We start from the raw sequence: 55,865 nt of genomic DNA on the forward strand, positions 1-55,865 counted from the left end.
GGGGGGTTGATCTTTAGGAGGGAAGCTGAGAATTTTGTGGGATCAGTGATGATCAAGGATTGTGGATGTGTTGAATGTTTCTGCAATAATTGGTGAACTGTTGAGTTCGAATAAGTTCTGATGGATTGATGAATTCTTGAGAGTAGTTTTCTCGAGGAATTATGCGTAGACAATTGATAGCTAGTGATCAATCGTTGTTTGTTATTCTCAATCATGGATTCGGAGACTTATTTATATTGTCAAAGTAGTGAACACATTGATCCCTGTAAGTGTGACGGTTTCTTGAGTGAAAAACTGGGAAAGTGGGAGATCGTGGTAAAGTCAGTTCCATGTCGTGTGGAGACTTAACTGATCGTGCACCCACTACTTTGCTAACTCCTTCAACCATTTGCACGACTTACGCACATTTCTCGTCGTGGATTAATCCACGTGCCTTAGACCGCCGTACCAAAACCCTGAGTGATATCCCCAATTTGTGATGTGATTGATGTCTCACGAATCGTGGAGTCTGAGTGGCAGACATGTATTTAGTTAGTCAATTGTTGACTGATTAGACAGTGAGTCTAGGTTTTGTTGAATCGAGCATAAGTGATAAATGCTCAGCGATTCAAGGATCGAACATGTAGTTCTCTGAAATGGTGTCAATATTGTAAGTTCAGTGATGAATTACTGACCCGACTGAGCAAGTATTGCTCAATTCGACGCATTATTGAATATTAGGAATTTGACAAGCAACTGAGCAAGTATTGCTCAATTCGACAAATTGATAATTTTGACGTGCAACTGAGCAAGTATTGCTCAATTCGACAAAATACTGAATGTTGATAATTTTGACGTGCAACTGAGAAAGTATTGCTCAATTCGACAAAATACTGAATGTTGATAATTTGACGTGCAATTAGCAAGTGTTACTCAATTCGACAACTTACTGATAAATTATTAAATATTGAAAACTGAACAATATTTTAGCAACTGAGCAAGTATTGCTCGATTCGAAGAAATATTTATTGGTGGCGTGACCCAATAAAATATTACAATATTGGTAGAATACCGAATATTATATGATTAATTCATATGTTAGTTGTTGAATTAATACAAATACATTAGTTCTTGAATCTTGCTCAGAATGATGATTCGTAGAACATTTATTTGAAACCCTAATTTCAGATCGTAGTTGATGAACCGCTGAAAATAGGTTATGAGTTATAAAGGGACCGACCACATGGGATGATGGGCGTCCACGTGGTGCCCGGTGCTCGAGTGAGCACGCACAAGTTCACAGTTTGAGAGTTGGTGAAAGAATGATGATAAAATGCCGGTATCATCATTTTACTGAAAAATTGCTAGGTTCATCATTAGGTGATGAAACCTAGGTATGAAGGATGGGGGACCGACCAAGAGAGCATGGGACCGGCTCTTGGTGGTCACGAGACTAGTTGGCCGTTTGAGCAATCCCCAGGTTTGTTGGAGAGAGTTTGGGTCCAATATGAGCAATTGAGCAAATTATGTCAGAATTATGAAAACTTGTGGACCGACTTTGTGAAATCCTTAGGAATGATTCTGGTCGGTCATGAGGGCATGCACACGTTTCCTTGGTGTCTGTGTCTCCGTACTGAGAGTTTCAATATTTTTTGATGTGCGTTCTGAGGTATGGGACCGACCACGGCTTGGGCATGGCCGGCCAGCTAAGTTGCCCGGTCCTGCACACCTTTCCCTAATTTATAATATTATTTCATGAGTCCATGAAGTTATGGAGAATTCATGAGTTTTGCACAAACAAGGAAAGTTGCTAAAATCAAGGAGTTTTCACGAGTTCATGAAAAATAACAAAATAGGGCAAAATAATAAAGGAGGCATGGGACCGGCCACGACTAGGGAATGGACGGCTGGCCGGTGGGCCCGGCCCCTGGACGCCTCTTATTATTTTATTATTATTTGTTGGTTTTCTCCAGTTTTGCGCAGGATTCCTCATCTGTCCATATTTTTGGATGCTCGTTTGTGCATCCGGGTGCTCAGTCGTGCATCATTGTCGAGTACACTTGCACCATTTTTTGTGGGGCTTACTCAGTGATGGTCCAGATGCCCTGTTGTTGAGTATTTATTATTGATTTATGAAATTCGATGGAGACTGATTCATAAAACTGAGCAATAAAGTGAGCAGTCATTTATTATCAGTCCATAGAATCAGCTGTGGGTTTGACCATGGATTCAGAATAATAAAATGATAATTTTATTACCATCTCTTGGAATCGTAGATTTGACCATGAAATCGGAGTAATAAGATAGGCGGTAATATTACCATTTCATGAGATCAGCCGTGGATTCGACCATGAAATCGGAGTAATATCTATTACCATTTCATGAGATCAGCTGTGGATTCGATCATCAAATCGGAGTAATACATTTATCTATTACCATTCCTTAGAACCAGTCGTGAGTTTGACCATGGAATAGGAGCAATAAGATAAGATAGATTATCTTCTAGGAATTCAGTGGTGAATATGACGTAGAATTTAATCTCTTGCGTATAGTCAGTGAATCAGCGAGTGTTGTTAATTTCCCGAAGACGTTTTGACCTCTCAACATTTCATGTATGGAGGACCGCCTGAGTCTATACACCGAAACTCTACATAGTCAGGGAACAGTGAGTGTCACCGGCCTCCTGAAGGCGTTACTGCTCTCAATCTTACAGAGAACCACACAATCGTTCTTCTATGTATAGGAGAATTCCTCTATGTAGTCAGGGAACAGTGAGTGTCACCGACATCCTGAAGGCGTTAAGCGCTCAACCTTACGGAGAACCACCCAATTACGTTATTCTATATAGAGGCTATGATGAAATGCCCAGTGTCGAATGCTCCGGAGAGGCCTTTCGAGCGACATATGCATCATACTTCGTAAAACACGAATCATCACATGGATCTCTGAAGACGTGTCAGAAACATGCAGTATCATGATTTTATGGTTTGGACCTTTGTTGAAAATCCACCATCAACATTATGTCCCCTGCTTAGTGAGGGACAATCATGTTCCGCAATAAGCACTAGATGGTGATTTTTAGTCGACAAGAGATCAGTGGTTGAGCTCAGTCTACAAAGGCATTCTCAGAATCTCCAATTTACTCCAATGACACCATATGCGAGCAAATGTTCGGTTGGAGACCCTAGTAATGTGATAGAGCGTCATCCAGTGAGCACAGAGAGATGGGGCACTGCTGATTTGAGCAACCGAAGGTCTAGTTTTGGTCGGGTTAGCGTTTGCGGGCCCGAGCCCAAAAAAGAAATCTTTGTTTTAGGAACAGACGTTCGTTTGTTTGTTAGTTTAAGAAACAAACAAAACAGAACTGAGTCTAATGATAAAGATTTTGTCTATGCGCTTTCACGGAAGCCAAAATTTTATTTGTTAAATATGTGAGATTTCCAACAGGGAACAAAATCTCATTTCAAAGGTGGATGCTCGCGAGAGGGAGCAAAATATATACATATATTTTCAAAGTTAAGTGAGTTTCACGTTAAAATATATACTTTATAAAATCAATGTTTTGATTTTGAACAACTGTTGAAAATAGACAATTATTCAAGGTGAAATAATGTATGTATGTGAGTTTTCACAATTGTAGAATGGACGTCTGTCCAATTTTTGAAAAACCAGTGAATGTTCACACAGTGAAAACTTATGTGAAATTAAGTTTTTGATTTTTAGAAATTGCTAGAAGTAAACAACTTTTGATGAAATACTGTTTGCATGGATTTTGTGATCTGGTCGTGTATGCACAAAACCAATGAGTGTTCACTCAATGGGAGTTTCTCACACGGTGAAAATAACGTGAATTGTTCGCATGATGGAAGTTTCGTGAATTTTTCACAGATTTGTAAAACTCATGTTATGGTTTTGAATAACGAATTTCGTTCGTCTTTGCAGGTTTGAAGGAGCGAACAAATTCTCGAGATTGTAATCACTACAGCTAGTGAAATTTTAAATATGTAAGAGTTGGATGGTTACCATTTTTGTAGACGCTGTTGTGAGCACCTTTATTCCATGATTCATTGTTTTTTCGAATCCTGCGCTTTGTATGAACGATGTGCCGAAGTAGCCACTTTGCAAGAATGACTGACTCCCATGATGATACTCCCAAGGATGGCGTTTCCATAGATGACATCTCTACGGATGCAACTTTAAGAAATGGTACTTTTGGGACCTCTGAGTGATGGTGAGATATCCTTCATACTGGGTTGTACTTCTGGTTATTCATTAGCTTTAACACAGGATGATCGTATAGTGATATCCCGGATCAATGTAGACTCCATGGAAATGGAAGATAGTCTACGGGATCGGAGAACCCAGAAGTAAGGACTACAGGATGTTAGAAAATGACGTGCAGTCCCTAGCCGTTGCTTTGGTGAGTTGTTAGCGCTCCTTGTGTTATGACTTTTCCCTGCCCGTGCAATTAGGATCACGAGACCAAGGTTTGTTATTTCTTTTCAGACTTTTTCTCCATTGATTGACGGCCTCCAACTTGTTCCCGGGCAAACAATCCAACACTGATGAAGAAGTCGATGTAAGCATCTCTTTCGTGCAGGCGATCGTGGAATCTCCTTGAATGAAATAATAATTATTGTTGATGAATCCAGGAAGAAATCATTATATATAAGAAGCATGTTGATGAAGCGAACTCTTCTTTGGGGAATGGGAATATGGAGAATTCCCGAAATCCCAAACCGAATGGAGATAGCGGCCTTGTCAATGGAGATTCCGGCATTGTCGAGCCTTCAAATGATTTAGAGACTCCCTTAGTAAGTATATCTCATGTAATATCTTCATAGAAGTATGAAATTTCTGATTTGTGAATGAATAAATGGGAATCCATGTGAGTATACGAGTAATTTTGTCGAAATAAGTCACCAGAAAATTTCAGACTTCCACCTTTTAATAGAAATGTTGTAGAATCTTCGTCCGAAGTCGGATTTTCGCGGTCTGCATATGTATCTTCGTGCCCAGAAAATTTTCAAGATTTAGAAAATAAGATTTTTGAGTTTTGAGCATGTTTAGGGCCTGAAAAGGCCGAAACAGTAAACTTCCAAGAGACTTTCAGAACTTTTTCAGATTGTGTGTTTTCTAATGTTTTGGTCACATATCCTTGCTCATTTCTTCAATTGCTTTGAATTTTGGATATGTTGTAGAGGACATCCATACGAAGAGAATGGTATATTACCCATTCCTAGATTATTCACCAATTGCTCCCAGCTCGTCGGTTTATACAGGACAGTGTAAAATCATCTCAGACGAGCTTGCTGTAAAACACTCATGTTCTGTCTTTAGACCATTCTCTTGTGTCCTGAACGGTTGGTGGAGGATTTTAATGTCATTGATTCAATTGAGATAAGGACCTATTGATTGATACATAAGTGTGGTGCTTGCAGTGTCATCTTGTTTTTGTTAGTCGCAGAAACATCACTTCTGAAACCCTGGTCACGGGACCATAACTGAGGTTGCTCTCGAGAGGGGGTGATGTAATGACCATGGTTTCATGTCCCGATGGTAGCATTCCTTTTATGATGAATGATCAGCACATGAGAGTCTGGTGCCACGGGTCTTGGACTGTGAAACTAATCGCCATGATCAGTCGACCGTTAGTCCCCAGTATTTTGTCAAATCTCTCCTTTTCGTTTTCCTTTCTTATGGCAAGACCTGGATAGAGGACCCAGGTAGAGAAATTGATGTAAAGACCTAGATGGTCAGAGTTGGAGATACCTTGATGAAGGACTTAGTGGGAAGACGTGGTGGACACCGATCGACTGTGGAAGTTATGAATCTCGTCTAAGAATTGCTGCTTGCATGTTGTATGCTCTGGAAGCTGTAGGAACCTCATACGACGTCGGAATTCGATGCTTGACCCCAAATTTTGAAGCTAAGAGACTGAGTTATCACATGAGAAAAGAATCACTCAATTTGGAGTTGCAAAGGTCGGCCAACGAAGCGCGCACATTTGTAATTTGTAATCCCGTACAAAATTTTCAGATTTCGTAGACCTGACGGTAAAGGACATATCTTTCAGCTCGTATGTCCTATTGATGCGCCCTTTTGGTATGTTGTATAAGAGACATAGATGAACATCTTTAGTTGAAGAAGTATTGTCCCGTTCCCCACCCATTGGTATGTTTTTGTAAACCCATGGTCTGAAGTGTGTTGTATCTCATTTGTAGAAGTGATGAAAACATCTTGTAGAAGACTTTGGTTTATGCGCGTATGTCGTGTAAGCTTTGGGAAGACGTTCATGTTACCATGTTTTCAGGTATAAACATCTTAATATGAATCATTAGAGCTTGAATAAGTACGATCCATAGAGTATCGCTTCAGAGAATGGATAGTTGATGAAGCCGGATGTTGCGTCTGAGGTTGATGAGACCACAGTTGAATTTTCTACAGAAATTCTTGTTGATGCTGAGACCATGAACGAAGTTCCTCCACACGTCCTTTTTGATGCCGATACTATGGTTGGAGTTGCTCTAGAGACCGAAAATGATAGTCTTTGCTCTTCCATCCAGTGAGCCTTTACATGCACGAACCAATTGGTGAATTGAGCATTCCTTAGATGAAGGTGTACTAGGATTTCAACCCAAATTATCCTGAATATGACTTCACTGTGAAGTGGTTTCGTCAGTGAATCAATGTTGTTGTGGATGATAACAGCGGCAGTCTCCATTTTGGATGTGATTGGTGAAGAGAGGAAGTTCCCCAGTCGTGCAGGGGCTTGTAATGTAGAGAGGTTCTGTTTGACGATGTTTCATGGAATCACATCAGGTTGCGATGACTTGTTATGTGTATAACATTTATTGAAATATATTGAATTGACATGTCCAATAAAATCAAGTCCTAGTGCATCCCTCATTCACTTAGCAGAGATGAAGGAGTTTGCAGCATCCATTGATGAATGATGTTCCATCTGCTTCAGAAGTCTTATCATGGGATAGTGAAGACTCATCGATTTTAATTCAGCTACACTTTGATCGTGTCGGTATTGAACCAGTATGTCATCGTCGAGATGTTGTGCTGAAGCTAGAGGCGTTATTATCGAAGGTGTACTCTTTGATTGGGAGTACAATTCGAAGGCTTATTATGTGCTTGAGCGCTGAAGCATCCAATGTCTTATGCTTGATCATTGCGGCTCCGTGTACCTTCTGTCGATTATTTATTCCGCTGCAAGGGATTCAACACTTGTGCAGACATCAGAGATTTCTGATTTTGTGGCACCCGTGGACATTCCTGCAAGTCTATGGAGAAATTCCCAAAGTGTTCTTTGCCATGCTTCCGTCATCTCTCAGTGGTGAATGTCACGGTGAGAAGCTCGATTCGAAGCGGTGTCAGGTTCAACCACTTGGTGAAATACTGCTAGAGTGAGATTACCCACTCATAGCGTCTTGTAATAGCAGAGATACTAGCTGAATTGAGTCCCCATGCTAGAATAACATGTGAGGGAATGAAAGACATAGACATGGAAGGAATGAGACTTGCCTGAATGCGAAACCTCTTGACGAATTTCTATGTATCTTTTGCAGGTTATTGTTTTAACCTCGTCAGAGTTCGAATTTCCTCCAAGTGCTCTGAAGATGGAACATCCGCCAAATCTTCTGGATCAGAACTTTCTTTGTTGGAGAGATGTGCAACAAAAGACGCTTTGTTTGTAGTCATGTTTTCAGTATTGGTCCATGATATCACGTCATATCTTGGATTTTCCTGATTATGTGAAACTTGTTATATGTTCAGGTTGAACGTATTTTCTCCTTGAGAGTGATGTAGACATAAGCATCTCTGAGCATTCCTTCATGGTCTCTGATTGAGATGGGTGCATGAGTAGCTTCTTGTCGACCGATGCCTGTGACTCTAAGGGATTTCAGTGGAATGATGTTGATGACGGTGTCAGCATCCATCAACATTCTTTCGAATTCATTTCCTCTTGTGGAAAGTAGTCCCCAGTCGTGCATCTCCTTGTCCGTGGATGAAGGTTCAAGGAGTATTTCCGAGATGGACGGACGTATGAAACAATGTAATTTGGTGCTTTGAACATGTATTTCCCTAGTATTATTCATTTATTCTTCAGTTGGCTTCCTCCTGATGAATGTCAATTTGGTTGCACCATCTTGAATCCAGACTTCCAGTAACTCGATCACTTCTTCAATGAGAAGAGAGAAGTTTGAATCTGTCTGATCATTTCCTCGTTTGTTGATGCAGGGTTGAGGTTTGTATATTTCAGGATTGGTTATCCTTTCTTTGAGCTTCCGAAGGATCCTAAGAGATTATAGAAGTATGCTTCTGCTGTGGTGCTTCGGATTTCCTTTGCTTCCTTCAGCAACAATGTTCATGGAAGGTTGGAGGTTGTATTGTATGTTGAACCGGCGCTGAGTATCACGAGGTTCTCAGTATAGGTCTTTCTCTTTCAGTAAAGCATGCGCGGTAGTTGCTGATTGCTTGCTTGCTTCATGAAGTTCTGAAAATGTTTGGAATCGCAGATTCTCCGGCAAGGCTCTATAGACAAGTATCATCCCATTGATGCACAAGTCCACCAGTTGTTGTTATGTGACATTCAGATCATGGCAATCCAAGGCTTGAACCCTGAACCTCTTCACATATTCGTTCGGTTGTTCAGTGTTCTTTTGAGTCATCCTTCCCAAGTCAGAAAGAGTAATCTGCTTTGAGACAAAAAAGTATTTCCTGTAGAAGGAATTGACCATTTCTCCCCAACTTGTGATGCTTCCTGGTGCAATGTTATTGTACCATGTGTACGCTCGACACGTCAAATATTTTGAAAATTCTTTCAAACGGACGACATGGATGTGCTCATGTTCGTCTAGCGCTTATAGGAACCGAGAGACATGTTCTCGAGCGTTCCCCGTTCCGTTTTACAACGTGAATGTTGGAGAAGTGTAGCCTTTTGGGAGAGGGATCTTTTGTGTAGCAGCAGGGAGGTTGATGACGGTGGACAGATGGTATCTTATCTTTTCCTCGATCCTCCATGAAGCGTTCCAGATCCTCGCGAGTGATGAATCCTGCAGGTTCTTTTGTTGGTGGGTTATCTACAGCCTCGTGAACTTCATCATCGTCTACTACATGGATTGGAATGACTTCAGAATCAAAAGTCGAGGATGTCTCTTTGGCCTTTCCCTTCTCTTGAGTTTTCTCTTGCATCTTGTCGGTGAGAGTTTTAAGATAATTGCATAACTTTTTCTGTGTTGCGGCCATGTCAATCTGATTTTTGGCAAGAGTCTCTTGCACCTTCATAAGATTACTTATGGTAGGCGGATTTTCTCTGATTTCCTCGGGATACCGGACGAAGAGAGGATGGTTTCCGACGTTGGTTTGAGGAGGAGTGGTATCAACAGCACCGGTGTTGGAAGCAGGAGTAGTTTCTGGAGTACCACCTTCGTTGCTAGTGCTAGCGTTGTTTGTGTTAGGATTTGTTACTAAACCTGACCTAAGATAAACCATTTTGTGAAAATGTGAAATTGCAACTGATAGATTAATCTCCCACTGTGGTCGCCAATCTGTAGATGGGGGAAACGAGTCGCTGATTTTTTAGGGGAGTGAAGAGACGAGCGTGTTGTCGAGACTCCTCAACCGAGCAAACTGTTCAACCTCACACAGATGCGCTGCAAAGGGAGTGCTTAGATTCGAGAAATCAATCTGTAGGACTCCGTCCTAAACCAAGTCAATGGCCGTTCCAGAGTCATTTTGGTCGCAAAGAGGGAGATAGGTTGATCTTTAGGAGGGAAGCTGAGAATTGTGTGGGATCAGTGATGATCAAGGATTTTGGATGTGTTGGAGGTTTCTGCAATAATTGGTGAGGAATTCTGCGTAGACAGTTGATAACTAGTGATCAATCGTTGTTTGTTGTTCTCAATCATGGATTCAGAGACTTATTTATATTGTCAGAGTAGTGAACACATTGATCCCTGTAAGTGAGACGGTTTCTTGAGTGAAAGAGTGGGAAAGTGGGAGATCGTGGTAAAGTCAGTTCCATGTCGTGTGGAGACTTGACTGATCGTGCACCCACTACTTTGCTAACTCCTTCAACCATTTGCACAACTTACGCACATTTCTCGTCGTGGATGAATCCACGTGCCGTAGACCGCCAGACCAAAACCCTGAGTGATATCCCCCATTTGTGACGTGATTGATGTCTCACGAATCGTGGAGTCTGAGTGGCAGACGTGTATTTAGTTAGTCAGTTGTTGACTGATTAGACAGTGAGTCTAGGTTTTGTTGAATAGAGCATAAGTGATAAATGCTCAACAATTCAAGGATCGAACATGTAGTTCTCTGAAATGGTGTCAATATTGTAAGTTCAGTGATGAATTACTGACCCGACTGAGCAAGTATTGCTCAATTCGACGCATTGCTGAATATTGGGAATTTGACAAGCAACTGAGCAAGTATTGCTCAATTCGACAAATTGATAATTTTGACGTGCAACTGAGCAAGTATTGCTCAATTCGACAAAATACTGAATGTTGATAATTTTGACGTGCAACTGAGCAAGTATTGCTCAATTCGACAAAATACTGAATGTTGGTAATTTGACGTGCAATTGAGCAAGTGTTACTCAATTCGACAAATTACTGATAAATTACTAAATATTGAAAACTGAACAATATTTTAGCAACTGAGCAAGTATTGCTCGATTCGACGAAATATTTATTGGTGGCGTGACCCAATAAAATATTATAATATTGGTAGAATACCGAATATTATATGATTAATTCATATGTTAGTTGTTGAATTAATACAAATCCATTAGTTCTTGAATCTTGCTCAGAATGATGATTCGTAGAACATTTATTTGAAACCCTAATTTCAGATCATAGTTGATGAATCGCTGAAAATAGGTTATGAGTTATAAAGGGACCGACCACATGGGATGATGGCCGTGCATGTGGTTCCCGGTGCTCGAGTGAGCACGCACAGGTTCTCAGTTTGAGAGTTGGTGAAAGAATGATGATAAAATGCCGGTTTCATCATTTTACTGAAAAATTGCTAGGTTCATCATTAGGTGATGAAACCTAGGTATGAAGGATGGGGGACCGACCAAGAGAGCATGAGACCGGCTCTTGGTGGTCACGAGACCAGTTGTTGGCCGTTTGAGGAATCCCCAGGTTGGTTGGAGAGAGTTTGGGCCCAATATGAGCAATTGAGAAATTAGGTCAGAATTATGAAAACTTGAGGGACCGGATTTGTGAAAGCCTAAGGAGTGATTCTGGTCGGTCATGAGGGCATGCACACGTTTCCTTGGTGTCCGTGTCTCCGTACTGAGAGTTTCAATATTTTTTGATGTGCGTTCGAGCAACATTGTGAATTTTCATAAGAGTTTCATCTTGACTGAAATTCTTGATTTTTGTTGGAATGAGCATGTATGCTCAACCCATCAATATTTTGTAAATATTAAAATAAAAGTGTTTCAATATTTAAAATTGACGTGAGAGGCTATCCAGTCGTGTGACCATGTTGGCTTTTGGTTTTTCATGATTTGAGCAATATTTGAGAAAATATGAAGAAATCATCAATTTTGCTCAAACCCAGGAGTTTCATGAATTGAAGAAAATAATAATTATAAAAGACCAGGGATTGCAAGGTGTAGGACCGGCCACGGCTAGGGCATGGCCGTCCGGCTAGGTTGCCCGGTCCCGCACACCTTTCCCTAATTTTATATTTTTATTTTTTTCATGAATCCTTGAAATTATGGAGAATCCATGAGTTTTGTTGAAACTGAGGAGTTTCATGAGATTGGGAGCAATAATTATAAAAGGCTAGGGATTGTGAGGTGTGGGACCGGCCACGACTTGGGCATGGTCGGCCGGCTAAGTTGCCCGGTCCCGCACACCTTTCCCTATTTTATAATATTATTTCATGAATCCATGAAGTTATGGAGAATTCATGAGTTTTGCACAAACAAGGAAAGTTGCTAAAATCAAGGAGTTTTCATGAGTTCATGAAAAATAACAAAATAGGGCAAAATAATAAAGGAGGCATGGGACCTCCCGCAGCTAGGGCATGGCCGGCCGACCGGTGGGCCCGGCCCCTGGGCGCCTCTCATTATTTTATTATTATTTGTTGTTTTTCTCCAGTTTTGCGTAGGATTCCTCATCTGTCCATATATTTGGTGCTCGTTTGTGCATCCAGGTGCTCAGTCGTGCATCATTGTCGAGTAAACTTGCACCATTTTTTGTGGGGCTTACTCAGTGATGGTCCAGATGCCCGGTTGTTGAGTATTTATTACTGATTTATGAAATTCAGTGGAGAATGATTCATAAAACTGAGCAATAAAGTGAGCAGTCATTTATTATCAGTCCATAGAATCAACTGTGGATTTGACCATGGATTCGGAATAATAAAATGATAATTTTATTACCATCTCACGGAATCGTAGATTTGACCATGAAATCGGAGTAATAAGAAAGGTGGTGATATTACCATTTCATGAGATCAGTCGTGGATTCGACCATGAAATCAGAGTAATATCTATTACCGTTTCATGAGATCAGCCGTGGATTCGATCATGAAATCGGAGTAATACATTTATCTATTACCATTCCATAGAACCATTCGTGAGTTTGACCATGGAATAGGAGCAATAAGATAAGATATATTATCTTCTAGGAATTCAATGGTGAATATGACGTAGAATTTAATCTCTTGCGTATAGTCAGTGAATCAGCGAGTGTTTCCAATGTCCCGAAGACGTTTTGCGCTATCAACATTTCATGTATGGAGGACCTCCTGAGTCTATACACGGACACTCTACATAGTCAGGGAACAGTGAGTGTCACCGGCCTCCTGAAGGCATTATTGCTCTCAATCTTACGGAGAACCGCCCAATCGTTCTTCTATGTAGAAGCGAATTCCTATATGTAGTCAGGGAACAGTGAGTGTCACCGACATCCTGAAAGCGTTAAGCTCTCAATCTTACGGAGAACCGCCCAATTACGTTATTCTACATAGAGACTATGATGAAATGCCCGGTGTCGAACGCTCCGGAGAGGCCTTTCGAGCGACATATGCATCATACTTCCTAAAACACGAATCCTCACATGGATACCTGAAGCCGTGTCAGAAACATGCAGTATCATGATTTGACGGTTTGGACCTCTGTTGAAAATCCACCTTCAACAGACATAAACTTGTCCCTTGGTGGTGGAATGAATGGAAACTTACGTGAATGAGTGAAAATTTCGTTATAATTTCGTCGTCAAAAAATTCAAATATAAGGCCTTCATTGAAAAGGCTTTAGAATCTTTATACGATGTCCGTTTTTGATGTTTTACCCCGAATTTTTAATTCCCGGAAGATTATATATCTGGTTTGCGCAAGCTCTTTGATTTTTGAGCCTGCTTAGGGGCCCAATTGATGAAGCATTAAACTTCGAGGAAAATTTCAAACCTTGTTTTCGGGCATATGTAAAAATTCCAGGGCATACTGAATAAAGACAAAAATTGATTGTAAATAGTAAAATCAATAACCCCATAACCAAATATTTTTAGTAATGGAAAATCTGCCCTTTTAGTATTAGTGTTAATACTAATGATTAGTTATTAATAATCGTGATTAGTGATTAATATTAATGATTAGTGATTAAGATAATTTAGTTATAAATTTTTGTAGATGAAAAATTTTGAGGAAGAAAAAAAAAGTTAGGTTTTTTTGGAGAAGGAGAAGGAGAAAGTGAGAAAAAAGCTTGTATTTTAATTCAATGGACGAGGAGGGTCAATCTTCATCTAAAAAAACTAGGAAAATACACATCAATTACAACAATGATCCGGAAATGGCTGATTTGTTAGATTATGAGAATGATTTTACACAAACTCAAAATCAAGATGGTGATTTTTATGAGCCAAATCCAGATGATGAATACATATATGAGGAACCAAATGCTTCTAATACACATGTACACTTCTATCTTATGTTTAATCTCACTTTTGTAGCTTAAAATCATCGAAAGTTTGTATTTTTCACTATGGTTCGGCGAACCAGGAATATGTTCGGATTAAATTTATCAGCCGAACCCACCTGGTTATTGACAAATGATGGGCAGTTCGGATAGCTACAAGTGTTATGGTTAGCCTACGAACCTTTATTTTGTTACTTCTCGCCTATTTGCTAGATCCTAGTTCAGCTTGTTTTAAAGTGTCATAACGAGCCGAACCTACTCCTGAGAGTTTTAAAAGAAAAAATGTTAATGGTTCGACTTATTTGGTGAATATCGTAAGAGCCGAACCTTTTGGAAATACATGGTTTGGCTTTTTACATAAGTAGAATACAAGCCGAACATTACCATTTATTTTCCTGATAATTGTTGGGTTCATTTGTTACTGGTTCAACACATATTGTGAATATCGTAATAGCCGAACCTAGCCATTAATTTTTCTTTGTGGTATCTAACCTTGTGATATTTTTTTTAGATCGTGCTTGGTGGACCTATACCGGTGGAAAATCAACCTGATCCCATAGACATAATTCACGAAGATACTAAGGATCACTTCCAAAATGATTTGGTATATAAGAATTTGGTGTTTACCTTAATGTTATCGGAATATTCCAAAGTTTTTCTTACTAATTATTTGTGTTTTAATGAACGTAGACATTGAAAATTAAACCCGAAGCACAACCTTGGGCTGAGGAACACGCAATGAGATAAATTGTGTACTAGTTAAAGGATGACAAATCCGAGGGGATCAGTTTGAAATGATTTGTGAGCGACGTGGAACCGGCGATAGCAAGGTTAAAAAGGGTTCTATATATGTTGGGAAAACCTGGATAAAGAATAGTACAAAGACGAAGAAAACAACGTTCCCTTTCAAGATCGTTTTCAACCTCAAGAATAAGAATCAATCATGAATATTGGGTTATGAATAAAACTATGGATTATCGTCATAACCACCCACGTCCACGTAACCTTCATGGAAAGTAGCACGACTCAAACCCATTGAAATGATAGAAGTATATAAAGTGACACGAGAACGTATGGCACCGTCTAGGATTCTTAGTAAATTGAAGGAGGACTACAAGAATAACAAGTCGACTATGCAAACTATATACAACGCAAGAAATAAGATTAGAAGACTCAATTTGCAAGGTAGGATGGTGATGCAACAAGTGATGTGGTTAGGGCTGAAGCATAACTACGCTTTCCAAAAAAAGTTGGATGACTTCGGTCAAGTCACACACCTTTTTCTTCCCCATCCGGAATGCATCAAATTGGCTCTCTGCTTCCCACAAGTTCTTATATTGGATTGCACGTACAAGACTAACAAATATGAGATGTCGTTGATGAACATTATTGGGAATACGTCGACAAAGGCACCGTTCACTGTGGATTTTTGTTTCTTGAAAAACGAGAAGAAAGAAAGTTATGTTTGGGGGTTATAACAAATTAAGTTAATCTTCTGGGAGGGTGCTCTTTCTAAAGTGTTCGTATCCGATCAAGATTCACCGTTGATTTATGCTATTAATAAGGTATTTCCCGGATGCTTTAAACTTTATTTGTACGTTTCATATATGGTGCAATGTGAGGAAAAACTTCCAACCGATAATTCAACCACTTAAGATGAAAGAATTAGACAATATTTCTAAACTACCGGTGAAAAAACGAGTAGAGAAAAAGAGGGAATTCTTGAAAGAATATGAAAAGAATGAGAGGTTGCGGGCTTCTTTGCATGGAGAGTGAGAAGCTTTGGTATGGTCAATCACCGAGGATGTCTATGAAGAAAATGTTAAAAATGCTTATTCATCATTGGAGGACCGACTACCCCGACGTCATTATTTATTTTCTCAAAGATGTGTTGGAACCTTATAAAGAAAGTTTCTTGTCTTGTTTCACAAATCGACACAAACACTTCGACAACCAAGCCACGAGTATGGTAGAGTTGGCTCATTATCGGTTAAAGATTAACCTTTTTGGTTGCGTTGACACGTTTGTCACGGTATGTGTTGCAATTGATGAATATTTCAAAAGTGATGTTGTGAGAATTAAAGCGGCGTTCGAACATAACCTTATGTTTAAACACAAAGATTATAATAGTAAATGGCTACGTGGATTAACTTATAAAGTCTCCCATCTATGCATTGACTTATTGATGAAAGAAGTGGAGTTGATTGACAAATTATCTGTTAACTTGGAGGAAGAGTGTGTTTGTAAAATGAAGACATCTATGGGACTCCCATGCCGCCATGACATACTTCGGTACAAGGATGGTATCGTACCGTTTGAGGATATTGATCCTTTTTACAAACAATTAAGCTTTGAGCCTCTCCCAAACGAAGATGACGAGGATGATCTAGATATTCGAGACACGACAAATGGGAAAAAATTGGCGGAGATGTATAGGAAGATGTTCCGAGCTCAAAAACAAATACTATGTCACAACATGATGTCGGTCATGTATCCTTTCACCCAAGAGAATATTTTGGAACCGGAGAAAGGGGTCCCGAAAGGTAGGAAGAGTAAGAAAATGAATAATTTCAAAACTAGACAAGCCAACAAGGAACTATTGGCTACCTATAGGGATCCATCCGGCGTTGAGTACCATGATGCAAGGTATGGAAAAGCAAAGAAGGAAATTGAGAAGGTTATTAAGGAGAAAGAAGTGAAAATTCCAAGAAAACGTGGTCGCCTAAGTATTCAAAAAGCCGAAACAAATAACAAAGAGGTCAAGGAAAATAATTGTATGTCACAAGTAAAGGATAGTAAAGAGTACGTCAAAGGGAAGAGTAAGATATATCCTTCATAAACCAAGATAAAGGAAAAAAGGATTGTACATGAAATTGGTAGGATGAGAGGACCCAAAAGAGATAAGTCCGGTAACAATTTGCGGACTATCAATTTTATGTACGATAACTACTTGGTACACCTACCATCGGTAATTCATGAGCATATTATAGCAATGGACGACGTAGAAGGTGATAGAAGTTGTGGATATTACGTCACGACGTAACAACTTGGTCATTTTAAAGAAGGGAACAATTCGGTGGCCAAAGAAAATGAAGTCAACTATATTAGGAAACGATTGCTACAAACCCTACACCTGAACAAAGAATTATACAAGACAATGATGAGAGGTGGAACAAAAGGAGATGCAGGGGTGGCATTGGAGTACATTGCATTCGAACGTCGTTTACATGGGGATTTAATCATCACACAAGAACATTGGATGTCAATGCCATTTGTGGGTTTCTAATAGCGGAGGCATTTGAGTGTGTGGTACATTGCTTCGGGTGGACGAGTAATAGTTTTACTTACGTGCCTCCAACAAAACCTTGCCATGATGTATAAAAGATAGGATTTGTTCAAAATTGTCATTTTATCGGCCTCAAACTTAGACCTGGTTGCCCATTACCTCCCTTGATGAGTGCAGCCTTTTGGCCTAGATTTGAAAATAATTACTCGATGGATTGGTGTGCAAATTATGAAACGGAAATGGATCTTGGGAAAGCTTTGAATGTGTCGCTCACAAGTGGACAAGTGAATTTATGATTGAGTGATGAGAATGAAGATGATGACAAAGAGGTTAGTGAAGATGATGAGATCCGTTTAGGATCTCCATAAAGTGATATATGGAGGAGTTTTTTGGTTTGTAATGGCGCACTCAATCTATTTTGTCTTTTTTTTTGCTTCAAGCGGATGGTGAGGATTATATAATATTAGAAATGCTATTAAATGTACCCTCGAGACACTAATGTTTGTATGGTTTATTTTTATTTTTGGGAAATTTGTTTTGGTTGTCTATAAGTGTTAAAACACAATCAAGTTCGGCTGTCCCGTAATATCAATTATGCACCGAACCACCTATAAGGGCCATAATACATAACACAGGATGTGGTTCGGCACATTTAATACAAGCCGAACCAAATATAAAGTCAGTTTTGGATGATTATAGATTTTACATACCAAGCCGAACCTGACAAAAAAAATAAACTTTGGATATCCAGTCAGGTTTGGCTGGTAAGAGATTTTACGTACCAAGCCGAACCTAACAAATACCAAAACCCAGAATTCCCAGTCAGGTTCGGCTGATTATACTTATTACGTACCAAGCCAAACCTGACAAATACCAAAATCCAGAATTCCCAGTCAGGTTCGGCTGATTATACTTATTACATAGCAAGCCAAACCTGACAAATTCAAAAACCCAGTATTCCTAGTTGGGTTCGGACAATTAAAGAGGTTACGTACCTGCCGAACGTGTGTAAAAATATTCTTATATTCTAAAGTTTTTTTCATTCATATGATAAAAGATTACATTCCCATCACATAAAAACATGGTAGCATTATAAAAGAAAACCATCCATCTAATATCCCAAACGGGTTATGAGAAACTTTCTAAGGATGTGGTAGTGAGCTTCATATTTGAAATATTTTCCTTTCCATCTTCACCATTCCTCTACAGCTCGCACTTCAATCTCGGAGGTTGTTTCACCTTTGAGTCGATATCGATTCATAACACGAACTAAAGCTATAAAGTCGGTAACCTTTTTTTTATAGATTTAATTCGGCAAAACAAGGATGCCGAATCCCGGTTGTGGGGATTACCTGTTTCGGTGGAGAATGCTTCATGAATTCGAACCAAGTAGTACATACTCATCAGACTCTCCACTCCTCGTTCTTCACCCTTATTTGGATAGTATGCTATATAGTTTGTGCAAAGAGACAAATCTTCATCTAGAGTAAACTTAGGACTAGGGGCTGCCATACTTTTCAGGACATGTGCTTTCTAACGTAAAACAATAGGTAGGCATATATAAGAGCCGGTTTACAACGACTATATTTTTCAAAAAAATAAATAGTCGTTACTATAATCTAATTTGAATATTCAAAGGTTCGGATTGAATGATGTTTATATTATAAGCCGAACATGTTAAAGTAACGGTTACAATTTTTGAAAGTTTGAAAATTTAAAGGTTCAACAACTTATAATTTGGTCTTATAATCCTAACCACATCCTGTGTTTTGGTTGAATTTCACTTACTATTTCACTTAAATAGAAACTTAGATTACACACTAGTAATCTCGTTTTACATAATAGTTCAATGGATCTCGACGGATATCAACTCTAACGAATCTCGGCGACTAGTTCTCTAACAAATATAGGAATTCTTCTCCACAACCATGTATAACACATCCCAAGCTCGTATCTTCCTCAATGGCGTATTTCCCAAAGGCTTTGAATTCTAGCATCCTTAAAAAAGAAGAATTCACAAGTTAGTATTCAAACAAAATCGTACCTTATTTCATAATATAAGCGCGGTGGAATTTGGGATACTCACCTTCTCTTCATTAGTATCACTGGTATGATATTGATTGACCCATCTTAATATTCTAATGTAATCTCGCATAGTATAACAAATACTCTCAAATCTTTCAGCTAATTTCATACACTTACGACGTTTAAGATTCCTATTTAACTCAAACTGGAATTCTTTTACCCTTTTCTAAAACATCGAATAATGTTTATTAGGCCGTCACGATAAGTTCGAATGAAAGCTCTGACAAGAATTTTATCATCTTCAACGGTGAATGGTTCCATTTTGGAGTACAAATGCAAAACACAATTTGGTTTGGAACAACGACAAGTTTAGTAAAACATTTGCTATAGAGGGTCAACACTATATATAGAAATTCCCTAACGAATCAATTCTTAAAAAAAAAAAAACTACCCGTTGAGGGAATTTCATTTGTAAATTACAAGGTTCGACTGATACTGAAAGTTTCTCATACAAGCCGAACCTGGTAAAATCCAGAGGACTAGAACTTGTCAGGTTTGTCTTGTATGGATAGTTACAGGACTAGCCGAACCTGACTAATTCCAGACACCTGAATTTTACCAGGTTCGGCACATTAGGACATTCACAGGACTAGCCGAACCTGGTAAGTTCCAGATACTGAGCTTGTCTGTAGCACGATTAAAACTGAAAATTCAAGGTATCTATTACACGATTAAAACACAAAAGTCAAATTGCCGATAACACGAAAAGAACTAGCAAACATAAAAGTCAACTTGTCGAGAACAAGGTTAACAAATATAAGATAAAAGTGTACTTAATCAAACATAGCCAACATAAAAGTTCATTGACCACAGGCCCTCTTGCTGGTTCCACGGCCTCCTCTTCTGTCACTTTCACGTTCATCTTCCGCTGCGTCATCATCCCCGGTTGGGCCGCGACTACCACCTTCGCTTGTGCCTTCACCAGCTTCTCGATCCCTCTTCCTCGTCGTCCTTTTGATGGGTAGTTGGGGTCCTTTTCATTTGGTTATAATAGCATCCCACTCATCGATGAGGTAATTTTGTTCATCAATCGTCAACGTTGTTTCACAACTAGCTTTCTTCCTCATTTTATTCAACATCTCTTTACCTGCCGCAACCTAAATTCATTTGTCAGCTGAAAAAGCGGGGGTCTAACAACCACACCCAATATTTCTCTTAGCAATCTGTATGGACTAAATCCAATATACTTTCAAGAGAATCAACTAGACAGTCAGACTCAATCTTAAGAAAAGTATATCAAAGAGTTATATCTCTATTTCTCAATTCAATCCGCAATCAAATAAATAGGAATTTTCGAGCCCGATTGAATATAAGAAATAACTTGGACGGTATCAAAAACCAATATCCAAGTGCCAATCAATTTAATTAACAACCAAAGGTTGGATTCACAATTGATTGAACTTACGCACAATCTGTGATATTTCAATTATATTCTAGCTTATAAAGCATAGTTTGGACAACTTAGGCAAGATAAAGAGCGACCAAGATTCATTATTGGGAAAGCTAAATCTACGGCCGTAAAATGATCAGTTTAATTAACTTTCAATAATTAGTGTTCTATTAGTATTTCATAGTAAATATTTGTTTAATTAATTAAATAAATATACTTTCACTAATACAGTACATATAAATTTATCTTATATTAAATTAGTAGACATTAATGGTGATTGTGATGGTGTGCGGAGGTGGTGGATCAGTATTGGGGATAATGGTGGTGGGTGTTAGTGAGAATGGTGGAGTGATGACGTTCATGGTATGGTGGTGGAAGAAGTAGTGGTAGTGGGATTAGAAAGGTGTAAGGTACATAAATTACTTAAGTTTTAAAATTTGTTTTTCTTTTATTTTCTTAATTTTTTAAATTTAAACTAATACTTTCATTAATACAGTACATCATGAATTTATCTTAAAAATCAGTAGACATTAATAGTGATTCTGATTGTGGGCGGGGGTGGTGGATCAGCGGTGGGGATAATGGTAGTGGGCGTTGGTGAGAATGGTGGAGTGATGTTGTTAATGGTGGTGGTGGTGTAAGAAGTAGTAGTAGTGGGATGAGAAGGTGTAAGGTACATAAATTATTTAGTTTTTAAATTTGTTTTTCTTTTATTTTCTTAATTTTTTTAAATTTAAACTAATACTTTCATTAATACAATACATAATAAATTTAGCGGTGGTGGTTGTGATGGTGGGCGGGGGTGGTGGAAGAAGTAGTGGCAGTTGGATGAATTACTTAGTTACCATTGGTTTATTTGTTTTATTTGATATTAGTTTTTTTAAAAAAAAAATTCTTTTATTTTCTATTTTTTTTTAAATTAAAATAAATATTCTAGGCCAGATTTTTGTTGGGTTGGCACATGAAAGAAGATGAACCGTTGAGGACTATAAAGAAACCAAGATCATTCTGAAAGTTAGATACCAAACCAAGATTAAGGGCGGTTACAATTCAACAAATTATTTTGCATAAAAAGATGCCTCAAAGGGATTTATTAGAAAACAAAAGAGAAAACGTTTACAATGAATTTATTGTTAATCGAGCAATAAGCTGGGCACCAACCCCCTTTTGACATATAATTAATTTTTTGCATATAAACTGTAAATAATGTTTTATTTTGTATACCATACCAAAAAAAATTGTATTAATCTAAATTTTGCATTTGGACAAGTAGGTAAGATAAAGAGCGGCTGAGATTTATTTAGGGAAAAGATATATCAATGGTTTTAGTTATTTATATCATTATTGTGTCATTAACTTCACATAATAAATATTTTAATTTAATTAATCTCTCATTATAAATGTCTTAATAAATATATTTTCTTTAAATAAATAATAAATTTGTTGATAAACATTACAGATGATCGGAGTGGTCTTTATGAGTGGCGGTGCGTAGAGCCAAGGACGATAATGTTGGTGGTAGAAAAAGTAGTGGTGATGGGTGGTTCCGGTGATGGTAGTGCAGGTGCTTAGTATGTTAGTGGCAATGTTTATTCTATGTAATTAGGACACACAAATAACATTATTATGGATGTTGTGGTTGATTTTTTTAATGTGAAAATAAGATGGTTATTAATACAAAAGAAACAATTGGACAAGATGACCGCAAGTTTTTCCGAAAAACAACCGAGAAAAACCCAACAATGATAATGATAGTAAAAGTTTTCAATTGGTCTCACTACATGTTTCACCCAATGATTTTTTCAAGACAAATTTTAGGTCAACCTAGCAATTCTCAAAAATATAAAACATAACAATTAAAAAACATATAGAATAATTATCATTTTATATAGAGCCAACAAAAAAATGACAAATGTTAAAATTGACATAATTTTTTTACTTACTATGGAGGCCGTGCCGTTACGGCACGGGTGAAGTTCTAGTAAACAAATATAATGCGGAAAAGAAGTAACACAGACACTGGAAGTTTTGTTAACGAGGAAACTGCAAATGCAGAAAAACCCCGGAACCTAGTCCAGATTTGAACACCACATTGTATTAAGCCACTAAAGACACTAGCCTACTCCAAGTTAACTTCGGACTGGAATGTAGTTGAGCCCTAACCAATCTCACACTGATCAAGGTACAATCACGTTCCTTACGCCACTAGAACCACGCCGAATTCTGCACACTTGATTCTCTTAGCTGATCTCACCCACAACCAAGATTTGCTACGAACCAAAGTCAAATACTTGATAAACCAATCTGTCTCACACAGAAAAGTGAATAGATAAATCTGTCTCCCACAGATAAACCTATGAGTTTTGTTCCGTCTTTTGATAAATCAAGGTGAACAGGAACCAATTGATATACCGGACTTATATTCCCGAAGAACGGCCTAGAAATATCAATAACCTCACAATAATCTTAATCGTATGGTATGTAAACAAGATATTGTGGAATCACAAACGATGAGACGAAGATGTTTGTGACTGCTTTTTATCTTTCCTATCGGAGATTAAATCTCGAGCAAGTCTTAGAGAAGATAGTACTCAATCACGATAGAAAATAGCAAGATCAGAACAACAACTACATAGAAAATAGTTGGTCTGACTTCATAATCCCAATGAAGTCTTCGAGTCGTTAAACTACAGGGTTTCGTGAAAAACCTAAGGTTAAAGGAGAATCGACTCTAGTCGCAACTAGTATCAAAAAGAAGGTGTGGGGATTAGGTTTCCCAATTGTTAGAGTTCTCCTTTATATAGTCTTCAAATCAGGTTTTGCAATAAATGATACCTCAGTAACAAAGCATTCAATATTCACCGCTAGATGAAAACCTGATTAGACTCAAGCATATATCTTTCAACCGTTAGATCGAACTTAGCTTGTTATACACAAATGAAAAGTGACTTAATTTAGATATGAGTAACCGTACATAAACGTGTGCACCTTGTTGGCTCAATAATAGTTAACCGAAGTTAGCCATATGAACACTTTCATATCAACCTAATTCATCTTAACCATAACTAGTTCAAATGACTCAGATGAAACTAGTTCTAGAGTTGTTCAATTATTTATATTCTCTTAGAAGTATACAAGACACAATTGAAGCAAAATTGATTTTGATTCACTCGAATCAAGTCATGAACATTATTGCCACGGTTTGCAAAAGATTGCATTCCTTCCAAACTCAGCAGAAATCCTCGGACCTGAACCTCACGCCAGTACGCGTACCGGTATGCGTACAAGGTTCCCGGACTTTCACTAAACCAACTAGTACGCATACGGGTATGCATAATATGGTTCCCGGACTTGGATTACATATATGCAAGTACGCATACTATGCTTATATCCAATTGTTCTAAACACCATTTAAATCATTGAAACATTCTCGGAAGACGACAATAGCTGTCTCACAAAAACTATTAGCTTCAAAGCAATTTTCAAGTGATCGAATGATCAATATGAAACATTCCGAGTCTACATCAAATGACTGTCTCACACAAATAATGTAAGATGTTACAAGGCGATTTTCACATGATCATATTTTGACTTTCGTCAAGAATATAAGATGAACTTGGTTAAAGTGAAAGTTTACCAACACATATTTCGATAAATATGTGAGCGATTTAAACTCAGCTCGAAATATCAAATGTGCATAACTGAAGTCTATATGGCTATTACAACTTTTGTATCAAATAGGAGATAGAGCAGATAGACTTTTTAGTGATAGATAAGTTCAAGTCTCCACATACCTTTTGTTGATGAAGTTCCATAAGCTCCCCTTAGTAGTTCTTCGTCTTCAACCGATGAACGCCGTGAAGTCTAATGCTCAACTACACTTTCTATCCTAATCTGAGACTTAGCTATAAGTATACTAGAAATCAAGAATTATAGTTTTGACAACTAAACCTGACAAACAAGCTTGAGATAGCAACGCTTGCGAGTTCGACCGAGCAGTGCTCTAACATCAATAAATTTTAATTATGAGTAACTTATATAATCTTATATTTATGTTATAGCAAATTCAACATTATACATTAATGCCATTATTACCATTGTCTTGAAAGCCTTCGATAGTTCTTCATAAGTAGACTTTTGGAGATGATGGTCGCCTTTTGCTTCGCCTTCTCCTTATCAATTGTTTTCTGACTTTTCTTATTGATAATAAAGGGATGTGAAATTCGGCTGTACCAATCCATATAGCACATATCAACTTCACGAGGATCTCCATTCACAAGTGCTAAAACAGCCATATTTAATATGTTGTCGTCTAACTTCTTCCAATGCTCAATGCTAAGTTCGGGATCATACTCCGGACTCCAACAAGAAGTGGTGATTTTGGTTCCAGTAGGACCCTTTGGCATCAACCTGAATTTCTCGTCAAACAAAGGGACCTTTTGGACGGTTCCTAATTGACGTGGTACTCGCCGAGGATAATAAATTACACAACCATCGGGATAAAACAATGGTCCATAGTACATACCTACCGGCATGTCTCCCTTATCAAAAACTTCATCGACAAAGACTTCATCCCCCTTCTTATATGGATCAAAATCGACGCCTCTCTCAACTTTGCCACCAAATGTTGTTTATTCCTTTTCATCTCGTCCTCAAACTTGTACTGCACCATTGTTGGAAGTGTATCAACCCAATCTACATCCTTTTCAAGTTGTTTGGCCAATCCCAAAATGGAGAAATGGCCATATACCCACACCTACATCCAAAATTAAGAAGGAAATGAAGCGACAAGATGAAAATTAAAGTAACTCACTGTAATGTTTGGCTTGAAATGGATTTAACCAACAAGCCGAACCCAACCAAGCTGAAGTCTCAGAAGAGAGTTCGGCTTGAAATTGAAATCAACAACAAGCCGAACCCTTTACTGATCCCACAGAAAATAAGCATTGTATAAAAAAAAGGATATTGGATTGTTGAGAATTACCCGAAGCATAGTAAAGTTCCCTCCAATGTTTGTACTTGTCAACTTAGAGGTCGTCGCAAGTTGTTCAAGAAGGTGAGCTAGAGCAGCGGTTCCCAAACGTACTTGTTAACGATATCAAGATCCCTTTACCAATATGAGATGATTGACATTCACCTTGTTTCCAGTAGGTCGGAGAAGATATCTCTGCCAAGAGCATAAAGCAAATATGCGGTTCCGGTTTGCTTCACTTTTATCTCATCCATTACCAGCTCCCCATTTTTTACTTTCTCTTTTGTGTTCCCAAATTTGTCTCTCAAGTTAGTAAGCTTGATCTTCTTAAGCTTTTTGTTTGTCACACCTTCCTCTTGAACCAAGTCTACATCTTTAACGGAACGACAAAACTCGAGTTCAGTCTTGTAATCATCCCAACCAAAACATTAATTGTAAAACTTATATAGCTCCGTCCAACTCATATCATAATAGTCGGCATCCACGCTTCTAACCCTCACTTTAAGCCCCGTAATCTTGTTCGCGTCATCAGGAGTGATTTTCATCTCCCCAACGGTTAAGTGAAACGTATAAGTCTCAGGACAAAATCGCTCGGAGAAGGCGGAGATAGTCACTCTATCACATTCCTTATGTTCATGTTCAATCAAAGGCCATAAAGCAGATGATTGTACGTAAGCAACCACCTCGGGAACCTCTTCGGACAATTTCCATGCCGCTGCCCTCTGGTGTCTCAATACTCGGACGACATCGTTGTGATCAGGAGTCTCATATATTCTCTTTGCCTAAGATTCGGCGTAACCGATCAACACATTTCCTCCATCTTCTGGAAGAACATGGGGAAAACCATCATCTCGAGCTGGGATTATGTTATCCTTATGAGGAATGTGCAAACTTGTTACCCAGGGTTGAGCAAGCTTCTTCTCTTTCCGAGGTTTTGGTTGATGTTGAGGTTCTTCATTAATATGACCACCATCACCCTCTCTTTCTTTTTCTTCTTCTTTTTGTATCTCTAGTAGTGATTCACGAATTTGTAACGAGGCATCTTTGTCACCTCCTCTGTCTCCGACTCCCAATTTTTTGTGACCTCCTCCTCGAGGATCGTGAGTTTTAGAATTAGAAGGAGTAACCTCCATCTTCTTCCTCTTTTTAACTTTGTTATTCCTAAAACAAGTATAAAACTTGATTAATATATTGAAAGTTGGTGAACTAACACAAGTCTATGTTTGTAAGAGATAGCCAATTACATGGTTCGGCTACCTCGTAATACCTATTATGAGACGAACCCAATAAACATCAGTGGACATTGAATCACAGTAACTTGTTAGGCTTATAATGGAAATATAAGAACAAGCCGAACCTAAAAACCTATATACATAGAATAGGGTTCGGCTACCCCGAAATACCCAATATGAGCCGAACCCATTAACTCTCATTTGACTGTCAATTACAGAGGGTAGTTCGGCTTATAATGGAAATATCATAACCAGACGAACCTATACCTTGTCCATATATATTATAAACTAGATGAATAGGGTTCGGCTCAATCTCAATACTATCGAATAAGCCGAGCAACAATTGTAACTCCTAATTGTGACTAGGTTCGGCGTAAATTGCGTATGATATTTCAAGCCGAACTGTTCATATTCACTTTCAGGCTGAAATTATAAAAAACATTTCGGCTCAAATCGCAACCTAGTTTTGCGTCGAACCCTCCTCTGTAACCGTCAAAAACCTTAATTTTTTTTCTTCAGAACTAACCCTATTGAATCGATGAAAAACAACAAATAAGAGATTGGGTTTGTAGAACTTACTTGCGTATCCTCATTTCCGGAGTTAGTGCTTCAATTGGTTGATTTTGTGGTTCAATTTCAGTTTTTACTCCTTCATCTTCATTTGGTTATTCTTCATCAATTGATGGATTATAAGACGATATTGAATGCCTACTCATTGACTTTTCCTTTTTACGAACCATTATAGTTGAGTTTAATCGACGATTAAATTTTCGCGGCGATGATTTTTTTTTTTGGATGAGTTCGGCTATAATAGGGTAGAGAGGAAGAAGAAGAGATTATGTTTGTGAAATTGATTTAAAATTTTGAAAGATGATTTTAGGTTTTTATATTAAAGATAGTAATTAAAACAGTTTGAGGGTATATAGGCAATTGAACAACCCAAGGGATACCCCTTATAAGGGTACCCTAGATGAGATTTTATTGGTTAGTATACTCTGAAAGTTTTAGGTATGCCCTAAAATATGGTTCAGTTTTAGATTTCGGGTTGAAGAAACTTCATCTTCTTTCATATGGTAGGTGCTCTCTTATCATCCCATTAACCCATTCACGTCCATATAACATGCTCTCTTTGTCCATAGAAAACCCTAATTTGGTCTTACGAAACTAAATTTCCGAAAAAACCTTATAAAAAGCTAACGCGGAGCGAATATTACCAGCAACCAACCATAAGGGTTTGCTACTTTTATATTTGCATACATATATAAAATGTGTAGGTTTTATATGAAGTCATTTATGTTTGTTTTATTTCTTCACTATATATTTTAATTTAAATAAATTCATTGGATTATCCGTATCCAATCCGTTCATCCGTGCATCCAATGGGTGCAAATCCTTTGGATGTTGGATTGTAATGCGGATGCCAAATCTCAAATTCGTAAGGAATTGGATTGGATGCGGATGAGGCAAAAACCGGTCCATACCGGCCCATGCTCACCCCTAGAACTTCCAGGTAGATTTCAGGTTGAAGAAAATTCTTCTTCATTGGTATGGGTAGGTACTTTCTTATCCGCCCAATAACCATTCAGCCCAGTACCTATTCACCAAGTGTCCATATAGCAAACCCTAATTTGGTCCTACGAAACTAAATTTCCAAAAAATCCTTATAAAGAGCTTACGCAAGGTGGATGTTACCAGCAGCCAACCATTAGGGTTTGCTACTTCCTCCTCTCTACTCAGTTTTTCACTGATTTCAAGAGTTTATTTCTAGATTTTGTTTCTTGTTGAAGTAGATGCATAGTTCTAGTTTGTTATTTCCTAAGTAGTGATGTTTATTTCTGAAATTCCTTGTAAAGAGAAGCCGATTAAAACACGGCTCTATATCTGAGTCAACAGCAGGTGTCTTTTCAATGGCAATAACCTGACTGCCGCTTAGAGCCAACATTGATTTAATCTAACCAGAGTAAGATTGTTTGGAATTCACTTATATGTTCCAAGCCACAATATCTGGCTACATCTATTAATCGGTTTCATTTTTACCGAGTTCTTGTTTGGGTTTAGTCTAATGAGGTCTAAGTTAGTGTTGTTTTGATCAAAAGCAGCTTTGAGATGGCATTATGGTCATTGATTCAGATAACGGGGATTTGTATGTAAATAGATAACAGATTACCTTTTACATAGTGCCAATAAACATTAGATGGTGCCCAGTTTTGTGAATGACACCCTTCAAATTTACAGCAGCTACATTCTCATTTTTGGTTTGGTGATCAATTAATTAATCCTGTTTCGTTGTATTGGTAATGCAGATTTCTCAAAATCTAGTGTCTAGTATTTTATTTATTGTTCAATTGTAAGTGAAGGATAATTTGTGATGTTGGGATGATGAAAAAAATCGAAATCAGTCGGATTCACATTGATTTTTATTAATATGATCATACAACCAGCTACTTCTGACTAACATCAACAAGTATCCGAGTTATCTTATATTTTTGCTCTGCTCAATGGATTTTATTCATTTTAAAATCCTTTGTTTTCTTAGTTTCAGGTTTTAGTGTTTTATTTGTCCTTCCATTGTAAGTGAAGGAGAACTTCTGATGTTGGGATGATGAAAAAGATAGAAATCAGTCGGATTCACATTGATTTTTATTAATATGATCATACAACCGGCTACTTCTGACTAACATCAATAAGTTTCTTTTTATAGAAAATCATGATTCTCATATTTTATTGTTGGTGAATTGCTATAGTTCTTTTTGACAATGTATTCAGCTTTTTGAGATTCATTTCTTTCTTAGATAAGTGTGAATATTTTAAGATTGGGTACAATGTGAGTGTTCAAGTACTCTCTATTGTTGATGGTTGATCTTTTGGTGCTTGCAAGTTGAATTTTTTTCTTTGTTTGATATGTTGTTGGTGACAATTTTTCTTCCTTGTATTGTGGGTAATTTCAGTCTCGTTATTGTTGAGATAGATTCTATGTACAGAATCTGAACCCATTGCACTTGATCAGTCAGGTTATACATGTTTGGAGTTGCGTACTCTAATTTTTCTTAGTTTGTCATGCATTCTCAAATTTAAATGATTCAATTCAACACTATGCTCAAATTTAGTATTAGTAATCTTTATTCTCACTCTCCCTTCAATAGTTTTTACACTCATTTGTGATAATCGTTAATAGATTATCATATATTAATGCATTTGTAAGACCAGGACTTTCTGTTGAAATAGGAATCATTTGCAAACCCTGAATTTGGCTTTACTTGTCCATCTTGTTTTCATTTTTTCCAGTTATGCTGAATCTGTGCTACATTGTACCAAGATTAGGGTCTATGGTTTCATATCCATAAATCCTTAATTTTGATTTGCCATTGTGGCTGTAGCTATATTAATGAAAAAAGAAGTTTACTGGCCGGTTGTTGTGAGATTTTTCTCTTTAATCGACATATCTGCTTACCGAACTTCTCACAAATCCTACAAACCAAAAACTAAATATTTATTTTTCTCTTTATGTAAGGTTGTTGTAAGAACCTAAATCAGTACTTGGTAATTTAATTTCTGATCCCTGTAGAAGGGAAGTAGGGAGAGATGGCATGGGAATCTCCATTTTGGAGACCCTTCTTGAACAGCAAATTTCATCATCTAAGCAATTTGCATAAGTTTAACCTATAGCTTCTATTGTAGTTGACGCTAGATTTCTCCTGTTTCCTCTTCTTTTTATGGTGTTGGATTTATGTTGTAGTTGGTAGCCAATTTGCAGAGCAAAGTCGTCTAAATTATTAATGACGTGACATTTGCATTGAAGGTTGGCAATAATAAAAACCGATTCTCCGTGCCTATCATAATTTCAGTTTTGAATAAGGCCTCGAACAAGTCGTGACATTTATAGTTATAATGATTATTACTACATTTGAGTACCTAAAGTCGATATGTCCGAGTGGTTAAGGAGACAGACTTGAAATCTGTTGGGCTTCGCCAGCGCAGGTTCGAACCCTGCTGTCGACGAAATCATTATTTTTAACTTCAACTGATAGCTTTTATTATTAGTTGACACTAGCAGTTTTGCTTTCTGTTTACATATACATTTGATATATTAATGAATGAATGAAGCTGCAGTAGATTTTGTGTAGTGTTTGCTTGATATCTAAACCTGATGAGAAAAAGCAGGGATTTGTTGCCTTATTGTGAACATATCTCTCGTTGATGTCAGGGAAATTGTAGTGAGTCATTGTTATTGGGTGAACTTCTTTAAATCACTTTATTAACAGAAAGTTCAGTAAATGATGATACATTACTTAAATTTTGGTTACATTGCTTGATTTGTCTAAATTCTCTTTGGTTTTGATAGAAGTCTCTAGAACAGAAATTTGGTTGTTTAGTAGGTAGGTATACAATAACACATACAAGATTACACACACACATGGAGTACTATCTAAACTTTCTTAGTTTTGCATATGTACTTTAGTTGTGAAGGCATTTTCTGAAAGTGTCTGCAATCTGACATGTGGAAACCGTGGCCATCTGATATGATGAAGACCTAACCCAGGTGATTATTTTTGGAAATCCTGATTTGGAACTGATAGCTTCTACCCTAGTTTACACTAAATTTCTCCGGTTTTGTTTTCTGTTAACAATTATGTTGTAGTAGCCGATAATGATGTGTCATTATGTTTGTAACTAATAGCTTCTATTGTAATTTACACTGGATTTCTCTGGTTTTGTTTATCTGTAGCCAATTTGCAGAGCAAAGTCGTCCAAATTATTAATGACGTGACATTTGCATTGAAGGTTGGCAATAATAAAAATCGATTCTCCGTGCCTATCATAATTTCAGTTTTGAATAAGGCCTCGAACAAGTTGATATATTTCTATCTATTGCATTTTTCTGTTCAGTCTTGTCATGAATTGATTTCTCATGTATTTCCTTATAATGATTATTACTTCATTTGAGACCAAAAATCGATATGTCCGAGTGGTTAAGGAGACAGACTTGAAATCTGTTGGGCTTTGCCCGTGCAGGTTCGAACTATGCTGTCGACGAAATCATAATTTTGAACTGATAGCTTCTTTTCTAGTTTACACACTAGATTTCTCCGGTTTTGTTTTCTGTTTACGGTTTTATGTTGTAGTAGCCGATGATGACGTGTCATTATGTTTGTAACTGATAGCTTCTATTGTAGTTTACTCTGGATTTCTCTGGTTATTGTTATCTGTAGCCAATTTGCAGAGCAAAGTCGTCCAAATTAGTAATGACGTGACATTTGCATTGAAGGTTGGCAATAATGAAAACCGATTCTCCGTGCCTATCATAATTTCAGTTTTGAATAAGGCCTCGAACAAGTCGTGACATTTATAGTTATAATGATTATTACTACATTTGAGTACCTAAAGTCGATATGTCCGAGTGGTTAAGGAGTCAGACTTGAAATCTGTTGGGCTTCGCCAGCGCAGGTTCGAACCCTGCTGTCGACGAAATCATTATTTTTAACTTCAACTGATAGCTTTTATTATTAGTTGACACTAGCAGTTTTGCTTTCTGTTTACATATACATTTGATATATTAATGAATGAATGAAGCTGCAGTAGATTTTGTGTAGTGTTTGCTTGATATCTAAACCTGATGAGAAAAAGCAGGGATTTGTTGCCTTATTGTGAACATATCTCTCGTTGATGTCAGGGAAATTGTAGTGAGTCATTGTTATTGGGTGAACTTCTTTAAATCACTTTATTAACAGAAAGTTCAGTAAATGATGATACATTACTTAAATTTTGGTTACATTGCTTGATTTGTCTAAATTCTCTTTGGTTTTGATAGAAGTCTCTAGAACAGAAATTTGGTTGTTTAGTAGGTAGGTATACAATAACACATACAAGATTACACACACACATGGAGTACTATCTAAACTTTCTTAGTTTTGCATATGTACTTTAGTTGTGAAGGCATTTTCTGAAAGTGTCTGCAATCTGACATGTGGAAACCGTGGCCATCTGATATGATGAAGACCTAGCCCAGGTGATTATTTTTGGAAATCCTGATTTGGAACTGATAGCTTCTACCCCTCCGGTTTTGTTTTCTGTTAACAATTATGTTGTAGTAGCCGATAATGATGTGTCATTATGTTTGTAACTAATAGCTTCTATTGTAATTTACACTGGATTTCTCTGGTTTTGTTATCTGTAGCCAATTTGCAGAGCAAAGTCGTCCAAATTATTAATGACGTGACATTTGCATTGAAGGTTGGCAATAATAAAAATCGATTCTCCGTGCCTATCATAATTTCAGTTTTGAATAAGGCCTCGAACAAGTTGATATATTTCTATCTATTGCATTTTTCTGTTCAGTCTTGTCATGAATTGATTTCTCATGTATTTCCTTATAATGATTATTACTTCATTTGAGACCAAAAATCGATATGTCCGAGTGGTTAAGGAGACAGACTTGAAATCTGTTGGGCTTTGCCCGTGCAGGTTCGAACCATGCTGTCGACGAAATCATAATTTTGAACTGATAGCTTCTTTTCTAGTTTACACACTAGATTTCTCCGGTTTTGTTTTCTGTTTACGGTTTTATGTTGTAGTAGCCGATGATGACGTGTCATTATGTTTGTAACTGATAGCTTCTATTGTAGTTTACTCTGGATTTCTCTGGTTTTGTTATCTGTAGCCAATTTGCAGAGCAAAGTCGTCCAAATTAGTAATGATGTGACATTTGCATTGAAGGTTGGCAATAATAAAAATGGATTCTCCGTGCCTTTCAAAATTTCAGTTTTGAATAAGGCCTCGAACAAGTCGATACATTTCTGTCTATTGCATAATCCTGTTTAAGTCTATCCATTTCTTTCTATTGCATTTTTCTGTTCAATCTTTCATGAATTGGTTTCTCATGCATTTCCTTTTTTTGCTGAACTTTTCTCATATATTTCCTTATAATGATTTTTACTACATTTGAGTACCAAAAGTCGCTATGTCCGGGTGGTTAAGGAGACAAACTTGAAATCTGTTGGGCTTCGCCCGTGCAGGTTCAAATTTTGCTGTCGACGAATTCATAATCGTTAACTGATAACTTCTATTGTATAGTTTACACTACACTAGATTTCTCCTGTTTTGTTTTCTGTTTACGGTGTTTGATTTTCGTTGTAGTTTATTAGCCAATTTGCAGAGCAAGGCCGACCAAATTAATAATGACGTGACATTTGCATTGAAGGTTGGCAATAATAAAAATCGATTCTCCGTGCCTATCATAATTTCAGTTTTGAATAAGGCCTCGAACAAGTCGATATATTTCTTTCTATTGCATTTTTCTGTTCAATCTATCATGAATTGATTTCTCTTGTATTTCCTTAGAATGATTATTTCTACATTTGAGTACCAAAGGTCGATATGTCCGAGTGGTTAAGGAGACAGACTTGAAATCTGTTGGGCTTCGCCCGCGCAGGTTCGAACCCTGCTGTCGACGAAATCATGATTTTGAACTGATAGCTTCTTTTCTAGTTTACACTAGATTTCCGGTTTTGTTTTCTGTTTACGGTTTTATGTTGTAGTAGCCGATGATGACATGTCATTATGTTTGTAACTGATAGCTTCTATTGTAGTTTACTCTGGATTTCTCTGGTGTTTGATTTACGTTGTAGTTTATTAGCCAATTTGCAGAGCAAGGCCGTCCAAATTAATAATGACGTGACATTTGCATTGAAGGTTGGCAATAATAAAAATCGATTCTCCGTGCCTTTCAAAATTTCAGTTTTGAATAAGGCCTCGAACAAGTCGATACATTTCTGTCTATTGCATAATCCTGTTTAAGTCGATCCATTTCTTTCTATTGCATTTTTCTGTTCAATCTTTCATGAATTGGTTTCTCATGCATTTCCTTTTTTTGCTGAACTTTTCTCATATATTTCCTTATAATGATTTTTACTACATTTGAGTACCAAAAGTCGCTATGTCCGGGTGGTTAAGGAGACAAACTTGAAATCTGTTGGGCTTCGCCTGTGCAGGTTCAAATTCTGCTGTCGATGAATTCATAATTGTTAACTGATAACTTCTATTGTATAGGAAATTAGATGTCTGGAGGGTTACAGGTGCTGCAGTCAAGAACTTGAGCTTAAGGCTGAGATAGAGATGAAGGCTCTGAGTGTAATGTGTTGAAGTGAATTAGATGTATGTTAGGACAGGTTCATTACAGGTGAAGCTCCAGAATGAGAATTGAAGCTGCTGTGAAATGAAAGTAGGTGTTGTTGTTGCAGCTGAGCTGCATTACAGTGGGTTTAAGGTTGTGAGCTCAGTCTTGAACCTGAGATGGTGCTGTGCCTAGTCTGTGGTTCTTGAGTACAAGCTGAAGCTTATATGGATGGTGGAGATATTGTGCAGTTTTAAAGCCAAGAGAACTGGTTCTGGTGGTTGTGTTACTGAAGGCTGCGGCTTCGCCCGCGCAGGTTCGAACCCTGCTGTCGACGTAATCATGATTTTTAACTGATTTGCTTCTATTGTAATACACTCTCGATTTCTCAGGTTTTGTATTCTTTTCGTTCTCCGTGCCTTCCATAATTCAGTTTGAAAAAGGCCTCGAACAAGTCTTTGATTGCATTTTTCTCTTCAACCTCTCATGAATTGATTTCTCATGGACTTCCTTGTGATAATTATTATTACGTTTGACGGGTTGAGTATCTAAAGTCATATGTCCGAGTAGTTAAGGAGACGGACTTGAAATTATAATTTTGTTTTGTTGGTTGACGTAATCATAAATTTCTCAGTAGTTCATTGTTTTGTTGGTATGTTTTAGGAATTTTATAAATTGCTCGTGGTTTCATCATGGGAAAGCTTGTTGAAATTGTATGAGAAAGATGCAATGGCCTGGTTTTTTTGTCATCTAAAGCTGGCTCATTTAGAACCACTAAAAGCTACCAAGAACTAAAAGATTTATTTGGTTGATTGATTTGTTTTCTTGTTCTGTGTGCATATTATGAAGTAAGAATCGTAGGTTAAACCAATTACATTATGGTTTAGAAGTTGATAGAGATTAGAGAATAATTAGTTTAAGATTATGAATTCATAATCAATCCAACACTGGAAAAAAATAGGGAGGTTAGTAATTCGTATTTAGTACTACTACTACATATATGTCAACTAGAATAGAAATTAGGACGGAGAACTTAGACTTACTCATTTCTGATGGACGTGGTTTCAAATTTAAGCTAATGTGTAGCCTTCCGTTCTTTCTAGTTTTGGTTATTCCTTTGCACCCTAACGTTTACATGATTTATGCTATCACCAGATCTCGGTAAATTTCTGTCCTTCCTTTAGACGTGGAGAACCCTAAATGGAGAAAGTAGTGGACCAGCTAAATCACCAGATCTTGGTAAGTTTAGTTTAAAAACCCAATTAACAATGAGTTACTTTGTATTGCTTATCCTCAAAACAGAGAGGTTTCAATTGAAGGATATTCAAATCCCTAGCTTGCCTGTTGCAAGGGATATGATATGAATCAAGTTGAAGGTCTAGTTTGTGACACGCTCTACAGTTGTTGAAGTATGTGCTGATGCACCTTACTCACATCTGTAGCCGATGTTATTAATAGAGGCTAGTCATAATCCAGAATGGGGGAGATCAGATTTTACTGTCTAAAATGTAGCCGAGAAATTGGCTTGATTATTATGTTAGCTTGCTTTAGACATGTCTAGACATGATAACATTTTCGTAAAAAGTAGTTCTGGAATGGTAAATTGTTAATGATTCATTTATGCGTATCTGAATCTTTCATTTACAGAGTGCTGCCATTGTAAATTGGTAGGTGTTTCATGTAAAAATATCTGAATGCCTTGATGTTTTTTTTTTTTTTTGGGTAAGAAGGATTTTTTATTAACAAAAGACTACGCCTTGATGTTCAAATAAAGGGAATCAATTTATGTATAAATGTATAAGAGTATACATACCACATGAATAGTCAATTAAAAATTACATAAAATCCAATCCGAATGAACAAAATAAAGTTGAAAACAGAAAAACAGAACACTTTTTATGACCTCATAGTGGATGGCACCTTAAGAACGCAGCACTGAATTAGCCACCCTTTGTTCTTGACTGACCTTCTGTCTCTTGCAAGGATATAACTGTTTCAAAAGCTCCTGCAAGAGCTAACACCTTGTTCTTCTTTTTCTCTACAAGTTTACTTGCAGTTTCTTCAATTACATCATTATAAGCCTGAGTTTCTTTCTTCCCTTTTGCATCTTGAGTGTCCCTCTCTTTAAATTTCAGCTTTTGTGGTGTTGCCACATCTTGTGCTTCTAGTTCCAACTCCTTTGTTTGTTTGAACTTCATTTTAAAAGGCTTATTGTCTTCACTATTTTCTCCATTGGAACCTGCAAGTTTCTCATGAATTGTTGGCTTCACTGTTGTCTCATCTTCACCTTCTTCTACATTGGGTTCGGGTTCAACTTGTTCACCAGATTCAGTCTCTTGGTTATTCTGGATCTGGTTATTTGGGGATTCCTCGATATCCTTGTTATCAACCATGTCTTGTTCGTCCTTCTCTTCATCTTCATGTTGGTTTTCTTTCGGGACTTGCTCTATTGTTCTCTCTTGTGCTTCTTCAATTTGGGCTGCAGGTGTTACTAATTCTTCTTGTTCTTGTTCCTCTAACTTTGGTGTATCTGAAATTGTTTCGTTCTCCATGCCTATATTCGTGGGTGAGTCAGAGTACTCAACATGGTGATCAATTAGTACTTGATCATGATCAGGAGGAATTTCGAAAGGAATTTCTTCCTCGTCTTTAACCTTCAATATCTCTTGTTCAGCTACCTCGTGCTCCAATATCACTTTATCTTCTTGTTCGACTTTGAAATGACTTGGTGTTTCTGTAGTTTCAGGACTAGTTGGAGCTGTATTGGAACCAACCGATGGAGCAGGACTGGATCTACTAGTCCTAGAACTGGTACTGCTGGAGCTCCGTCTTAGGGTCCTTGTTTTTGCGGGTGCTGGCTGAACAGGTTTTACAGTTCGAAGTGTTTTTGCCGATGATGTTCTCTCGAAGACGGGTTTTGAAGAAATGGAGGTTCTCTCTGCTACAGGTTTTGGAGAAATGATTTTTCTCTCCAAGATGGGTCTTTGCGAAATGACAGTTTTTGGCGTGGGAGATGAAACCTTAATGGGTGTTTTCTCTTTTGAAGAATTTGATGATAGAGTTCTTTGAAGTGTTGCAGGTGATGGAGGTTTATCAAAAGATTTTCTTCTTAAGAATTTAGGATGACTCGTATCGCCCGTAGCTGGTTTCTTTGCATGTTGAAGCTTGCAATTGCCACTAGTTTCTTTAGATGAACTCAATGTATGCTTGAGATAGTTCGGTGTCGATTTATCTGATAAAGTCCCATGAACCTTATCAGGAGAAGTTGGAATTGATGATTTATTTGCGAGTCTCGATGTTCTCCCATGGGTAGTTTCATGGTTTGAAGGGGATGATGATGAACCAATCTTCTCCTTTCCATGAGAAGTGTCTTTTGGTTTTGTAGCCATTTGCGAATACTGAACGAGAACCTACACAAAACCAGAGAGAATAGTAATTGCTACTAGAGATTCATCTAATATGCACAAATTCGATTATCTATAATTCAGGTATGCCAAAAACAAGTAAGAAAAACATATAAACAACCAAGATCAAAGTCAGAAAATTCATGAATAAGAAAAACACAAGTTCAGGGAAGAGCAAACATCCAAAATCTTAAGAGAATGTGAATAAAGCATTACCTTGAATGAATTTGGGTGTTAATAAATCAATTGTTTTCCTTTGATGGAAATATATGATTGAAACTTAACAAATTTTTTGAGGATTGAAAGATTGTTTTAGCATTGAAATTGAAGGAATTAGAGAAGAGGAGTGGTAGAGAGGTTAGTTTTTGGTTTGAAGGTCTAGTTGTTTGCACGTTATTAGGGGTGTCTCTGTGTTGGTGGTCACAAACTTTCATTTCAAAAATAAGACAGACCAATTTGAGTAAGGTGGTTGACCTGGTCAAAATTAAACTCCCTATTTTTTCTCTTTTAAGGTAATTTTGAACCACATGTAATTCAAGTAACAACTGGGTTTCAGTTTATTACCAGATTTCAGTTATTTCTTTCATACACCATGTTGACGCCCGTAGACCATTGTGACTTTGAAATCAACTTTTGCCATGAATTACTTTTGATCTTTGACAGTTGCCAACTTAAGATAGCAATCATTTATGCTAAGATTGACCGGAGGAATTCGGCGAGAGAGTTGGATCCTATTTTAGCCCACTACAATACTCTTATATCATAACAACTGAAATGACTTCCGAATCACCATTAGACTTTCTATCGAGTTTTTGTTTAGTTATTACTCTAGAATCCTTCCATTATCTTGTCATTTGTAACCCGTACTTAATTTTAATTGCACAATAGCATGCAACCTAGCTAGTAACTAAAAAAGTAAATTACTTAATCAAGGTTGCTCAAGTTTCTTAGATCATATTTGTAAGATTTTGTTAGAACATCAGAGTTATTGTCAGGTAAAATGGGTGTATTGTAGCTGTGTGAATTGAATGGCACTATCTCCTTTGGTCTGCAATTTAAGAGAGCTTCAACACTGCAATTACAGGCCTACTCAGATGCTGACTGGGCTGGTGACATGTCAGATAGAAGATCCACTGGTGGTATGGCTATTTTTCTGGGTCCCAATTTGATTTCTTGGTGCTCTAGAAAACAGAAAACTGTTTCTAGATCAAGCACAGAGGCTGAGTACCGTGCTTTAGCTGATGCAACATCTGAGATTGTGTGGGTTCAATCTCTTCTTACTGAGTTGCGGTTTTCTATGCCTAGAGTCCCAGTTTTGTGGTGTGACACCATGGGAGCTACATACCTTACAACTAATCCTGTTTTTCACAATAGAATGAAGCATATTGAAATTGCTTTTCATTATGTGCGTGAACTTGTAGCTGCAAAGGCATTGGATGTTCATTTCATGTGTACGCAAGACCAAATCGCTGATATTTTCACTAAGGCACTCTCCACAACTCGTTTCTCTACTATGCGACTCAGGCTCAGTGTCATTGGTTTTTCCAGACCCTGATCTTGCGGGGGGTGTTAGAATATCAGAGTTATTGTTAGGTAAAATGGGTATATTGTAAATGTGTGAATTGAGTGTGTGAAATGTGTATGAAAACTTGTGTGAGTAAAGCGTGTAAGGTAACTGTCAGGTGGCTGTTTTGTGTACGTTGTGTACCGGCCAATCCTGTAACAGTTAAAAGTCTTTAAATATCTCAGTGGTTGTTCTGATATAATCAATTAGAGAAAGTGAAATCAAATTCTGTAACAAATTCAAAAACCTAAAGAAGATTGTCTAACTACATCTATCTTCTCAACAGTTTTATTGGTCACATTATATAATGGTCTTTGTAATGGTGTTGATGGAGTTGTAACGGTACAATTAGGTGTTTCTACCAAAAGTTTTATTATCAGAAAAGGTTATAAGACCTTTCTTATACGTCATTAGCCAATTGAAAGGTGTTCGGCTGCCTTATATACGTTACGTTTCTGTCATTTGACTTCTAGAATATTATTTTAAGGTGTTTTATTAGGTGATTAGGTCAGGTGAAAGTTCATTTTTGTTGATCGAGCAAGACAATAATGATATTTTGTTAGATCATGCCACAGTTCATTCAACCAGAATAACTGTTTATCTTAAGGGCCTATTGTGTATCTGTTTTCTCCTTTATAATCAACAAGCATGGTGCAAAGGGCAATTGGCCAAACTAAAAATCCAATCCTTTTGACCCTGAAAGTATTAAAGGCGATTTTTTTATTCCCAACCCATAGACACGGTTATGGGATGTCCAAATTTCAGGAGATTACCTAAGTGCCCTTACACAATCGATAGTTTAGTATAGACTTTTTGGCTACCGATTGTTAAAGTATAAAACTCGAAATGAAACTTGTGGCCATTAGCAAGGTAGATAGGTGAAGTTCATAAATAACTTCATAAACAGCCGATTACTCTGACCAATCTCGAAAATTTTGCCAACTTATTAATCAGACGTTTGGTGAAGTTCGTATACTACCACTTATTGTAGTTCTCAAATTCAAAGAAAAATAAAGATTTTGGCAAAAACAAAATTTGAGGAAAATCGTAGGTTAAGTTAACTTATTAACCTACCGATTATAGTAGTTCCCAAATTCGAAAAATTAGAGATTTCGGCAAAAACAAAATTTGGGGCAACTTTATAATCGGAAGTTAGATTAACTTATTAACTTACCGATTATTGTAGTTCCCAAATTTGAAAAATCAGAGATTTCGGCAAAAACAAAATTTGGAGAAACTTTATAATCGGTAGATAATGAACATCACGAGACTACCGTTTGTACAATAGGTGGATAATAAATATCACGAGTGTACCGGTTGTGAAAATAGAAAAATGCAAAATTCCACTAGTTTTTGAAAATTTTGAATTTGGGGCTACTAGCACAATCGGTAGATAATGAACATCACCAGTCTACCAATTGTGAAAATAGAGAAACTCAAAATTCCATTGGTTTTTGAAAATTTGAATTTGGGGCTACTACCACAACCGGTAGATAATAAACATCACGAAACTACCGATTGTGCGTATCTATTTGAACAAAAAGGTATAATCGATTGATAAAGTATTTTATTATATACCGATTTTGAGACATTAATGGTGCTGAATGCATTTAATTATCTCTTTAATCAGTATTAAACCTTTTGACATGATATTCTTCACGATGTTTCTCACCTTCTTCTTCATGCCCATCCATGTTTGTTGTTGACTTAGATATTCTCCACAATTTTTTTTCTTTTCTTCTATTCTAAAATCTTAAAACTACAAAACTAAAACAATTTTCCTTTATATAATCTAAACTACCGATTGTAAACTAAACTACTGATTGTTCAGGGTAGAATCGACACTATAAAAAATGAGAGATAAAGGCTGGCTTCATTTTAGGTTTGGGTGACTCTATTTTTCCTTATTAGTCACCCCTAATTCTTTCCGGGTCGCCCCTAAAGATGCTAGGTTTAAAACCCTCTAACATCTAACAATAATTTTGACTTTCGCACATAAGATCCGTACGATTGGCATACCAAAAAAATTGGACCGGCGGAAACTCTTTCGGTGTGTGCATATGGGGGTGTAGACCAAAGTAATTAAAATCGTGTATCAGTATTGTATCAGTCGGGTCCGATATACCTATACAAAAGATAATATCGGTGATACATCATTGTTTGAGGGCAAAAACTGATTCTGCTGTTTTTGGTAAATTTGGGTGTGTTGATGAGAAACGAATTCAAACCCTAAACAAATGCACTGCACGGGTGTAGATGGGAAAAACGATTTGCTGGTTTTTACGGAATTGAGGAGATGACCGTGCGAAGACTCCTTAAACCGAGCAAATGCTCAAACTCACATAGAAGGGAGTGCAGAGACTTGAGTCAATTCGGTCTGTAGGACTCCGGCCTAAACCAAGACAATGGCCGTTCCAGAGTCAATTCGGTCACAAGAGAGGATGGGTTGATCTGTAAGAGGGAAACTGAGAAATGTGTGAGATTAACGGTGATCGAGATTATAGGTGTGTTGTGTATTCTGCGTAAGAAAGTTCTGAATGATTGAATTTACTCAGTTGAGAGTGATTGCTCACACGATGAGTTCGTGTAGACGAAAGATTGTCTGTATGAACTTGTCGAGAAATTCTTGTATGTTTCAATCAGGATTCAGAGGCCTTTTTATATTGCTGAATCGTAAACACCTTGATCCCATGAAGTGTGACAGTTGCTGGAATCAAAGAGTGGGGAAATGTGAAATCGTGTCAAAACCAGTTGCTCATCGTGAAGAGACTTGGTTGATTTTCCATCCACTTCTTTGCTAACTCCCCCAACTGATTGCACGACTTGCTCACATTCTCATCGTGTGCATGAACACACGTGCCGTAGACCTCCAGACCAAAACCCTAGTTAATATCCCCCATGTGACACGATTGACATCTCATGGTTGTGGAGTCAGTTCCTGACTTCATGGGACGATGAGTCCTTGTATTGCTGAGTCGAACGTGATTTGCAAATGTTATGAGACTCATGAATTGAACATGTCTGTCGAGACACATGTATCATTGCCAAATAAATGTTGATAACCTGAGCAAACTGTGATGCTGAATCGTTGAATATTGATAGTTGAACCAATATTCCTTAGTCTGAGCAAATATTGCTAGTATGAGCGACTGTTGCTCGTCTGATAAATTGTTGGTGGCAGGACCAAACCAAAAAATAATTTAAGATACTGACTGCTAGGCCGAGTATAATAATGAAAGTGTTGGTCATGGGATCAACGTAAAATTATTAGTATTTGAATCTACTCAGAATTACGTTTTCGCAGAGCTCTGGATTCGAAATCCTAATTTTGATCAATTGCTGATCAATTGATGATTTATTGAAAATCAACCACGGAGTGAAGGAGGGACCGGCTACATGGGATGATGATTCGACCATGTAAAGCCCAGATGCTCAAGTGAGCAAAAATACCAAAGTCTCTTGAAGACCAGTTGGTGAAAAGATGATTAAATGCTGATTTAATCATTTTTTTTAAAATAATGCTCGTGTGAGCGTTAGGTAATAAAACCTAATTATGGAGAGATGATGGACCGACCAAGAGGGCATGAGAACGACCCTTGGTGGTTGTGGGACCAGCTGATGGTCGTCTGAGCAAACTCCCAGTTGTTTGAGAAGAGTTTGGACCCGATATGAGCAATTGAGCAAATTAGGTCAAAATTATTAAAACATGCGGGACCGGCTATTTTCAAACCTTAGGGCCAGCCTTGGCCGGTAAAGGAGACATGCCCGCGTCACCATAATGTACGTGTCTCAGTCCTGAGAATTTCGATATTTTCCGATGCGCGTTTGAGCAACATTTTGAGAAAATATGAAGGGTTCAGGGTTTTGCCGAAACTGGGGAATCTTCATGAGATGATGAACAATAATTAATAAAATAGGGGATTTGCAAGGTGTGGGACCGGCCACGGCTAGGTCATGACCGGCCAACTAGCAAGCTCGGTCCCGCAACACCTTTCCCAATTTTATGTAATTTTGTGTATTTTCCTTGATGTGAGGGAAATATCATGAAACTGAGGAATTTCATGAAGTTAAGGAATTTCCATGAGATTATGGAAATAATAATAATAAAATAGGGAGTCATGAAGTGTGGGACCGACTATGGCCAAGGAATGGCCGGCCATCCAAAGAGCCCGTCCCAAGGCACTTTTCCCAAATTTATAATATTTTTCATGATTTTAGGGAAATATCATAAAATCAAGAGGTTTGTTGAAACCAAGGAATTTGTTGAAATCAAGGAGTTTCCATGAGATGAGGGAAACATAAAAAATAATAATAATAAAATAAGGGGCGTGTGGGACCGGCTAGGGCATGACCGGCCGACTAGGGCCCGGTCCCACGAGTTTCCCTAATTTTACATTATTTTCATGATTGAGGGAAATTTCATGAATTCAAGGAATTTTCATGGGATGAGGGAAATAATAATAAAATAATAAGGAATCATGAGGTGTGGGACCGGCCATGGCTAGGGCATGGCCGGCCGGCTAGTGAGTTCAGTCCCACGATATCTTTCCTAATTTATTATTATTTCTCTGATACGAGGAAACACCATGAGACTGGGGAGTTTTCTTGAGGTGAAGGAGATTTGCTCAAATGAAGGGATTTTCATGAGATCAGGGAAAATAATAGAAATATGATAAAATATAAAATTGGGCGTGAGATTGGCCACAGCACGACCGACCGGCCAATGGTTCCAGTCTCCCAGCGCCTCGATTAATATTTTATTATTTATTATTTTCTTCCTATTTTGCATAGGTTCATCGTTCCTTCGTGTTTTGGAATGCTCGTTTGTGCATTCAGGTGCTCGTTTGTACATTATTGCTGAGTACACTTACACCATTTTGGTCGGGGTTTACTCGAGAGCTGCTCAGATACCCGTACGTCAAATATTTATCACTAACCCATGGAATTATGCTGGGAAGAACCACAAAATGAAGTGACGAAATATTACGAAGGATCGTAGAATATTGTTGAATATTCGGTTAACGATTAGAGATAATTAATTGATGGCTCTATACTAGCAGGCATGCTGTCGAGGAACATTAATTATCTTAGAATTGAGAGATATGAGCTTGTTGAAACGTCATATTTCCTTTATATAGTCAGGGAAAACATTGTTGCATCCTGAAGACGTTGTTGCTCTATACTAGCAGGTAAGATGTCTAGGAGCCGTCCAATCATTCGATTCTATATAGAATTAATTAATGAAATTTCTCAGCATTTATGAGATATGCCGTTGCCTCAGCTGAGAGACTGCACATCCACATATACTCTGAGAGATAAAATTCCGAGTCAGAGATTCTTGTGGCACGAGCTTTCATGCTTTTGACGAGAGACATGAGTCTCAATACTCATCTGATTGCTGGATCAGGAGTACTACAATTATGGTTTTACGATTTTAACCCTTGTCGAAAATCCACCATCTGCATCGGGAGTACTTTTGAGTTCGAGAGATTAATCTGTGAGACTCTGGCCTAAACCAAGAAATGGCCGTTCCAGATTCAATTCGGTCACAAGGTGAAGGAGAAGGGTTGATCTTAGGTAGGGAAACAAAGAAGGTGTTTGAGATCAGAATGTTGAATTATGAAGGTGTGGCTGTTTATGACTTGTATCAGAATGTGGAACTGGCTTGCAGAATGTAAGCTATCAGTCCTTGGTGTTTTATGGATACTGTGTTGATAACACATGTGTTTTGATGAAATAGGTTGAAATCCTATTTATACAAGTCATTTAGCGCACGCCCTGATCTTGTAGGAAGTGGAGGTCAAGAAGTGGAGAAGTGGGGTTGTGTAAAGAGTGGTGATCACCACGTTTCCATTATGAGGGAGAACTGATCACGCATTCACTCACTGCTCCCATTGTTGTTAACCGTCCGTCTTTCCTGACACTTTCTCGTAGTGGGCGCGTTGCACGCCGCACGCTGTAAACCGCCAGACCAATACCCCAGTGAGTATCCCCAAGTTTGTGACATGTTTGATGTCTCGAGTAAATGGGTCAAGTCGTGGGACTTGCCGCTGAAAGCAGCACGTAGTGCTTTAGGTTAAATAACTAAGTTATTTGTGAAGCCGATATTCATGAAATACCGTATGTATTCGATGCACGTAAAGTATCGATTTTAAACAAGAAGCTCCAAATAATCGATGTGCATGGAGCATCGTTGTTTTAGAGCTCGATCGAATCAGTCACGGATTGAGCGTCTCAAAAGGAGCACAACCGCCCTTTTTCAGGGAGTTGGTGGGTGCTACGCACGCATCCCAAGGAGTGGCCGATCAGTTCCTATAGGAGAGTGGCGACTGGTAGCCATTCTAAAATCCTATCGGTCGATCCAAGTTAGATCTGGACCGCTTAAATCGGCTAGCCAAGCTGAGTGGCTGAGGTGATTTGCGGCAGTTAATGACTGCTGTTGAATTTCATGCAAGCAGGACAACTAGTTACATTTGGGCGACCGTTTGGGAACCTTATGGGCTAGTTGTTGATTGGACGATTGTCCCTCATGAAAGAAGAGTGGATGGTGATCACGAAGACATCTTGTTGGTCACCTGAAATCAAATCTAGACCGGTCAACTCGTCTGGCGAAGTTGGACGGAGGAGATGATTTGCGGCAGTTGCATACTGCCGTTAATGTAATTTTAGGGTTTAGGGGCCGTGCGACCAACCCTATTTTGGCTGATCGATTGAAAACGCTGGGCGTTGATTTGAGCAGGCCGACAACCCTATGCAAAGGCGGGACGTCAATGAACGCGCTGACATATTTTGTGTCGCATGGACTTGAATCTAAGCCACTTACTTTGGCTGGCAAAGATGGACGATCGTGATCGATTTGCGATAGTTGTATGATATCGCAACCCATATTAGGGTTTTAAAGTTGTGTGGCCATCCTACTTTGGGCCAACGATTTTGGGCGTCATCACCCTGTTAGAGAATATTCGATCGTTCAGCACAATAACCGAGCCGCTGGTGGACGTATCCGCATCCTACATGTTGAGTGAGATCGAATCTAGGTCTTCCGACTAGGCTAGCGAAGATGGGCGGCCATGATCGATTTGAGACAGTAACATGTTGCCGCAAACACAAATTAAGGTTTTTAAACGGCCACGTCCATCCTAGTTCGATCGAACGACTTGAAGCATTATGGTCTTGTCGCGGGTAGGTCGATCGACCAAGGGAGGAGTTGAGCCGCCAATGAACACATTGGTACTTCTTCGATCGTTCGAGATGTGATCTAGGACGTCCAACTAGGCTAGCGAAGTTGGACGGACACGATGGATTTTGAGACCGTTTTTGCCGGTCTTAGCTCGTTTGAGCTCGTTTTGCCAACCACGCGATCACCCACTTTGGGGTTAGCGTTCGACGATGTTGGAGTGTGTTAGATGGGGTCCGACCGGTTTGGGTATTAGTGGGCCCGCCGGTGGTCACCATGATGATCGCCTAGTTCTGCCAGGAGTAGGCTAGGCTTGCTGAATCCCGCGGCCAAATCGTATGGTCGTGATCATGTTTGAGTATGATATTAACAATCTATGTTTTCCTCAAGGAATTTAAGCGTGTTCGATCGATCTAACTTAAAAGTGCGTCGATACAAAATTCTCTTTGTCAGAGAGTGATACAGCCTATGTGAGTACTTCCATGCAGATCTCAGTACCGACACTTCGGGAGATTCATGCTAATCTACTGAGAGTGAACATTTAATCGTCATGTCATGTCAATATTGAGAGTTCGGCTGGGAACATAGCATAGGAAAATACTAGGCAAGTCATGCATTAGTGAATAATGCTGGTGGAAGATAAAATTCACAGAATATTTTCGGATTGCTATTGCACACACCATTCTGAGTAAATTTCATATATACAAATATATTGAATTGCTCAATACATATGTGAATGAAGAGGCTTAAGCACTCATTGCTTTTAAATGGCTTCTGTTCCTTTGCAGAATGACAGCGCATTAAATACAGGGTTTACGATTTTAGCCCTTGAACTAAAAACAACCATCAACAATCATCAAGACCAGAATTTTTAAATATTCACAAACATTTCAATTTAAAAAAAAAATTGTGCCATATGATGCATTAATTCTCATGATCAAAATCTTCACAGTACAAATTCAATCTCATTCCATTTTCTATCCCATATTTACTACTTCTATTTCAGATGACTATGTCACTGCTACTAACCTGGATTAGTGACGTAGAAGATAAAAACGTCAACAATAATGAATTCTTATTTAATAAATCTTCATAAGAAAGGGAATGAGCAATAAAGAGCCATATTTGTTTCAAGGATAAGAAACTCGCTAAAAAAAATGAAATAGTTGGAAATTTATTTACCGAATGGATTGAGTTTTCAAGGGTACAAAAGAAGGATATTATTAGGAGGAAGGGTATTGTGTACATATTTTAAGATCTATAATTTATTCTACCAAATTACCCTTGCCAATATTATCAGTGTATCGATGAATCCGATACATCTATTTGTACCGATCGATATGTGTGTTTTTATCATTCACTCCTTGTATCGCCGATATTTTAGATCATAAAGGTTTTTCCTGATACACGATAAAAAACCTATAGTATCGGCCGATACAACCGATATTGACAACCTTGATGCAGACATTGAAAAGGCGTGGGTCTAACAACACCATCCAATATTTCGCTTAGCAATCTGTATGGACAAACTCGAATATACTTTTAAGAGAATCTACAAGACTCAATAAATTAAAAGTATATCAACGAGTTTATATCTCTCTTCTTGATTTGATTTACTCAAGCAAGAACTGCGAGTTCTAATCAAATACAAGGAATAACTTGGATGGTACCCAAGACCAATATCCAAGGATCAATCAATGACAATCAACAACCAAAGGTTGGATTATTCTAACTGATGATTTAAACACACAACCTGTATTATTTCAATTATAAAGATAAAACAATATAATGCGGAAATTGAAATAACTTAGACACCAGAAATTTTTTTAACGAAGAAACCACAAATGCAGAAAAACCTCGGGACCTAGTCCAGATTGAACACACGCTGTATTAAGCCGCTACAGACACTAGCCTACTCGAAGCTAACTTCAGACTGGACTGTAGTTGAACCCCAATCAGTCTCCCACTGATCCAAGGTACAGTTATACTCCCTACGCCTCTGATCCCAGCAGGATACTGCGCACTTGATTCCCTTAGCGGATCTCACCCACAACTAAGAGTTTCTACGACCCAAAATCACAGACTTTGACAATAAACAAATCTGTCTCACACAGACAAGTCTATCAAAGGATCAATTTTTCTCCCACGGATAAACCCTAAAGGTTTTTTTCTGTCTTTTGATAATAATCAAGGTGAACAGGAACCAATTGATAATCCGATCTTATATTCCCGAAGAACAACCTAGAGCTATCAATCACCTCACAACAATCTTAATCGTATGGTAGCGAAACAAGATGTTGCGGAATCACAAACAATGAGACGAAGATGTTGTGATTACTTTTTATATCTTGCCTATCAGAGATATCAATCTTAATCCAATCAATCTGACTGTACTCATACGATAGAAGATGCAAGATCAGATCACACAACTACGATAAAAGTAGTATCGGTCTGGCTTCACAATCCCAATGAAGTCTCTAAGTCGTTAACCTGGTTTTAGAAGAAGAAAACCAAAGGTTAAAGGAGAAACGACTCTAACACGCAAACTAGTATCACACGTAAGGTGTGGGGATTAGTTTGCACAATACTAGATGTCTCCTTTATATAGTCTTTCAAATCAGGGTTTGCAATTAAGTTACCTTGGTAACAAAGCAATCAATATCCACCGTTATATGAAAACCTGATTTATATTCAAGCTAATATTTTTCAACCGTTAGATCGAAAACTTAGCTTGTTACACACACTTGACAATGCACGTTTCTAGGTTTGTTAACCGTACCCAAACGTATGCACTTGTTGGTTCAACAATAGTTAACCAAAAGGTTAGCCATATGAGCATTTCATATCAACCATGTTCTTTTTCACAATAACTAGTTCAAACGACTTCAAATGAACTAGTTAGAGAGTTGTTCAATTGCAAGGAAATCTTATGTACCACACAAGACACAATTGAAGCAAAGATGATTTGATTCACTTGAATCGTTTCATGAACTTTTATATCCACGGTTTTCAAACTGTATTCCTTAGTCTTTTTGAGTTTAAGTTCAGAAATCATCTTTAGATATATAACCTTCTCAAGTTTGCAGACTAGGTTCTCGGACTTAAGTTACCGGGCAGAGTTTACAAACTCCAGCAGAAATTCTCGGGGTATGAGAACTTCGCCGGTTCGCGGACTTAGCTTCACGCAAGTAGTTTGTCAACTCCAGCAGAAATTCTCGGGTTTGAGAACTACGGCAGTTCGCGGACTGAGTTCGCGGACTTGGCTTACGCCATTCTTCCGGTTCTCTTGATCAACAAAGTTCGCAAACTTTGGTTTAAGGAATATGACTTATACATAAATGTGGTTTCACAATAATGCTTATGTCCACCATTGGTTATGTAATCTAAACTCTCATTTCAATCATTGAAACATTCTTAGGGGATGTTATATAGTTGTTACACCATTTCTCGTCAAAGCAATTTTTAAGATGATTCAAACATATCATGACTTTCGTCACATGGTAAAGATAAGCTTGATCAAAGCGAAAAGCTTACCAACACATATTTCTAGATATAGATAGGAGAGGTATTCTCGGCTCGAAATACCAAATGTGTATAATCCAAGTCTATATATATAACATACGACTTCTTGTCTCAAAGAGTAGGAGATAAAGTAGATAGACTTTTGAGTGATAGAGAAGTTCAAGTCTTCACATACCTTTTTGTCGAGAAGTTCCACTGGTTCCTTGAGTAGTTCTTCTACTTGTATGGTGAATCGCCATGAAGTCCTTGAGCTCAACTACACATTCTATCCTAGTCCGAGTCTTATCCATAATAGACTATAAATCAATACCTATAGTTTTGATCACTATTATTGACAAACATGCTTGAGATAGCAACGCATGCGAGTTCGACCGAGCAATGCTCTAACAATCTCCCCCTTTGTCAATTTTAGTGACAAAATTATCAATACATATGGAATACAAAAAAGATAAAGAAACTTTAGTAGCTCCTATTCTTTCATGCCAATATGAAGATTAGAAACTCAAGAAATATGATTTGTGAACTTGAAGATAAAGATGGAAATATGATTACTGATCAAGAAAAAATTGCAGACTTATTGGTTAATCATTTTCAAGAAAAAATCCAGTATAAACCTGTGGTTTGTGATGACAAGTTATTAGATGTGATTCCAACAGTTATTAATGAAGAAGATCAAAAAATGTTGGATGATATTCCTACAGAAGCAGAGATTAAAGAATTTATTTTTGATATTGATCCAGAGAGTGCTCCAGGACCTGATGGATTCTCAGGCATTTTCTATAGAAGTTGCGGGGAACTTATCAAAAATGATTTAGTAAATGCTATTCAATTCTGCTGGAGAAGAAAGTTTATTCCTAAAGGAATGAACTCAAGATTTTTAGTCTTACTTCCTAAAGTACAAGGAGCTAAATCTGCAAATAATTTTAGACCTATTGGATTAAGTAATGTTATCTTCAAGATATTCACAAAACTAATCACTAAGAGAATGAGTGGTTTAATGAAGAAGTTAATATCTCCTCAACAAGTTGCTTATGTTAAAGGGAGAAGTATTCATGAACAAGTATTGCTTGCATCTGAGTTAGTTAATGAAATGAAATTCAAAAGAAGGGGAGGCAATGTGGAATTAAACTTGATATTTCTCAAGCTTATGACACTGTCAGCTGGGATTTATTAATCATGGTGTTAAAGAAATATGGCTTCTCTTCTTCATGGTGTGAATGGTTACTTATATTGTTTAAATCTGCAAGAATATCTTTTATGGTTAATGGTGGTTCATGTGGATTTTTTCCTATGGAGAGAGACTTGAAATAGGGAGATCCCTATCTCCAATACTGTTTGTAATAATGGAGGAAGTTTTAAGCAGAAACATTTCAGCTCTGGTGGAGAGAGGAGATTTGCAGCCAATGGTTACCAAAAAAGGTATACATCCTACACACCTCTTTTTTTGCAGATGATGTCTTTATTTTTAGTAATGGGGAAAAAAAAGTCTCTTGAATCTTCTCAAGCTTCTTGATTGCTACCAAGTCAGTTCAGGTCAAATAATTAATAAAGCAAAAGAAAACTATTTGTGGATGGTACTTCTCAACAAAGGAAAAAGATGATTAGTGAACTGGTTAATATGGATGTTGCAAAATTTCCAGATAAATATTTGGGTGTGTATTTAGCTCCTGGGAAGATAACATCTGCAATGGTGTGGCCAATTATTGAAATTATTCAAGGCAAGTTAGCTGCATGAAAGGGTAAGTTACTCTAATTCCAAGATAAAATTGTTCTAGTGAAATCTCTCTTCTGCAGTGTTCCAAATTATAACATGTCAGTTTATAAATGGCCTGCATCAGTGATTAAAGTGTGTGAAAGGATAATTAGGAACTTTCTTTGGTCTAGGGATGGAGATATTAGAAAATTTAAAACCATTTCTTGGAACAGAGTATGTGTACCTTATGAAGAAGGAGGTCTGGGCATTAAAAGATTGAAGGTTATCAACAAATCATTATTAATGAAGATGATGTGGAAAATTCTGAATTCAGATGATGAATGGGCATTATTCTTCTCTGCCAAATTTAAAGATAAATATGGGCAATTGACTGAAAATTGGAAGCAATCTTCTGTTTGGAATGGATTGAAATGGGCCTGGAATGCACTAAAAGATGATGTCAGGTGGTGTGTAGGTGATGGATCAAAAATATCAATTTGGTTTGATATATGGTGTGGTGAAAAACCTTTGATCAGTTTAACTGGCCTTACTGATTATATTAAACATAATAAATGCATGACAGTTCAGGCTTTACTTCATGAAGGCAATTGGAGGATTCCAGCTAAAGTACAACAGTATATTGACATAACAAATTTGCCAGTAATAAATGCTAGTACTGACAAGAGAATTTGGATTGGTGGAAAGAATGATAAATTTTCAAGAGCTAAGGAAGTTGAGAAAATCAGAAGAAGAGAAGCTATTGTGGGTTGACCAAAATACATTTGGAAAAACTTTCTTCACCCAAGCATTGCTAGTAATATTTGGAAATTACAGCAAGAGGTGTATGTTGATGATGTATTAATGGTGAAAAGAGGTTTTGAGATTGCTTCAGTGTGTTGTATTTGTTTTGCAGCACAAGACAGTATGCATCATAATCTTTGGGATTGTCAGTTCAGTGTTGCTGTATGGTGTTGGCTGAATGATATCTTTGGTTTTATAAATCCAACATCTTTTGAAGAAGTCTGCAATGCAGCTGAGAAGAAGAGTCCAATGGTTAACCAAATTTGGATGACTGCAACTTGTTCTATCATGAAAGAACTACGGTTTCAGACAAATGCCAAGATATTTGATGAGAAAAAACCTAATCTGAACAATTTTAAGAGTAGAATCTTGCAGTTGGTGTATGAAGAAAGTTACAGAATGGATGGTATCAGTTGAAAGAGCTCATATGATAGTCAGATTCTGAATTTTTTCAAAATTGCTGTTGAAGTCTGAGTTTGTTCTTAATCTTGAGAGTTATTGTTGTATCTTATAATCTGTAGTTGTCTTTCCTAGGGTCTGATTTTTAGCTTCTCTTTTGAGTCTGTCCTGTAACTTTTGTTGGATTTTTGCCTTTCATTCAAATAAAAAAATGTGTGATTCAGCAAAAAAAATTCCACATGTCTAATCTTCAACATTCCTCGAAATCTTCGTCACTTTCAAATACTCCAATGATCCCAAAGGTTGTAAGTTTAGCATCACCGTTGTTGAAGATCCGTAGCTATAACAATGAGAAAACATAGTTCTCGATCATTGTTATACAATGTCATAGTATTATTGCATAGTGTCAAAGTTCAATTGTATCACAAATCAACAATAATACTATGGTGATATGTATCGCTCCCTCTTCGTCAATACTCCATCTCACATGGAAACCACTCCCCTTTACACAATGATCCGAAAACCATATGTATTTGTAGTGTGAATTACATATTAATTCTCCCCCTTTTTGTCAATAAAATTGGCAAAGGTACAAGAACGTGATCATAATGAAATTTCCGAGAGAGACATTTCATGACAAAATCAAAAAAATACATACCAACTAATTTAGATGCAATCATAAAGCCGAAACTAAATGCATTCATCAAGGAGTTTAAAGATACAAGATAACCCCTCTAAAATTCCACAGCCGCACACACATCAGGATATGACCATTAAGCACAAGTTCAAAAGAACTCTCCCCCATTTGATGTCATTCCCGAAGGAACAACAAGAGCGACCTTAATTTCGAAAGAAAAGAAGGATTTTTATTGGACACAAAAAACCACGAGAATGATTTCCTATATCCAAAAAATCAATCAAATTAATCACAAGTAACCCATGATTAATTTAATCTGAATGCGCAATCAAATTAAACACAAAAAGTGATCAATTCAATTGATTATGTTCAACATAAGAAAACTTATGGAGACACGAAAATACTCAACTAGATTAATTACAAGAGAACTCATAATTAATCTAATTGGATTACACAACCAAACTAATCACAAAAGTAATCAATTTAATTGTTATTGTTTTTCTCGACATAGGAAAACTTACGGAGCAATAACTAAATAACCAAACAAGATTATTAATTTAGTTCAATATGCTCGACATAACATATCTCACGGAACACCAACTAAGCTAAAAACAACAACTTGGTTGTATAGTGCTCAACATAGGATACATTACGAAGCCTCACAGTAATACATAAAATATGGATCAGGGATGATCAATACTGCGGAATACACAAGGATTCATTCTATTTTCCACCACTATTTGCATAACGATATTAATAGACATAATCCTTGAAAACAAAAGGTTTTAACCTATCTTCCATCAAATATTTGACAATATAGGCCTAACTTTTGTATTTGTCAAAAATCCATTCATTCTTTTATCAATACGTGAATACCGATCACAAACGACTTTACTTTTGACAAGGTATGGGATAATCATAGTTCACGGATGCAAACACACATATCCCATAAGAATTGCAATATATGAAACCATAAGGATTAATAGTGCAAAGATCATCTTCCAAATAAATTTAGAATTTAAACCTCTAAATCTAAAAACATGAAGATGAAAACGTTGGACATAGCTATGTGTAATCACAATAAGCTATTCCAAACTCTAGTAATCCTTCTCAAAAAAAGAATAAATTCTCATAAGAAGTTTCCTAGTGTTGATGGTGGTTTTTAGCTTAGGGTTAAAATCGTAAAACCTTACATATGACATGAAGTCACTACGACCACTAGCACATTTATTGAATCATTCAACATGCCTACATAAAAATTACTGGGGTACCTTTTTTTATATACGCTATATTCCACGGTAGAACCCTCAATACTGACTGACAACATCTCCGCGCCAAGGCATGCCAACCGTGCCAGCCGCACCACAGTGCCAATGGCATACCATGCCAACCACATCTCCGTGCCAAGGCATGCCAACCATGCCAGCCACACCACAGTGCCAACGGCATGCCGTGCCAGCCACATCTCCGCGCCAAGGCATGCCAACCATGCCAGCCGCACCACGGTGCCAATGACATACCATGCCAGCCACATCTCCGCGCCAAGGAAATCCAACCATGCCAGCCGCACCACAGTGCCAATGGTATATCATGCCAGCCACATCTCCGCGCCAAGGCAAGCCAACCATGCCAGTCGCACCACAGTGCCAATGGCATA

The 55,865-nt window shown here is 37.6% G+C and overlaps 1 protein-coding gene and 16 non-coding genes across 17 annotated transcripts; 16 read left to right on the plus strand and 1 right to left on the minus strand.

The window, feature by feature from the left end:
* Positions 1-29,271: 29,271 nt before the first annotated feature.
* Positions 29,272-29,357, plus strand: LOC113362479. Its single transcript, XR_003365733.1, has one exon. It is a non-coding gene; the product is annotated as a small nucleolar RNA R12 (small nucleolar RNA).
* A 137-nt stretch (positions 29,358-29,494) lies between these two features.
* LOC113362480 lies at positions 29,495-29,580 on the plus strand. The gene has a single exon (XR_003365734.1). It is a non-coding gene; the product is annotated as a small nucleolar RNA R12 (small nucleolar RNA).
* A 689-nt stretch (positions 29,581-30,269) lies between these two features.
* On the plus strand, positions 30,270-30,368 carry LOC113362511. The gene has a single exon (XR_003365762.1). It is a non-coding gene; the product is annotated as a small nucleolar RNA snoR109 (small nucleolar RNA).
* A 286-nt stretch (positions 30,369-30,654) lies between these two features.
* LOC113362486 lies at positions 30,655-30,779 on the plus strand. Its single transcript, XR_003365740.1, has one exon. It is a non-coding gene; the product is annotated as a small nucleolar RNA snoR86 (small nucleolar RNA).
* Positions 30,780-30,818: 39 nt separating this feature from the next.
* On the plus strand, positions 30,819-30,900 carry TRNAS-UGA. The gene has a single exon. It is a non-coding gene; the product is annotated as a tRNA-Ser (tRNA).
* A 152-nt stretch (positions 30,901-31,052) lies between these two features.
* On the plus strand, positions 31,053-31,189 carry LOC113362517. Its single transcript, XR_003365767.1, has one exon. It is a non-coding gene; the product is annotated as a small nucleolar RNA snoR74 (small nucleolar RNA).
* A 448-nt stretch (positions 31,190-31,637) lies between these two features.
* LOC113362484 lies at positions 31,638-31,762 on the plus strand. Its single transcript, XR_003365738.1, has one exon. It is a non-coding gene; the product is annotated as a small nucleolar RNA snoR86 (small nucleolar RNA).
* A 359-nt stretch (positions 31,763-32,121) lies between these two features.
* LOC113362487 lies at positions 32,122-32,246 on the plus strand. Its single transcript, XR_003365741.1, has one exon. It is a non-coding gene; the product is annotated as a small nucleolar RNA snoR86 (small nucleolar RNA).
* Positions 32,247-32,285: 39 nt separating this feature from the next.
* TRNAS-UGA lies at positions 32,286-32,367 on the plus strand. The gene has a single exon. It is a non-coding gene; the product is annotated as a tRNA-Ser (tRNA).
* Positions 32,368-32,519: 152 nt separating this feature from the next.
* Positions 32,520-32,656, plus strand: LOC113362518. Its single transcript, XR_003365768.1, has one exon. It is a non-coding gene; the product is annotated as a small nucleolar RNA snoR74 (small nucleolar RNA).
* Positions 32,657-33,086: 430 nt separating this feature from the next.
* On the plus strand, positions 33,087-33,211 carry LOC113362485. The gene has a single exon (XR_003365739.1). It is a non-coding gene; the product is annotated as a small nucleolar RNA snoR86 (small nucleolar RNA).
* Positions 33,212-33,302: 91 nt separating this feature from the next.
* TRNAS-UGA lies at positions 33,303-33,384 on the plus strand. Its single transcript has one exon. It is a non-coding gene; the product is annotated as a tRNA-Ser (tRNA).
* A 185-nt stretch (positions 33,385-33,569) lies between these two features.
* Positions 33,570-33,694, plus strand: LOC113362489. Its single transcript, XR_003365743.1, has one exon. It is a non-coding gene; the product is annotated as a small nucleolar RNA snoR86 (small nucleolar RNA).
* Positions 33,695-34,053: 359 nt separating this feature from the next.
* Positions 34,054-34,178, plus strand: LOC113362488. Its single transcript, XR_003365742.1, has one exon. It is a non-coding gene; the product is annotated as a small nucleolar RNA snoR86 (small nucleolar RNA).
* A 91-nt stretch (positions 34,179-34,269) lies between these two features.
* On the plus strand, positions 34,270-34,351 carry TRNAS-UGA. The gene has a single exon. It is a non-coding gene; the product is annotated as a tRNA-Ser (tRNA).
* A 193-nt stretch (positions 34,352-34,544) lies between these two features.
* On the plus strand, positions 34,545-34,669 carry LOC113362483. Its single transcript, XR_003365737.1, has one exon. It is a non-coding gene; the product is annotated as a small nucleolar RNA snoR86 (small nucleolar RNA).
* Positions 34,670-36,774: 2,105 nt separating this feature from the next.
* On the minus strand, positions 36,775-38,809 carry LOC113358558 (microtubule-associated protein RP/EB family member 1-like). The gene is made up of 2 exons (XM_026602157.1): positions 38,632-38,809; positions 36,775-38,421 (listed from the first exon to the last, which is right to left on the minus strand). Exon 2 carries the CDS (start codon positions 38,398-38,400, stop codon positions 36,952-36,954), a length of 1,449 nt encoding a protein of 482 aa, XP_026457942.1. The 5' UTR covers positions 38,401-38,421; positions 38,632-38,809; the 3' UTR covers positions 36,775-36,951.
* Positions 38,810-55,865: the final 17,056 nt, after the last annotated feature.

Source organism: Papaver somniferum, chromosome 3 (genome assembly GCF_003573695.1).
Source record: "Papaver somniferum cultivar HN1 chromosome 3, ASM357369v1, whole genome shotgun sequence".
In the NCBI taxonomy this organism is placed as follows: Eukaryota; Viridiplantae; Streptophyta; class Magnoliopsida; order Ranunculales; family Papaveraceae; genus Papaver; species Papaver somniferum.

Bases quoted from the DNA above. Each gene is read 5' to 3' on its own strand.
- LOC113358558 (XM_026602157.1), bottom strand. From the start codon at position 38,400: ATGGCTACAAAACCAAAAGACACTTCTCATGGAAAGGAGAAGATTGGT.